This window comes from Cajanus cajan, chromosome 10, assembly GCF_000230855.2.
Source record: "Cajanus cajan strain Asha chromosome 10, NIPB_CcT2T_4, whole genome shotgun sequence".
NCBI classification, from domain to species: domain Eukaryota; kingdom Viridiplantae; phylum Streptophyta; class Magnoliopsida; order Fabales; family Fabaceae; genus Cajanus; species Cajanus cajan.
The window spans coordinates 24,660,554-24,732,642 of record NC_138526.1 but is presented as its reverse complement, the minus strand read 5'-3'; the positions used below and the strand labels follow the sequence as shown (position 1 = coordinate 24,732,642).

The window sequence follows — 72,089 nt, the reverse complement described above, 5'->3', positions numbered from 1 at the left end:
TGATGAATTAGCTCTTGTGGTTAATAAACTTGATATCCAAATGCATAGACCTCTAAGCGTGGTTTATAAGGATTGGAGTCAATATGAACTTAGCAAAAATAACTTGCTAAATTAGCTACTATTAATGTTTACCCTTATTTCAATGTTGAGAACAAACTGCTTTATTCTAATCTACACAGTTCGTGAAGGATTGATTGAATTGGTTATATCAATTTTGATTGAAATTTTTATGCAGAGAGCTTATTTCACTTTAGCATCAGTGTACTGTGATATTGGTGTAGGTACATGGGTAGCTGGCAGGGAAATGTAAATTAGCTATAGCTACAACACTCTGTTTTCCTTGGAGTTGTTTTCTATTATTTTTTTCCTTTTCGGTACAGCTTGTGTTCAAGTCATATGTAATATATTATCTTTTGGCCTTTAAAAAATATTTTAGACCCTTTTCAACTGAATGAGCGAATTTGTTTTCGGGAATTACCTCGAGTAATGTAACACCAAATGAGGCCATTATACAAGTTGTACTGTAAAACTAATATAAAAAGGGAATATTTTGACATTAATCATTGAACCTATTTAAAATACATATTTCTAAATTGGTTATTAGATATTCATGTCGAGTTTAACCTATTTTAAGAGCCAACCCAATTAAGACCCAACCCAATAATTGAGTTAGATAGTTAAGTTGATTAATTAAAATATTAATATTCTAAATTTTGAAAAAAGTTAAAAAAAAAATAAAATAAAAAACACAGTTTATGTTTTAATGCATGTCTCAAACATTAATAACAAATAGCTATTACAAATTACATGATACATGTCCAAACAGCACACCAATAACGAGGATGAATAATTAAAAGCATGAGAATAATTGTTACCAAATTAAACAAAGCATTAAGAATGAATTATGTACTTTATTTAACATAATTTTGCAAATAAAATATTTCGTGGCAGACAGCTCTATTTTCAAATTAAAGAACATAAAAAAGAGTATCTTACAATTTTGTTCATGAAATGGAAAAGAAAAATAAATCCCATCAAGTGTACCATAATACCATAATTACATAACTACTAAGCAATAGCATTATAATACCACATCACTTGCAAACAAAGCTGAATGCTAATAACCGCCAAGTTTACAGTATGAAGGCAGTATCTTTAATATCAAGTGACAAGAACACATGAATGAAAAATAGAATCAATGGCTATGAATAGCAACATTGATGAATTTAAATGGAACAAATGAAATCATGACTTAACACATTCATATTCCTTCTTGAAAGAAAGATGCTAAATAGCTTATGGTACAAGTTTTCTCCCAATGACTGGAATAAGTTACCAGATCAAGAAACCTGTGTATTAGTTTCTTTACAAAAATGAGAGTAAATCTGTTACCAGATCTGGAATAAGTTACCAGATCAAGAAACCTGTGTATTACTTTGTTTTAATCCCAATCTGGAACATGGAAAATCAAAATTGGCTCTGAAACAGTTCTGCCTAAGCCAACCACTCCAATAGATACCCCAAAACCAGGGAAGAAGTTCTGCATTTCCATAAACATCAGACATCTTGCCTGCTTTCCCACATCTCCAGAATAGATTTGAGTATGTTTACCGATACCCCTTGTGTTGTGCATGCTTTCATGCTAAACCAACTATCACCAAGGTAATCCTTCATTTCCATCAATAATGTTTCTCTTCAATATCATATCATGCCTGCATTAAACATGATTCTTCTTTTGCAGAAACAGGCCAAAATGGTGATAATTCAACAACTTTTCCTATAATAATCAGTGTTGGTGACACCAGCTGAGCAGCTGAAATTTTCTCAGAAAGGTCCTTTAGTTCAGCAAAAACCTGCATGATTGTGAATGATAGTAAAATCAGCTTTTGGACCTAGCATCCAGAAATGTTGAATTCGGAAGAACTGGCTATGCATATATTGCTGATTTTACAATTGTATTTATTGATCAGTTTAAGTTAACCTCAGAAGTACAAAATATAATCTCTCAAACTTCACTTTCATGACACCCCTCATTCAATCTTTTATTTCTGAGTATCTTTTACAGTAGGTAATTTGTCAACATTAACAAAAACAAAGGCATCAACAATAAGGATTTGGATAATCTTTTTTCCTTAGAAACATGTAAATGGTATTTTCATAAAGAGAAAGACACCAGAAACTCCTGTAATTATACTGGATTTGTGGGCCTCTGCATGAGATATGGTGGGTCCTGTGCTGTTCTATGTTTTACTCCAAAAATTATATATTCACACTTCATATTCTAATATAAAGAGGATTAGAACCCTGACAATAATACACGCCAAAGTGGTGCCAGAAAGTCGAGTGGGAATTTTTGGAACTAGAACTGTTTTCGAGTGAGGAGGGAAGTTGGGGTGGTGTGGTGGTCTTCAAAGTACAGACTTCTGTCTACAAAAGGAAATATTTTTTCTGTCTGCATATAATTTCAATTGAATGGATTTCTAATAGTAAATGAAAACTGGAATAAAATTTTCACCATCATTACTGTCTTTCATATATCACAACTCACAAGTTTACAAGTGTAGATTCATTTTGTTATTATGGAGAGCTCATTTACAACCATCATTTTTGGTATTGCATAATAGAAGAGGTAAAATTGATGCTCAATAGCACACAACTTGCAATAATTTTAGGATAGCATATTTATTATTCATTAAGTTTCAATATGATACTACCATACTGAAACAAGTCCACCTTCATTCCTTTTTCATAAGCAAAAATTGTTACTTTACTAGTATGTTAAAAGTAAAATGATCATTTCATTATAAACCAATAATGCCTGGAAATGTGATCACATGATAGGGCATAATAATTAGCAACTCAATTAATGTAGTAGGAAGAGAACAACTATGTTGAAAAGAAGTTATGATCATGCTTACTGTGCGCTGCTGAAGTGTGGTCCCTCGCTCAATGGCTGCAGCTGGTGTCTGCGGCGACAGACCATGCTGCATTAACTTCTGTGCAAGTGAAGGGAAGGTTGACAAGCCCATATAAACCACCAAGGTAGATTCAGGATCGGCAGCATTTTCCGATACAAAGAGAGGATCGGTTCCTCCTTTCCTCGAATGCCCTGTGAGAAATCTCACACTATTTGCAATACCACGATGAGTTAATGGAATTCCCAGCTCTGCTGCTATTCCAGATGCAGCAGTTATCCCTGCAAGCAATGAGAATTAATTAATTACAATGGAATCAACACTGTTCCGCCTTTTCTTCCAGAAACTATTACATAATTCATAAATCCACTAATGTCTCGCATCCTAAACATGATCAATTAAACAATACAAAAGAATAGGTGACGTGAGCACAATAGAAGTCATGTTTTATGCATTCATTTCATATTATTTTCCTATAAGTGTAGTATAACTATAAAGTATAAGCTGTATGAATGCCAGACTTAGTTTCCATAGTAGGTAGTCCATTTAATTGAATGCGATGATATACTATGCATCGACTTCTATTGTTTACAAACAATAATGACAACATCAAAAGCCAAATCCCATTAGGTGAGGTTAGCTACATGGATTACAAGGCTCCATTGGACTCTCTATTGGCTTCTACTGTTTACAAAGCAGAAAAATGAAAATAAAAAACTTTCATTTTGCCCACTTGAAAAGCTATGCAGTACTTAGTGCCTAGGTCCTAGGACCAAGCATCTTTCCATGTCAACATAAGCATGATTAATCATTGACTTGCTACAAATGGCGCAAAACGTGATATGATTATACAGACTGAAAATACATGTAATTGATTGAGAGATACTTGTTTCAAGTTCTACAACTCTGTATGCACACACGCTCAACAATGAAACATTAATGCCAACTGAATCATTACATTTACAAGTCATACCTGGAATAACTTTCACGTGGATACCTTGCTGTCGCAAAAAATCCATTTCCTCTCCACCCCTCCCGAACACCTAGAAATAACCATCAACCATTTAAGACATCAACATCGGTTCATCAAAACATCAGGAATTAACTAATAGTATCATGCAAGCCATGACAAGCTAATATACTAAATCACTTCACAATTACAACCACACTAAATCAATCTCAAATGAAAACTCACCAATGGGTCGCCCCCTTTAAGTCTGACAACAGTTGCCCCAGCTTCTGCAAAACTCAAAAGAAGCTCATGTATTTCCTCCTGCCACAGGTCAACCATTAAAAAAATAAATAAATAATTTATCAGCATCAAGGGCTCAAAACAGCTCTACACCTTCTAAACAAATATCACACTTCCAAAGGAGCTTCAAAAGTTGACACAAAAACAATTTTTTTACTCCAGCAAAAATCCATCAGAAATTCCAAGAAAACCCCACAACTCAAGGTTGAAAAAAAAAAAAAAAAAAAAGTCCCTGACTTCAATTGCAGCCACAATGTCAAGGTTTGGGAGTATCCCATATCAATAATTGCATCACTACCATAATTACAACCATAATAACCTCATTCATCCGCAATTTTTCACAATATTAAGAATCACCACAAAAATGCAACCGCAATTGTAGCCACAAAAAACCACATTTATCCATAATTTTCCACAATAAGCCTGTCCAGATACAAATCCAGAAGCATTTTTTAGAGTCACATCTAGGAAAAAAAACTCTTTATTTTCACTGGACAAGCTTTCAACAGCATTTCTAAGTTGTATCCAAACACACACACTCAATATCCAAAATCCATGACATAAATGTCATCACAACCACAACAACCACATTTATCTACAATCTCCCACAACAACAAGGATCGCGACAAACCCGCAACCACCACAATTGCGGCCACAACAACAACTTATATCCATAATTTTCCACAATCCCAAATCCACAGTCACAACAACCCCATTTGTCACAATTTTCCACAAATTTGCAATATTTGAAACTGACTCAACCTTACAAAACCATCTTATAATGCGAGAATTATCCTACTTATATACTCTATTATGGTCATATCAATCAACCTAACAAAACCGTCTTATAAAGTAAGAATTATCCCACTTAAATACTCTATTATGATATTATGATCTTATCACTAGTCGATGTGGGATCACATAGCAAATACCAAAAAGGGCAGTCACATGTGTTAGTTTACCTGTGTCCTACTATGATAGCCAGCAGTTTTTCCCACATAGAGAAGCTTAGCCTGAGGTCCAACCAAATCCAGCACATCATTGGACACCAACCTATCATACAACAACAAATCAGCACCCTTCATCACTCTCACAGCTTTGAGAGTGAGAAGCTCAGGGTCCCCAGGGCCAGTGCCCACCAAGAACACGTTCCCCGGCACACACTCCCCTCCACCGCCGCAGTGCCCCCTCTTCTCCCGGAGCACGCGGAGGAGGTTCCTCAGCTCCGGCAGCTGCAGCGCGATGTCGTCCTCCCTTATGGAGGGGGAGTCGAAAGGGAGGGGGAACGACGTCGTTTGGGGCTCTGGGTTGGTGTGGTAGACCCATTGGTCCCTGTGGTACCTCTCTGTGGAGTGCTTCTCGGTGAAGGGGGAGAGGGAGAAGGAAATGGAGTGGCGGCGGGGGAAATGGGGGTTTGGGGTGGCGGGGGAGTGGAGAGAGGAGAAAGGTGCCACCTTGTGAAGAAGGGCCATGTGGGGTGGTAGCAAAAGAGGGAGTGGCGTTAAAGGGTTTATGGAGTTGTTGTGTTGTATATAAGATGTTTGAGTTTGAGAGTGACAGTGGAATGGACTTTGGAGAGATTAAGGAGACAGTGTTGTTCCCTTTGCCCTTGGGCTTTTGGGAGGGACATGATGCCTAAGTGAATGTCAATGGGGTACTTTCCCTTTTTTTTTTTTTTTTTTTTTCTTAATATAACAAAATTTGGACACTAGATTTGTTACAAACAATTATAATCATTTTTTTTTTCATTTCACTAGCATTTGAGTTTTTTCCCCTTTGTTTCATTATTTTTTAGTTTAAACAATTTTTTTCTTATATTATAAATGATTATATTCGATTTTTTTTATCATGATATTGATATAAACAACAAAATTCTCTTCATAATAATGTTTTATACTACTAATTATTATATTACTAGTTAAGTTGAAGTATTTAATGTATATGCTCATCAATTTCTCTCTCTCTTTTTCCTTATGCTATTGATTATTATATCTCTCACATTTTCTTTTTAATCTCTCATGTATCACTCACATTTTCTAACTTTTTTTTGTTCTTTCTAACATGGGTATTTATTATTACTCATTTGTTAGATATTGGTATTAAAATAATCGTTAACGAAACAAAATTATGAACTAAATGTGTAAAACATTTTTATATTATTATTTAATCACAATTATTACATATCATAAATTTATTCATTTTATAATAAATTCATTCTTAATACTCATGCTAATAATAATTTTTAATATAAACCTATTTAGTCAAATGAGTTTTTAATTTAAGATTTATTATAAATTATATTAGTGTAGTTAAACTTTGTATTTTTATATTTTATTTAATAAAAATATTAAAAATTATTATGATTTGTTAAATTAATTGATGATATACTTAATATTAATTTTTATTATTGAAAATTTTAAAAATAAAATCCTCTAAAAAAAATTATGTACACCAAATTATAAAAAAAAATAAAAAAAAAATTAGGCAACAGATTTCTTCCACTTATTTATAAATGTGGAATTTACAAGATTAGCCCGGAATATATGGAAAAGAAGGGTGTGAGGAAATAAGATGCGGCGACTCAGCTGTTGATGGGAAATGGTGTGTGTCATTCAAGGACACTCTACCTTGTCACATCCCACCAACAAACTTTTTTTTTTTTTTTTTTCTTTTGCTTTCTTTTCAATTAAGCATTCATTTTAATACATTATATAAATTTACCCATCAAATAATCAATGCATCAAAATAGTCCTTGGTGACAAATTATCATGTTATTTTTTTAAAATTAAACATTTTATATATTATATTATGTAAATATTTTAAAAATTTATTTTTATAACATCTTTTTATATTATCAACTAATTAACTTTTTTTATGACTTTTAAAGTAATTATGTTATAATACTACATGATACTATGTGATAGAATTATAATGTAAAATATTTTACATTGTAATTATATTTTAATTAAATTAAAAATTTTAATTCTATTAAATTTAAAATATTTAAAATTATAAAAGATATATAATTAACTTAAAGTTAATATTTTTAACTTATATAATAGACATGTTTATTATATATAATATAATTAAAACATAAAATAAATTATATATAAAAATATTATATTGGAATATATAAATTATATTTAAAATAAGTATACATAAATATTTTTTAAATATATAAATTATACTTTAAATTTATGATAAATAATTTATATTATAAATAATATTTTTTATTTATTTATAATTTATTTTAAATTATTAGTATTTAATTAATAATTAATTATGATCAATAAAAAACAAATTGAATAAAAAAAATTACAAATTAAAGAGGAAAACCTCTAAAAATACTTTTATTTAACATAAAAATTAGTGTTTAACATATAATAATTAATTAAAGTATATAAAATAAAGATATTTTAAATTGTAAAAAAATATATTATTTATTCATAATAATTTGAATGAATGGATGTGATGTAAAGAAAACGGACCACGTTAAAAAGTTAGGAAACTGATTTGAAAGGATTAAAAAACTGTGAGATATTTTAAAAATATTAATAAATAAATAAATAAACAATGATTTTGTGTCTCAAAGAAAGAATATAAAAAACGGATGGAAATCTTCTCTATTGAATCCGTGTCTGTCAGTAAGGATAATTTATGAACTCCAACTAATTTAAATTGATTTAGTATGTTTATATTGAATTTTTTTAAGTATTTGGTTAAATTTAGTTTAATTCAATCCAATTATATAATAATAATAAATTAGTGTTTAGATAATTATTTGTTTAAAATAATAATTTTTTGTCATTTTTGGTGAGTAATAAATTTTATATTTTTTTAGTTAATAGCATAATAATAATATTATATATTTAATTTAAACTTTATTTTATATCAATGTTAATGTTAATTAGTTATTTGAACTTAATAAATTTATTTTAAAATTTAATTTATATTATTATTTATTTTAAATTAATATCATTATCTTTATAATAAAATATTAAATAATTTATATTTATTATAAATAATTAATAAATAAATTTAATTATATTTAACTCTATTGATCCAATTTATTTCAACCTATTCATATTTATATTAAGTTAAATTAGATATAAAAAAAAAATACACAACTCGAATACAACTAATTAAATTTTGACGATATTTGAATGATAGATTTATCTAAAATTGATATAACTCCACCCATTTATAACCCTAAATCAATGGGTCTGATATTCTTGTCTCTGAATCATAAAAAGTCATGTGAATTAGATTATCACGTCATTATTTTAATTTTAATTTAAAAAAATTCAACAGGTTTTCACGTTACTAAGGCATACATATTCATGGTTTCTTACTTGTAGGGTTTGTTTGGATTTGAGGATGCAAAAGGGAGAGTGAAAAAGGAGAAATTTGAAAGGAAAGTGAGTAGAAAGTGAAGTTGTTTGGATTAAAGAAAAGTGAGTGGAAAGTGTAGAGAAAATTTGTGAAAATTTGTAAGTAAATTGATTGATGTGATAGATAAAAATAAATTTTTTAATTGATGATTTTGTAAGATTACTATTTTGCTCTTAGGTTAAAAAAAGTTTATAATTATTATAATTAAAAGAAAATATAAAAATTTTAACTAAAAAAATAAATATAAAATCTTAATTTAAAAATAATTTAATTTAAATATTTTCTTTAAATTTAATGATAGATAAAAATTAAAAATTTAATAGATGAATATGTAATTTACACTTTTACCCTTAGATTAAAAATGAGTATAATATTATTTATTGTAAATAATAATAATTACAATAAATTTATATTAATAGGTATAATTTATTAAAAAAATAATAAATAATGATAATAATAATAATAAATATTAGAAAAATAATAAGAATCATAATAAATAATAATGATACTAATTATAATAAATAGTAATAATATTAATAATAATGATAATAATAATAATATTTATAATAATAAATAATAATAACAAAATATATTATGATAATTATATTTTCTAACATTATTTTATTAATGTTTATGAAAGTGTTATTATTTTAATTTTATAAACATGTATTACTTTATTTTTTTTAATATTTCCACTTTTTGATGTCAATATTTAAATAATAGAATTTTCTTAATATAAAAAAAATGTACAATAAATTTTTTGAAAGTTAATTAATAAATTAAAAAAATTGATAAATCATTGACATAAATTAGAATGAAATAAAGATACATTTGTTAATTGTACAAGTTAATTTTTACCAATTAAAAAATAAAAAAAAAATAAATTACAAATTTGGAGTTGCATTTTATGCCTATTTGGAATGGCCCGTTCTCAACTAGGGTTTTTAAGCCAATTTATTAGTTTGGAAAGGCCCGTTCCAGTTTCGGAACGGCCCGTTCTAGGCTACTAAATTACTCTTGTTTTGGTAGTTTGGAACGGGCCGTTCCAATTTTGAAACGGCCCGTTCTGGGCACGTCTGGAAGCGAAAATATGACACATAATCGATTATGTATGGCACATAATCGATTATGTGTCATGCATAATCGATTATGCTGACCCATAATCTATTATGTGCCACCATAATCGATTATGTATGCCCCATAATCGATTATGGGCTGCCAAAATCGATTATGCTAGCCCATAATCGATTATGCGGCATGCATAATCGATTATGCTTCATTCCTATGTATAAAGAAAACTGAAGTTTACCTACAATGGCACAGTCTCTGCATGCATGGGATAAGGGTATTATCGAGTTTTCTCAAATCTTACGTGGCTTTCATCTCTTTTCTTCGCAAAAATGCGAAGACGCCAACGCCCCTTTTCCCGTTTTTCTTCGCCTTTCTTTCCTTGTAAATCAGTAGAAACAAACGTGCAATTTCCTCACCTTTCTTTCGTCGTAAACAGTAAATCAGCGAAAACAAACACTACCGTAATGAGTATTTTCAGAGTGTTGATTCTACCATTTTTTCTCTAACATTCTAATTGTGACACCCTCTACCCCACATACATAATACACAATAAATATAAAATATATTCTTGAGTAAATAAAACTTTCTTAAAAATAAGGTTTTAAAACACATAGATAGAGAGTTCACATTCATATTTCACAAATCGTAGTCCAATACGGAAATGATGACAAAATAAAACATCAATCTTTCCAAAACACAATAATAGTAATGAAACTCCAATGCTAAACCTAGCTAAGCCCCAATGTCACATATCCTCTTAGAGCATGCCCAACTGAAGCCTAAGCCTCATCAGCAACATCTTCATGCTGATGATCACCTACAACACAATTTAAACACATACAAAGAACAACAAGGGAGTGAGAAATATCTCACTCGATTCCAGGTGCAGAAATAAAGGTTAGATAACACACACAAGACAAACATAAGTCACATGTAAACAATACACATACACAATCAATATCACATGCACACTCATTTATCATGCAATGATGTCATGGACTCAACTAAAAAATGCATGCATGTGGCGCCATACGGAAGTTTCACATTTCTTATCATTTCATCACATAGCTTGTTATATCACTGGCATGCGGCTTAAGCGGCACACTTGGAATAAGTCATTTCATCACATAGCTTGTTACATCACTGGTGACCCTATGGTACACCTTGTTAGCTTGTTACATCACTGGTGTGCGGCCTAAGCGACACACCTGGAATAGATCATATATGTACATGATGCATGTCACACATTCACTATTTCATTAACTCAACATTTCACTTGTCATGGAATTTCATGTCTCATATCATCACATTTCACATTCTCATAGTCATAACTTATCTCATTTCATCACATTTCACATTCTCATTCACATCATGTTTCATGTCATTTGTTCATATTTTTCATAGTCATATTCATAATTGTTCTTCATAGGGTTCCGTACAGGAACTCACAGAGCTCTCTAATTCATATCAAAACATATCTTATTTTGAAATCAAATACATATTTACACTCTACATCACACAAGGACCCTCAATAAATCTTATGAAAACTACTAAATTACCCTCCATAAAAATATGCAAATTGGGATGTTACACTAATTCATGGTTTATAACTTGTAATGAGTTTTTTTTTCTTCATAGTTTTGATTCTCCTGTTCTTTATCTGTATTCATAATTTTTCTCGTTTTCCTCTAATTCACAATATCTAAGTCCAACACTATCACGCAAAAGAAAATAGTTAAAAATTATAACTGTAAATTTATGTTTGATATTTTTATGGAGAGTGTGTAACACTCAAATTTATATATGCATATTATCTATTTATTGTTTAAATTTAACTTATGTTAAAAGATATTGAAATTTAAAACTTTTAGAACTTTTAAAAGGAATGTATCGAGTAATTAGTTGGAGATAAAATCAAAAGTGGAACCAATCAAAAGCAATACTTTTATGATAATAAAATAATTATCTTTTTTTAAAAATATTACGACAAAGAAACATAATGCACTGCTTCTCTTTCTTTGTAAAAATTTTGTTTCTCAAATCGGTCTCTATCTCATAAGAACAAAATGTTGAAGCAACTCATTTTCATATAGGTCTCTGCGAAGGGTCTACTTGAAGATTTAAGGAAGGAAACACTCTTTTCATTCCTTCTTTACTCTCTCACTCTCTATGCAAAGTAAGGGATGGGATTTTGATTCTAAATTAGAAATTTGAGCTCAAAATAGATTAAGGGTTGGGAGAAATCTTTTTATCTCTCTTTAATCTTTGCTATAGAACTATAGTAGTTATGTGGGTTATGATTCTTGTTCTGAAAATTTAGAGTTTTTAACTTCTAGCTCTTTGTTGATTAAATTTTTAGTGTTTCATGTAATTCTTGATATATTGATGTTATATTACTCTCACATAATTGATATGAACAAAAAAGCTTTTAATTTATATTATTTTATCTTAACTTTTAGTAGTATGAGTTTTGCTTTATCTCATCCTTTCCACTGATATGAACTTATTTGAGCAAAGAAGATTTTGTCTTATTTTAATGATTTTTAATAATTGTTAAGAATTGGTGATTTTAATTTAATAATTTTTTTAATGTTAGATTATGATATGATGATACCTTACAACTTACAAGGAAGTAGACACCTAATTTTTTAAAAGGATATTTTTGTTAAAATTATTTATATAATCAAGAAAGTAATATGGTAACAAAATGTGAAAATCTTTATTTTACAGGAAACTTTTATTAATATTCTTATAAATCTTTATGAGTAATCAAATAAATTTTGGTCATTCTTAAAAATTATAATTTCTAGAATTTGTAATTATGATGAATCATGATTCCTAAATATAAAAAAAAAAGTTCTTCCCTTACTAAACGCTCCTGAAGAGAAAATAATCAATATAAAAATTGACAAATTTAATAAGATTTTTTTTGCTCAAATCTTGTATAACATGTTTATATTTTACAATTAAGTTTTATTACTTTAACTGATATCTTAGTGTATCTGGTATTTTTATCAATGATAAAAAAATATTAAGAAATTTTCTTTTTGTCAACCCATCTCCATTACCATACTCCTTTGTTATTGCAACTCAGCTTCCAATTCTTAGAAGACAACTAGAAATCTTTTGAAAATGACTTGATCTTAAAATATTGAATAAAATCAACAAATAAATAATATCCTCTATAACAATCTCGTTCTTTTTCACGTGTACAATCCTCTTTGGGTTTCAAAATGTTACATACACAAGGATTATTATTTCATATATATATAATTTAAAAATATACATGTATTTTTTTTAATAAACAACATATAATACAATTTTAATATTTAAATTTTGTATTAATTGATTTATACTTGTAATTTAAAAATATAGAAGATTATAAAGTTTTTTATTATTATAGTGAGTAAATAAAATTACAAGATGCCATGATGATCAAATTTAAGTCTTTTTACTTCTAATTACTTTAATCTTATCTTTCAACCATTAAATTAATCTTAATGATCTTGATATTAGATTATAAAAAAATTAATAAAGAGAAAAAATAAAAAATCACTTATTTCATATAATTTCCAACTGTGAAAAAGTTCAATTGGATCTTTATAAATAAATAAAAAAAATAAGAATCTTCTATTATTTTTTTAAAAGTTTTTAGAGACATGACAACTTAAGTTGGATCCTATTGTGATTATATTTGTAATTTTTTATTTTTTAAAAAAATTCCGTATTAGAATAAGCAAAAATCGAATTTTAAGTCTAACCTTTTTAATGTTAGAATATATACATGAGTCAAGCTATGAAATTTAGAGAGCAAATTTTTTGGGTTATAAATATTAAATGGCGAAACTAGAAAATGGCCATAATTTTACAAATAATTTTTTTTACAACCGTTATATAAATCATTAAAAATGGATGAAAATATATAAATTACAATGAACAAATAGCAACAATAAAAATAAGCAAAATGAAAACAATTTGAGTTCTACTGTTTATGTTTATTATTATTCTGCTCATGCCTTTACTAGATAATATGATTTTAGATTAAATTCAAAATTCATCATGTAAATTCCTACTATTTTGTGTTAAAAGAAAATTTTATTTTCTTATTTGTTTGATAAAATTGCTTCAATGTAAAAATAAACTTTTAATTTTTAATTTTTAAACCCGCGTCACCAATGACGTTGATTACAGATTTATAGGATTTACGATTATAAAGTATTCTAATTAAATATTATTTCCCTGCGTCACCTATGACGTTGAATATATAATTTTATACCCTCTCGTGTTTTGTGTATTGAAATTTTATCATAAAGTTTCTTTGAATATTCTTTTGATTGTTAATTTCTTACTTTTTAGGAGTACTTGTTAATTTCTTTTTTAGCACACTTGTTAATCTCTTAAAAAGATTAAAATAAATATTTTAAATTTAGGACACTTGTTATATCTTTTACATCCCATTTCAACTTTTCATTGCATATAGACTAATTGTAACAATTTATTATTTAATATATATATATTATAATAAATAAATTTATATTATCATCAAATTATATTCTTATATATGATGAGTTTAATATTTTTATAATAGTTGGTTTAAAAGTTAGACATAAATTTAATTTATTTATTTATGTGTAAAGAACATAAAAATAAACTATTTTTCAATGAAAGAGTTATTTTTCAATAATTTTATATTCATATAAACTTTAACATTGACGATAATTTTCCTTCAAAAACGAATCATTGCATACGATTTAGTGGTGACAATCTGGCCAAATCCCACTTCAGTCAATCTAGCTATTTTCATAAAAAAAAAAATGTTACATAAAAACTTATATATTACATGCTCTCATTGGTGCTGCGTTTGAAACTCTAACAACAACCACACAATGTTAGAATATACCTCACAAAGTAACAATTTCAATTTGCCAAAAGATTTCACCAAATCAAGTAGTAAAATACACACAAAATTCTCAGAAGAAAACAAAAATTCAGGGATGAGAAGAGTACATATTGGTTACCATGCCATGCATGATTTTCAACTCTCTCTCTTAATGAATACACATTTTTACTCCATTAAGATCATTTTCACAAACATTCCTTGAATATAAAATAACAAAAAAATTTTTTTTCATCAATTAAAACTAACTTATACATAAGTTAATTTTAACTTATAAAATTTTCTCTTTTTTTTTTCTTTCATTTTTTATCTATAAATACTTAGAGAAAAACTTATCCAAACAGATCTTGAATGTCATAACATGTTACCCATGTTATAATTGAAACATTATGAGTTACAAACGAGAAGGTTGAGAGTTAACTGGGAAATAAGAAACAACAATAGGAGCTGAAGATCGTTGAGGATCTTGTTTGGGTTTTTGTGATGATAAAGAACCTGCTTCCACCACCACCACTTTTTCTTCCTTGAACTTGAAGCAGAAGAATATGGCTGAGAGGAATCTCATCTTGTTGTGGAGAATTTGATTCAGTGTGATCTTTGGACACAGAAAAAGGGCTAAGAGTGAGTTAGGTGAATTAATTGGAGGATGTATAAAGTATTTATATTTGACAATTCCTTGCTCAAGACGCATTTGATTTCTTTGGCTTTCTCAGCAAGGAAAGGACTAAAGTGCAACAACTACTTTGACTCCAATTAAAAGATATATACTTTAAGTCTTAATTAGTTATAATACTATAATTTGTTTATGTTTTCAAAGGAATATAATTTTATTATTGGGTGAGGTGGCGGATTCATATAAGTTTTTCTTAGTGGGTGAAAAAACATAATTTAGTATTTTACGAAAGAATAGTTAATATGATGCTTTACAAAATTCATAATCTTATCTTATGACAAAAAAATCAAAATGAAGTGTGTGTTTGACTCTTCGTATAATTATGTGGCTGACTCAATTTGAACACGTCTTTGGTGGCAAGAATAGGAAAAAAAATTAGTAAAATAAAATAGTAAATTTATTACCAATTCATTCTTTTTTTTTTTTTATTATTTATGAAAATTCTTTTTATCTTTATAAAAAAAATTATGTTGTGGAAGCATTACTTATACTTTCTATGGGGCAATTTTTTTATTTATTATTAATTATAATATAAGTACAAATAGTGGGGAAATTGCCCCATACTAATACATCTGTATTGAACGTGTAGATTAATTAGTACAAGTTATTTCAATATGACTAGTAATTTTTAGTTAGAATTCTAATTATTGAATTATGTTAAGTACTCATAAAATACCTATGGTATAAAAAAATATTTTAATTCAATTTAGAAGTTATTCTTTCTCTACGTTTCTGAAATAAATTAAAGGCTTTTTAATTCAAATCATATGCATTTATTGGCGAGTATATTAAAGGAGAGTTTGAGGAGTTGAAAAAGGTTAATATTAAGGGATTTTATATTCAATACAAAATTGGTAGAATCCGTCAGAAACAATCAGAATGGATCTAATTAATTTTTTTTTTCAAATTTAATTTAAAATATTTTTAATAAGAATCACATTCAATAAAAATTATAAATTAGAATAACTTATTTTTAATATTTGTATCATAAATATAATTTAATAATTTATATTAACTTATAATTTTTAATACCTTTATTTTTTATTGTTTAGATTACATTAATTTAATATTTATTATTCTAGATATAAACTTTTTATTATTATTGGACATTGTTATATTTTATTAAAACTTCAATTTAAATATTATATATAATTTACAATTTTATGTGTATATTAAATGTTAAGAATCTATAAATAATTTTTTATTTTAATATTTAGTGTTATAAAATTATATTTATTTAATAATAATTATTATTTTATTAATATTGATTTGATCACAAGTTCATGATTCAACTATAATTAAACTATTAACTTTGAATCGTGTCTAAATTGATTCAATCATCATCATCAATCTGATTTTGAAAACATTGATTATATTGAAGTTAGATGAAAAACACATAAAAGGGAGTTGAATATGTGTGTGTATGTGAACAAAGGAATTTTAAAATATTTTCACAATAACGTTCTCTTTTATCCAGTAAAATAATATTAGTGAATGCTGAACAGAGACAACCCAGAGTTGGTTTAACAAAATTATTTTCAGTCTGGGAGTTTCATCGTCTATTTAGATAAAATGCTTCTTTAAACGAAAATCGTTCTTTAAGGTGACAAGTTGAATAAGTATGATTTTTGTTTGAAGATGGTTTTAATAGACGATAATCATTGGACAAAGTTTTCAGTGGGTCAGATTAACCAAACAAAATACGTATGAAATATAAAGTTATTGCAAGTATTTTTATACTGGTTCACTCAAATTGAGCTACGTCCAGTCTCCATCAAATGAAGGGTTCCACTAGATAATCAATAAAGTACAAGTATTGTTTATTCAGCCTCTTCAGGCTTGTAGTGAGTATTATAGACCACCCAGGTCACGACCACTCCTGGTCTCAAGTATTCTCAACCACTTCTAGCTCGTCAGCTTCACTCGCAGACGCTAGTATTCTTTACTCAGTCACTTCTGGCTCCTAGTGAGTGTTATCGACCAACTCCTGGCCCATTGACTTCACTCATCAACACTAGTATTCTTTACTCAGCCACTTCTAGCTCCTAGTGAGTATTATCGACCAAATCCTAGCCCGTTGACTTCACTCATCAACGCTAGTATTCTTTACTCAGCCACTTCTGGCTCCCAGTGAGTATTTTGACCAACTCCTGGCCTGTTGACTTTACTCATCAACGCTAGTATTCTTTAATCAGCCACTTCTGGCTCCCAATGAGTATTCTTTGACAAGCCTCTCCAAGCTTTACAAGTATTATTTCCCTAACCTCTTTAAGCTTTACAAATATCAACTAGACAAATTTAGTTTGAGTGTTTGGGTTACTCTCACAGAGAGAATACATAGGTTTCTACACTCACTAAGGTATGTAACCTTAGTCTTTACAACGACTGAGTGTTTTGTCTACTCTCACAGAGAGGATACATAAATTGGTACACTCACTAAGATTTTGTTCCTAGGATGCACATGTTTGGAACTCCTTAGTTTACAGAGATGAATACACTATTGGTACATTTGACTCTATACGCTCTATCTCTGGTTTCGTTGTTTCGTGGGCTTGATATCACTTGGTTAAGAATGCAAACATGGACACCAAAGGCCAGCCAACGAAGCCAACCTTCCAAGGTTTGAGATAGTGATATATATATATATATATATTGTCTTGTAGAATATGCCCGTTGCAAGTGTCCGTTGAAGCAGATATAGTCATTTATGACTAGTTCAATCTACTCATTTAATGCGTGAGTTCTTGCATTAAATGTTGCTTCCTGTGATAGACCTTGCGTGAAGTCTTCTTTGCCTTGTTAGCAGCAGTGTCTGAATTTACCAGAGACCTAGGAACCTTTTTGTCCTTTTCTGGTCACATAGCTGTAGAGTGTTGTCCTTATCTGAAAAAGTGATGTACTTTTTCTGACACATGCATGCTTTTACTTTTGCGTTCTTTTCTTCTTATTCTTTCATCACGCTATCATGTTGAGAGCATCTGAGTGATTGTAGACAATGCCTTGATTTGTCTTTTAAGACTTGATTCTTTAAATGCTTGCGTGGCAGTCTTCGTCTGCGTTTGTTGGTCTTATGCATCTCAATCTTGGCCTTCGTTTGAGCATCTGAGTTTAGTGCTTTGACTTTTCTCTTAATCTGGTCAACATTACAGGTGGACAAACTCTGTTCATTGTTTGACGTGTCTTTCAATCTGTCTTGTCCTTCGTTTGACTTTCTTCTGTTCTTTATCTCAAGCTTCGTCTAATTCCTTATGTTGTACTGGAGGTTCTCCTTGACACACCTTCATTTGATTTTTGACTCATAGTCGTCTGGTGTACATATTATACTTTGTCTCTTTCAATTGGATTTGTCTAATTCTCATGATGTGTCTTGCCTTGACTGCTCTTTTATCAAAGTTGACCATCTGGTTTCATCTGATGTTTAATCCATCTTTTTATTCTTCCTGGTTTAGCCTTGTTTTGGCTTTTCATCTGATGCTTCAATGTCTCGACCTGTAGTAGGCCTCATCTAGTGTTTGTTGAATGTTCTTCCGTCTGTGATTGGACCTGATCTTGATGCTTGAGTGGCCATCATTTGATTCTCTTGTTTGATTTGTCCAGGCTTCGTAGATATTACATTTAATGCATTTGATCTTGCATTAAATATTTGCTTGCTGAACCTGCGTTTCACGAAGTCTTTTGTACCATTTGTTTACTTCTATGTCTGGCATCAATCATGACCTAGACATCTCTATACTTTCCTGGTATTGTAGCTGTAGAGCCGTTGTCTTTTACTGACTGGTAGGTGTACTTGTTCTGACATATGCAGCTTTGACTTGTGGATAAGCGCTCGTCCATTTTTCTTTTCTCTCTTCTTTTATTTTGATGACTTCATGTGTTCTTTTAAGAGTGTGAATGCTAGGTAGTTCTTCTCGTTGTGACTTCAGGCGCAATCTAACATTTTTGGTTTTCGTCTGTGTATTTGAGTCTCCGTCTGGTCAGCTATGCAAGCTCTTAACTTCGTCTAGGATGCTTTGATTTTAGATTTTTTCATCGTCCGTAGTTTTGTATCATCTGAGGCTTCACTAATTTCCTTCTTATGTTGAGCTTGTTATCGTTTGATCTCTTTGTCTGATGTGTTGTAGCTTGGGGATAGCTTTGTCTGGTGTATTTCTTTCTTTTGTTCAACCTTCATCACCTTCATTCAGTGCTTAGCTTATTTTGTCTTGGTTCTGGGGCAGAGGGTGGTGCATGCATATTCTCTATTCTTCAACTTGCCTGTACTTATGTTTTTATCTAAAACACTAACACATTTGTTAGAGATAACAATATGCATTATATTTGTCTCATTCAAAACCTTACTGGAAATTTTTTCGTCTGACTTAACATATATTACATATTTTATCTCTCTCTCTTCCTTCTCTTCCATCTCTTCCATCTCCCTTAACTGTTACAAAGAATATATAATTTTGTTGTTAAGATATAATTTATCTATCAGTAATCGTTCAATCTTACATGAATAGCTACTATTAGATTTAAGTAAATTTTTTTTAATATATATATATATATATATATATATATATATATATTATTTTTTAGAATCTTACAAATGCTTCAATGGTAGAGATGATGTTCCAATGTTTGTGGTAGGGGCACTTGTAAAGATACTTTAATGCTTAACTTGGAGGGAAACTTTGGTTGAGAATTAGGTTAGAATAGAATGATATATACCTAGTGTCTCCTTATATATGTGATTGATGTTGTCTTTAAGTTTAGAGACGACATTGTTATTCACTACAAGAAAAATGTTAATTTATGACGGAAACAAGTAAATTTTCAACGGAATAAAGTATTTCCGACAGATTTATGATGGATTTAAATTCGTCGGCAAAAGGGGCGTCGAAAAAAAAAATCCATCGAAAATACTTTATTCCGTCGGAAACTTTCGACGGAAATTTCTGTCAGAGAAATCCTTTAGAAATTGTTTGAAGATCTTTATATGATTTGACGGAAAATTTTTGTTTAATTTTAATGAATTTATTAATGTAACAACCCTCATATTTGGCCTCTCAAGGGTTCTATTTCACGACATTTCAGTTTTTAGCGTGTTTTTTCCTTACTTGCGCAATTTCTGGAAAACTTCCTATAAGGTCACCCATCCCTACACTACTCCAGGTCAAGCACGCTTAACTGTGAAGTTATGATGAGATAAGCTATCAAAATGTATATACATATTGTTAGTATAATTTGTACAAATTAATTCATTTAAGTCATTCTCAACTATACAATCTTATACTTGTACTATAATAATAATATATAATAATTTTATATTATGAATAATAATAATAATAATAATATATTTAATTATTCTTTATTTATATGTACTTACTTTTATAATTAACAATCTACTTATTTCTATTTAAAATTATAATTTAAATTATTTAATTTTATAATTTATAATGATAATATAATTTATAAAATTATAAATATTTATTTATTACATACTTATAAATTAAATTTTAACATTTTAAATAATATTTTCATATCAAATTTAAAACCAGATATTAATTATACAAAAATATTAAGATCATATAGTAAATTGTCAATAATTAAGATTTTAGTTAAATAATTTAAAATAATTAAGGTTTCAATTATATTGTTAATTAGCAAATAATTTATACTAAATCTAATTAATTTTTTCTATATTAATTAGTAGTAAAATTTATTAATTTTTAATTTAACGATTGGATCGATAAAATTCATCAACACACACCTTGAGTTATTAAGCGAAATAATTTTACCAAAAGTTATTTTGTAAGTTATTTGATTCCTCCTCCTCCTCTCTCTCTCTCTCTCTCTCTCTATATATATATATATATATATATATAGAGAGAGAGAGAGAGAGGGGAGGGTTATACTAACACTAGTGTAACTTTTACTAAGTATTACACATTGCTCAATAACTTTGTATTAAATGTAAATTTTGTAAATCTAACCGTTAGATTACCATAAAAATATAATAATATAATAATTATATTACGAATAATAATAATAATATATTTAATTAATCTTTATTTATATATACTTACTTTTATAATTAACAATCTACTTATTTCTATTTAAAATTATAATTTAAATTATTTATTTTTATAATTTATAATGATAATATAATTTATAAAATTATAAATATTTATTTATTACATACTTATAAATTAAATTTTAACATTTTAAACATAAATTATTAATTAATTTAATATATTTATTTATCTTAAATCAAATATATAAAATTCAAAAAATATATTTATCCTTATTTTAGTGACGTAGCAAGTTCAGGCCCAAAAGCCCAATATGGGTGATTCAGTAGCTCAGAACGGGTCATTCCCAATTTGGAACGGGTTATTCCAAGCTATTAAATTGACCTGTAAGTCGTAGTTGAGAACGGGCCATTCTAGTTGGAGAACGGGCCGTTCTGGAGGGAAGTACGGGCTGTTCTGGATGGAGAATGGGCCGTTCTGGATGAGTTCCAGAATGAGCCATTCTGATTTCAGAACGGACCGTTCTGCATGTGATTTTTGCTCATGATGAAGGGGTGCAGAATGGGCCGTTCCGGATTCAGAACAGGCCATTCTGGCCAGTCCTGAATGTCTATAAATAGAATTGGAGGGTGGAAGAGGAATGAAGGTTTTTAGAGAGAGGTTTTAGAGAGAAGGACTCTGGACAAGGAAGCTTGCTTTGGGTGGATTGAAGTTCCGGGTTGAGCTTCGAAAAAGGGAATTTCGCTTCTTGGCTATTCTGAGCCAATCTTCAGGTAAGGGAAGCTAGATGGTAAAGTTGTTGGTTGTATGTGAGTTGGGAACTCATATGGGTACTTAGGTTGATTAGTATGAGTTGTATTATGTGATGAAAATATTATGTGTTGCTAATATATGATTAAATATTTATTAATGATGTTGTTGGAGATGCATGTTGTAGTTAAGTTGTGAAGTTGTTTACAAGTTGTGTGTTGATCTATGATATAGTTGAAGTTAGTTGAAATTAAGTTGATAAAGTTGTTATATGTTATGTGTGGACATGTATATGTTGTGAAGTGCATGATGACAATATTGTTAAGTTGTTAGAGGAGAGTTGTATGTTGCTAAAAAATTGTATGTTGTGCCATGTGTTGTTTAAAGTTGAAATGAGATGTTGTGTTGTTAAAATGTGTTGTTAAATAACGTTGATGAGTTGTTATGCTGATATACCACGTTGTTTAAGATGTAAGTTGATTAAGCTGTGATGATAAGTTGTTGATCACTAGGACTATAGGAGATATTTTTGAAGTTGCTCATCCCATTGTGCGGATTGAGATAGTTGTGGTGCTCTGAGAGCCCAATTTGTTGAAAACCCTCCTTGGGAAGTTGTCCCTTGGAGTGGACGTTGTGTTGTTCTCCTTTAGGACTTAGTGGATCCCGTGTGTGGGCAAGGTCGAGGCACACATGTATAAAGTGACCACGGTATAGGGGCCAGGCCGAGCTATACCGATTACAAGCAGCCAGATGTTTATTGTTGTAAATTTGTTATGGTATATATTGTTGTAAAGTTGAAAAGTTGGGAACATATGGTGAAGATATATGTCCTATGTTGAGATACATAGTACTAAGGTGATAAGTTGAAAGTTGTTTTAAAGTTGAAAGTTGTTTTAAAGTTGAATCCCTTAGTACTGTGTGGGCAACATGGAAATAGTCGATCCATGTCATGGTTGAATGACCAATTTGAGTAAGGTATCTAGTTAGAGATGTAGTCTTTGACTAGGTACTGGAGGGTGCGTGGTACTTAGAGGACAGTGGATGGGCTAACTCCACATGTGGATTGGTGAAGCTAGCCAAGGCCGTGGTAGGCTTATACCCAAACCCTTCTGTCCTGACAGTAGTACTAGACCTCCGAGTCTAAGTGGCACACCTGAGCAATCAACTATTGTTGTCTATACCTGGTTCTCTTCGGAGTTCCTAACGCTGTTCTATACCTGACCTGGTTGAGATAGGTCAAACGCTGGATTCGGTAGGGTTTATGCCACCTAGACTGCTCAACTTCAGTTGTTGGAGATCTCTGAGTTGAAATGCGTGACGACGCATAAGTTGTTGATGAGTTGATTTGTTGTTGATAAAAGTTGTATCTATGTTGTTATGTTGTTAATCTGTGATTGTGTTGTATGTTGTAATTGTGTTGTATGTTAATCCTGTTGAGGATGATGATAGTGTTGTTATGTTGTATTGTAAGTTGTTTTAAACATGTATTTGTTGAGAGGTGTTGATACAGTGTTGATATGTGGAATTAAGTTGAAATGATGTTAAGATGTATATATATATATATGTGTTGTTTATCTTTTGTGTCAGATGTGAAGATGATTATAGTTGTTATGTTGCAGATTAAATTATTATGAGTTTTTTATTGTCTCTAGCTTACCCTTGCATGTTTCCATGTGGTTTGGACTGCGATGATCATATGTTGTATGGGAGCAGGGCAGAGATAGACTGCAGATAGCTGCTAGAGGCCACAGGAGGTGCCAGGAGATAGATTTTTTTTGTAGGCTACCTTAAGGTACCATATTTTGTATATATTTGGTCGTCATTGGTTGCTTGATTAGCAACTTGTATTGAAAAAGAAATATTTTATTATACTCTTTATATATATATATATATATATATATATATATATATATATATATATATATATTTCAGTAGTGTGTAATGTTGTTCGTAGTGTGACGACCATGAAGGGTTGTTACACTTTTATTTTTTAATTATCAACCATTAAGAAAATACTAACTTAAAATCTTATCTAATTATATCATAATATTTTTATATCAAATTTAAAATCAATTATTAGTTATAAAAAAATATCAAGATCATAAAGTAAACTGTCAATAAGATTTTAGTTAAATAATTTAAAATAATTAATGTTTCAATTATATTGTTAATTAGAAAATAATTTATTCCAAAGCTAATAAATTTTTTTTATAATAATTATTAGTAAAATTTAATAACTTTTAACTTAACAATTGGATCGATGAAATTCAACACACACCATGAGTTATTAAGCGGAATAATTTTACCGAAAGTTATTTTGTAAGTTATTTGATTCCTCCTCTGTCTCTCTCTCTATATATATGTATATACTAATATCGGTGTAACCTTTATTAAGTATTACACATCGCTCAATAACTTTATATTAAATGTGAATTTTGTAAATCCAACCGTTCGATTAAAAGTTCATATCACTTTGTATGTTTATATCAAATTTTGTAAATATTGAACAACAACGTCAAGGTAATCAAAATGTTCATATTTTATATATTTTGAAATGTATATATTATATTAATTTTATTTTATAAGAAATCATCTTTGATTAATGTGACACCCTAACTACCCCAACACATATATTGTAATAGTGTAAATAAACCAAGGAAGTAAAATTTTTAACATCGGTAAAAGGGTTCACATAAAAACCTTCAGAAATGTTTTTCAATATCCAAAATAATTGAAAATAAAACTTGGAAAATAAAACCTAAGAGGTTACAAAATGTTTTCAAAATAATAAGTACAACTCCATATACAAATAAAATCCATGTCCTAGAAATTCTCTGCCCCGATGTCACAATATTAAAGCATACCCATAATTCAACTGTTGACATTTCTAGATACCACTCATAACCGGATCTTTCTCACCTAAAACATTCACAAATTGTACGGTGAGAAAAGAAAACATTTATATGTAAAGCTTTTACATAAGGAAAAACACAACATAATCTCATCATAACTCATTACTTAATGAAATATTCACAAGCATTTCTATATATCATAGCTCTATCAATCATGCATCATCTTCACGTCATAATTCGCAATCACACCAATCCATCACAAATCTTGCAATTAACACTATCATTTTCACATTCATAATCCACACAAAACTTACAATTAACACAATCATTTTCACATTCATAATCCACACAAATCTTACAATTAACACTATCATTTTCACATTCATAATCCACACAAATCTTACCATTAACACTATCATTTTCACATTTATAATCCACACAAATCTTACAATTAACACTATCATTTTCACATTCATAATCCACACAAATCTTACAATTAACACTATGCCAAGGCCATGCCACAACTGACATAAGTGATACGGGTTAATTGCCTCACTCATCCCACACTATGCCAATGTCACGCCGTCCTTGTAGCATCACTTACCCAAGGGTCGTGCCATCGTTGGTCATTAGTGTGAGGAACCACAATCACATTCATAATCCACACAAATCTTACAATTAACCCTATGCCAAGGCCACGCCACATCTGACATAAGTGATACGTGTTAATTGCCTCACTCATCCCACACTATGTTAAGGTCACCCCGTCCTTGTAGCATCACTTACCCAAGGGTCGTGCCATCCCTGGTCATTAGTGTGAGGAACCACAATCATATTCACATTCAATACATCTCATCTCATAATTCAATTTCATATCACATACACACAACAAATAAGTCCAACAAAATGGTGGTTCACATACCCCTCAAGCAATTCACCATGAATTCACTTTTAGATCATCAATTTTCACCATATAATATAACAATAACATTTATAAATTATTATAACACTCAATTGAATCACCAATTTAATATAATCTTAACTCAAATAGTAAAATCCCCTATTTTTCCAAAAACCTAATTCACAGGAACTTTTCTATAATTTCGTTCTCTCTCCTAGATCATCATTTTTACAAATTAATTATATATTCATAATCTTTAACACATACAGAATCTCATAATACCAATAATTCTCCAAACATAAACAATTATTAAATTACTCATAATCCTACAAGCTTCCTCCTCTACCCAATTCCCTTATGTAACTTTGCATACAAATAATTCCCTTATCCCTCGTACCTCGATAAGCAGTATCTGAAACTAAAGCAGGATCTGGTTGGTCTCCTCCTCTAGGTTCCCGTCGGTCTTCAAAGAATGTAGAAGGAAAAGAAGTCAGAACTGAAAGAAGTCAGAACTGAAAAGTGTGTTTTTGGGAGTGCTAGAGCGTGCTATTTATAGGCATCAGCAGTGGCCGGAACGACTCATTTCCAATCCGGAACGGCCCGTTCTGGACTCATTCATCATGTGTAAAATTTTACATCCAGAAGGGCCCGTTCTAAAACCAGAACGACCCATTCTAAAATCACATTTTAACCCATAACGACCATGTTTGAAACGACCATTTCCCAACTTTGGAACGACCCGCTCCCAACTAGGGTTATAAGCCATTTTGGTGGTTTGGAACGGCCTGTTCTGGGCTACCAAAAATAGGTCTTTTTAGTAGTTTGGAACGGCCTGTTCCAGTTTGGGAACGACCCATTCTGGGCTACTAAATCACCTATATTGGGCTTTTGGGCCTTCGTACAATCTGTGAAAATCGGACTGTTACAATTAATATAAAGTTTTGTATATATATGATTTAAGAGTAAAGAATTTTCAATTTAACGGTTGGATTTACAAAATTCTCATTTAATATAAAGTTATTGACCGATGTAATACTTAACAAAAATTATATCGGTGTTATTATAACCATCCTCATATATACATACATATATATATATATATATATATATATATTTATATATTTAAAATTTTATTGATTTTTTTTAATATATGATTGTCAATTTTTGTAAATAAATTCTTACATTTTTGACAAATATAAATTTGTCAGAAATAATCCATCAATAATATAACTTTTCCTACGAATTATATTTTCATCAAAAACATAAATTTTTCGACAGAAAAATCCATCAGAAATTTCTGACGGATTTTTATCCATCGGTAATTTCCGATGGACTTTTTTCGACGGATTTTTCTGTCAGAAATTTGCGTTTTTATTGTAGTGGTTTTGATATCTTGAAGATATATTCCTGTGATTGTCCGAGGATATTGTTATCGATTATTTTAGTGTAAATATTGTTCTTGATAAATGAAGATATTATATTAGGCGATCACAATGAGTTATAATCTGATATTTATGGAAGATATTGATGTTAAGTTATTTTGCTAACTATTAAGAATTAATTGTTTATAATTTTATTATGTGATGATGGGTGAGGGACCCAAGTAAATGAGTTGGAAGAGGTTAACTCGATTCGTCGAGGTAGCATGGATGACCTGACGATCAACTTGACTTGACCAAGACGGGTAGCACAATATATAATTAAGATTAATAGTTTATTTGGTTTACAATAAAATAATATTTTCAACCTAGATCCAGATCACATATGATGGTATCTAGCTAATGTGTTTGGCAAATTTTTTTTTTTATTTTGAAAATTAATTCTATAGTGACTAATTACATTTTTAAGGTGAATATAAATAATTCCATATGTGAAATGTTTTATCGATTTATTAAAATAAAAATAATTTTTCTAACTCAAATATAATTTGAATATTAATATTCTTAACGGGTAAAATGGATTAATGAGTAATTGAGTGGAGAAGATGATAGGTCTCATGTGTTAAAAATTTACCCTTTAAGATGAGGGAATTGTTGCGGGATTGAGCAAGAAAGAGAAAAATAATCTTTATTTCTTTTGTATTATTATACACGCTCGTGATTGAAGAAGCAAAACTCTATCTTATGTATAATGCATTATGGTAACGAATAATGTATTATCAAAATTCAAGTTATCTCTTGTGTATAATACATTATACAAATAGATAATTCATTATGTGTGAAAATCACCATATTTAAATAGGATGAAATTAAAAATGTATTATGCTCATAAATATAAAACCAGTTGTGAATAAAGAAAGAAAAATAAAATGATAATAGTATATATTATTTATTTTTATATAAAAATTTAATTATATAAAATATCATTTTAAAATATCATTTTTTTATTTGATTCCAATCTATCAATGAGGATTCAAAGATGAAACATAAAAGCTAAATTATGCTAAACTAAGCTATCCTAAAACTAAACTAAAAAGGAAAAGAAAGTGGCCAAGAAATCATTCTTAGATGTCTTGTGCATGGGAGCCATGAACGCGGGTAGGTGCATACGAGCGTGTAAATATTGGATTTTTGACCCTTACGAATGAGCCTAATTTGTTTATTTATAGGAAACGAGAAAGAGGGGTTATATTCGAGGTGTGGTGTATAATTGTCGAATGATTTCTTCAAGGTCTTGTCGAGATCATAACAGGACAACGAAGATAAAGTAAAAAATATGAAGTCGCCACCAATTTTTATTTTTATGGAAAAACATTAGAAAAAATCACAAAGTAGAAAATGGTCTACAAAAATCAGATTTTTGAGTTCGGGAGTCGATTACGTGTAAGGAAGGTATTAGCACTTCACAACATTCGTCCTAAGACGATTACTTTTAATTAATTAAACAAATTATTTATAATTTAAAATATTTATCTCACCCTAGATTAATTAAAATTAACTATAATAATCAAATTTATTTTTATTTAACTAGTGCATTTATTTTATAAAAAATCTAAAATATTATATAAAAAAGATAATATTATTTTTTGAGCTTGACAAAATTTATTTCTTGCTCCTACGTATCTCCATATGCAACGGAGAATCAAAGTCACATAGTTCTATGTAGAAAATATATTTGTATGTTGATATTTTTAATTTTAATTTTATTTTTATTAAATTTAAGATTAATTCTTGAACTGTCTCAGCTCATTCACCCTAAGATATAAAATTGACTAAGGTGTACACTAAAGTCTACTTAATAAAATATTTACTTTTGATTATAATTATTGTTATCGATTTTATTATTACTATGGTATATACTTAAAAAGATTTTTTAGTTGGATATTTTTATTTTTGGAGAAAAAATTTAAAGATATCGAGTTGTCACAACTTGTATCTTAAATTCAAAGGTTAAAAAGATATCACATCTAATTAACCATTTCTCCAATAAAATCTTCGATATAATGACTTTAAATATTTATATTGAATATTGTAATAGTACGTTTTGATGTTTGATTATATTTTGAATTTAAATAAGGATTTTAAGATAACAAATTGTCACAATTTACGCCTTTAAGCTCTAGAATAAAGAGAATGTTACATTCAAATAATTCTTTCTTTTTTAAAATGATAGATATTATAAATATAAATATTGAAGAAGAAATCACATAGTTATTAATTTAATAATAGTAACTATTATTATTATTATTATTACTATTATTATAATTATAATAATAATAATATCAATAATAATTATTATAATTATAATAATAATTATTGATATTATTATTATTATTATTATAATAATAGTAACTATTACTATTATTATTATAATTATAATAATTATTATTGATATTATTATTATTATAATTATAATAATAGTAACTATTACGATTATTACTATTTTAAATACCAAACTCAAATTTTCATATAATTTTAGATATCACTTCAATCCATCTAAGGAAAATTCGAAAAGGCTAAGCTTTTTAACAATAGCATATACTAAAGGCCTCATTAGAATTTTCATTAACAACCAAAATTGAATATTTGCAAATAACAATTTCAAGAAGCACCTTGCTCCACAACTACACAAGTGGAAACCATGTAGGAAATGAATGCCAACGCAGATGGAATTATCCAGAATCAATTCAACCATAATCCACTCAAAAGGGAGGAGAAAAAAGGAGAGGATCCGATGCAATCAATTAAAAAATACAAGCAAAATGCTTCATGCTAACTAACAAACAAACAACCCGAGGACATGAAAATAGCAAACCCTCCTTATAAAACAATAACAAATTACTCAGCTAAGCCTATAATTTAAAACAACATTTCTGCCCCCAAATCATTACTTCATTAGCAACCACACTACCAAGAATCACAAACTGTTCCGGCCACGGGATGCGCTAGGGTTTTTCCTAGATCAAGCCGCGAAGCCAGAGCATTCAAGAGTGTAATCTGCCTTCTCAACTCTAGGGTTTAGGGTTTTATGGTACGTCGTTCATGGGCCACTTGGGCCCCGAGGATCAAGAGATTTCCTTAACCGTTATTATTTGGAGAATATTTTGTCACTAAAGATGAGATTTTATCCATGATATCGGATCAGTATCTATCTGGGAGAGTTAGATCGGATTTTGGCCGAGTTGCCCCTGCCGAGCAGACAGGTCAAATTTTTACCGAGTGCACCCATGTAGATGGGTTGGATCGGATTCTGACCGGGACGGTACACTTGCCTCCCAGCCCTGAGCCTAAAAGGCGAAAAGGGCTTAAGCAAACGCTCCTATGAATCGTATCGGAAATAGGCCGAGATAAGACAGGTCAGATTCTGACCGAGACGGTACACTTGCCTCCCAGCCCTGAGCCTAAAAGGTGAAAAGGGCTTAAGCAAACGCTCCTATGAATCGTATCAGAAATAGGCCGAGATAAGACAGGTCAGATTCTGACCGAGACGGTACACTTGCCTCCCAGCCCTGAGCCTAAAAGGCGAAAAGGGCTTAAGCAAACGCTCCTATGAATCGTATCGGAAATAGGCCGAGATAAGACAGGTCAGATTCTGACCGAGACGGTACACTCTTGCCTCCCAGCCCTGAGCCTAAAAGGCGAAAAGGGCTTAAGCAACCACGCCTTAGATTTATGTCGGAGGCAAACCGAGATATTATGAGTCATCCTGTGGTAAAACTAGAATTTTTGCAAGTCAATCGCCCAAACTCCGATTAAAACGATGAAATAGAAAATACTCTAAGTTAGAGACTTTGTACGCCCAAACGCTGATGTTAATTATCAATAAGAATTTTCTGTAAGGGGTAAAGTTAGATATTTTGAATCGGGTAATTGCCGATACGCGGATCACTATGGTGAATGAAACATTCCAATCTCCTTAAAAATTTAGGGAAATAATTCCGAATTAAAAAATATTGTTGAAAGATGAAGTCGTTTTAATTCCGATATCATGAAGAATAGGAAAAATAATTCCAAGTTAATATTGTACCGATCAATCACGAGTCCTTCGAGTTATTTATAATCGCCAAGTCGGAATTTTACCGATCAGTGACAAGTTCTTCGATTTTTTATACTTGCGCCAGTCGGATTTTTACCGAGCAGTGACAAGTTCTTCGATTATTTGTACTCGCCCAGTCGGATTTTTACCGATCAGTGACAAGTCCTTCGATTTTTTATACTTGCGCCAGTCGGATTTTTACCGATCAGTGACAAGTTTTTCAATTTTTTATACTTGCGCCAGTCGGATTTTTACCGAGCAGTGACAAGTTCTTTGATTATTTGTACTCGCCCAGTCGGATTTTTACCGATCAGTGACAAGTCCTTCGATTTTTTATACTTGCGCCAGTCGGATTTTTACCGATCAGTGACAAGTTTCACGATTTTTTATACTTGCGCCAGTCAGATTTTTACCGATCAGTGACAAGTTTTTCGATTTTTTATACTTGCGCCAGTCGGATTTTTACCGAGCAGTGACAAGTTCTTCGATTATTTGTACTCGCCCAGTCGGATTTTTACCGATCAGTGACAAGTCCTTCGATTTTTTATACTTGCGCCAGTCGGATTTTTACCGATCAGTGACAAGTTTCACGATTTTTTATACTTGCGCCAGTCGGATTTTTACCGATCAGTGACAAGTTCTTCGATTTTTTATACTTGCGCCAGTCGGATTTTTACCGATCAGTGACAAGTTCTTTGATTTTTTATACTTGCGCCAGTCGGATTTTTACCGATCAGTGACAAGTTCTTCGAGTTATTTATACTCGCCCAGTCGGACTTTTACCGACAATCACGAGTTTACCTTGATCACGCATTCTCCTCTTCACGCATTCTCGTGGCTTGAATTTGATCCATGATTCCATCCGTCAAACACCTGATATGTCTAGACATGTTATTCAAAACCAAGGCTGTGGCTGCCCCATTACCAAAGATTTCTTTTTATTTATTTATTTATTTATTTATTTATTATTATTGTTATTATAATTATTATTATTTTTTTTAAACTTTCGGCATTGCGTACGTTAATGCCAAACCAAACTGTGGACATGGGCGCGCCACTTTTCTTTTTTAATGGATTTGACTTAAGGTATCGCATTTGCAATCAAAGCGGTCCCCCAAGAATATAATAAAACAAATCATGCCTATTCAAATAGTATTGATTTTTTAAATAGAAAAGTATTTCAGCTTGAAAATGGTTTCAAAAGCATGCTATATAATAAAACAATAAGTATATAATTTCATTATATTTATGATATGCTATTTGATTAAGTATATTCTTTTCCCCTATTTTTTTTTTAATTTAAGGTGGCCTAGACAAAGCATATGAAACCTGAAAAGGTTAATTTTTAGAGAGGAAAGAGAAAGAACCTCTCAATTTGCGTGTAAACTTGAATAGCTTCAGATTGAGGTCGCGGTTGGTTGTTGTTGTTGTAATTATTCGTCGCCGCACCATCCTCCGCTTGCCATGCCAACCTCGCCATCGCAAGACATTACATGAAAGTTCAAATTTTTAAAGCAAAGCAAAGTTCAAAATTAAGGTAGCTAACTAGCTAGGAAGATTTGGCATTGGAAACAAAGCCTTCGTTACCGGCCAACATCAAGTACTTGTCTTTCCTTGCGAGTTTAGTGCACTCAAAACCCAAAGCCTGCCCAATTTGTCTTTGGACACCGTTATCCACCTCAAATCTCGTCTTCTCTTGGTGGGTTGGCGAAGGGTCCAACAACCGGACCGTGTAAACCGGGGAGGGGTTCATGAGAAAGAAAAGCGGGTCCAAGCACTTAAACCCCCCCGCGGTGGTTCCGTGGAACATGGTGACGTGGCTGTCCACCGCAACGGGTGCAATTTCAGTTTTGGGCGAGTTTTGTGGTGGTGGAGCCAAAACGACGCCAATGCTTTTAGTCGCTTCTAAATGTGAACAGCTTTGGTTTGGGGAGTGAAGATTGGGTATGGCCAGTTGTACATCTTCCGATCCAGACTGTACTTGTTGTACACGATGACCGTGAAGCTGAAGAAGATCCATATCGCCACGTAGGTGTAGGAGAGGACGAGGAAGAGGAAACCGTCGGAGAGGAAAAGGGAGGGGCTCTTGTTTCTGTGCTTCGCCATGGGAGAGTCGTGGTGGGTCGTGGTTGGGTGCGCCGCCTCCTGTCATAGTAGGGCGTAGGTTTTTTTCTATTTCTTAGGGCGTAGGGAAAGTTTTACCGTAGCCCCACGGTGGGCGCCAAAATGTTCCGGCCACGGGATGCGCTAAGGTTTTTCCTAGATCAAGCCGCGAAGCCAGAGCATTCAAGAGTGTAATCTGCCTTCTCAACTCTAGGGTTTAGGGTTTTATGGTACGTCGTTCATGGGCCACTTGGGCCCCGAGGATCAAGGGATTTCCTTAACCGTTATTATTTGGAGAATATTTTGTCACTAAAGATGAGATTTTATCCATGATATCGGATCAGTATCTATCTGGGAGAGTTAGATCGGATTTTGGCCGAGTTGCCCCTGCCGAGCAGACAGGTCAAATTTTTACCGAGTGCACCCATGTAGATGGGTTGGATCGGATTCTGACCGGGACGGTACACAAACCAAGATGCAACTCCCAAGTTTCCTTTTATTTCCCACATAATCGAAAGGAAACCATACCGTTCTACCCAAAAACCAAAAACAGAGTACAACACAGATTACATTAATATTATTTTTCCTGAAAACAAAACCCCCAAATCAAGCATCCCAGTTCCACCAAATTCCTAATGAACAAAAACAAGAAGTTTGAAAAACACATGAACAGTGCGGAGCACGTTGAAGGGAGAAACGAGATAATCATACCACATCGCACGAAACGGTGAGATTTTTGAAAGGGAGTTGAGAAAATGCTTGCATCACACACGCGAGGAGAAGAAGGAACTTGCAAAGTGCAAACCCTCACTGTTTGATGGTCTTTTCCCGCTACAGGTTTTTTTTTTTTTTTCTTTTTCCGCCCGCCAAAGGATGGACCATGAGTCGTATATATGGTTCCCCCATAACCCATGAACTCCTTCTTTTGTCTCTTTTCCTCCCATTCCGAGGAAGTTTTTTGTCAATTAGAAGGAGAATAGCCCCCATTAAGCGAGCGTGAGGATCTTTGTTTGTTTGTTGCGTTTAGAGTATTGCAAGTAGGCAACATAGGTAGCATAGACAACCTTTTCAGTTGCAGAACAAGGTTTGCACCACCTTGTACGAGAATGGGAGTAGCTGCATAGAGGCACAGGAGAAAGGCTCTTTGTCTTGAACTCAAAATGGTGCCTTCCAATTTTTTTACTTGGTTTTGTTTTCTCTCATTTATATATTCATTGATTCTCTTATTTCTTTCTATTTTTGTTATTTTATTTTATATTATATTTTAGAAAGAAAAGTTGTAAACTGTAATTAATCACTCTATTTTTATTTTAAATATACAAATCACAAAAGTATATATATATATATATATATATATATATATATATATATATATATATATATATATATATATATATATATGTTAGGCATACTCGAAAATCATGTGACTCGAAAAGATTGATAGCGCTGCCTGAGAAGTAAAATCAACACATGATGAAATTATGGGACTCGAAAAAACAAGTGTTGCTCGAAAATAGTTGAAAAGTTGAGACCGTCAGAACATGGAGGTTAAGCCAAAACGGTTACTAAAAAATCAATCGAGAAAACAAGGAACGTGGGAAGAGCGGTTAAAGGAAGTTGAGTCAAGACCACGTAGCAAAGATAGTGGATAGCGGTTGAGTCAAAAGCGTACATGTACAGAATCAACCGCCCTTAATTGCTCTATAAATACAAGGAGTACGGACCTTTACTGAGGTCGAAAAACTCATACTAGAATTGGACTCTGAAGCACTCTCTGCCTACACACACACATGGCTTTCGTGCACAAGATCGTTTTTGGGTATGACTGACTCTCGGCCACTTTTTTCTTTTTTTTTAGGAGTAGAAGTAGAATAGTCTTCTTGTTCTTTGTTTAATTACGTAGTGTATTCATGTACTGGGATCAATATGTTCGCATGTGTAACGTAATTTGATCATTGTACGAAATGAACTATGATTTGCATTGCTAACATATATATTGTTCACTCTGTTCATATTATTATTTGCTTGCATGAGCATCGCTTGTTAGTAGTAATAGAAGAATATTTCGAAACAAGTAGTTGCTAAGACTTTTTCATCCTACTCTGCATTCTCGGTAACACGATAACGCGCAGTGAGACACCTAAATTGAAATACGTTCGTATGCTAGTCTAAATAAAAAGAACCCAGGATTTGATGGTTAATTCCACCGTAAACAAATTGGCATGCCCGGTGGGACACGTTTAATTTAGAACATAATTGGACTAGTTTTAGGTGTGTGAATTGCATGAGATTAAGGAGTGGAAGAACTATGTCTACGTCTGATAACATGAACGTAAACCATAATAATGTAGATGTAGAACAGCCTAACTCCAATCCTGATAATGCTACCAATGTGACCAGGGGGGCAAGATCTCCTCCTGTGTTGCTTGAAAACCATGCTAGGCATAATAATATCACTCAAGAGTTGGTAAATGTTACTAGAGAGTATCCCTGGGGTATGCCACAGAATTGGCGAAATACCCAACCTGTGCATGTCGAAATGCCAATACCGCTAATAGGACCCAATTCACAAATGCATGTATCCCCACAGGGTTATAATCCTGGGCCGAATGGCATGGGTTTTGTTATGCAAGACCCGTATCAGCATGTAGGAACAAGTCAGGAGGGTTCATTAATTCGACAAGGTAGTTACATGCCCACGGGTATTAGTAATCAAGCAATGATGGCCCTTCGACAACAAATGGACCATAGTAATCATGACATGGTCAATTTGTTGTCTACTCAGATGCACAACATCATGACACCCCTTTACGAGCTAATAAACAAAATAGGAGATAAGTTGGGTAATGGGACTCCTTCGAGAGCAATGAGTGTGAATCTGAACGATACAGAAAACCCTGGGGGGCATGGAAATTTGCAAAACATAGTTCGACCTAACAGGAACCCTAATGATAATTTAGATCAAATGGTAGAAAGGATATTGAATAGACATGGATTTGATGTAGGTCGGAATGAACGCCCATACTTTGTGTCAGCCTTTCCTGATTATATTACACAAGTAGAATTACCCCGTGGAATGAAAGTCCCAAAATTCTCGAAATTTGCAGGAGATATAACTGAGTCAACAGTTGAACACATAGCTAGGTATGGGGTCGAATGTGGGGATTTGGCTAATAATGAATACTTGAAAATGAAATATTTCCCAAGTTCGTTGACTAAACATGCTTTTACCTGGTTTACCACCCTGCCTCCTAATTCGATACATACTTGGGTACAGCTAGAAGGTAGCTTTCATGAGCATTTCTTTCGAGAGGAAACAAAGGTTAGTATAGTCGATCTAATGAATATCAAAAGGCAAAGTAATGAAACATTAGATGACTATTTAAATAGGTTTAGGCAATTAAAATCTCGATGCTATACTAATATTCCAGAACATGAATTGGTTAGAATCGCCGCCACAGGTTTAGACTTCTCAATACGCAAAAGATTAGTAAATGAACAATTGAGGGACATGGCTCAACTTGCTGAGAAAGTGAGGAGGATTGAACAAATTAAATTAGAAAAGGAAAAGTTGATGAAATTCGACAAGTTCGTTCGAAAAGAAAAGATAGCGTATTTAGAAAGTTCTGAGTTAAATGAGGATTCTAATTATGAAGTTGTAAGTGAAGATTTCGAGATTAATTTGGCAGAATTGCGCCCTGGACCTACGTACCAATGTCAAATGCTAAAACCAGGAGGTAATATAGAAGGGAATTCGACTAAAAAATATAGTTTTGACGTTAGTAAGGCAGAAAAGATATTCGATACTTTGTTAAAAGATAAACAGATTATACTCCCAGAGAATCATAAAATTCCACCTTTCGAGCAAAGAAAAGGAAAGAAATTCTGCAAATATCATAATATGTATGGACATTGGACTAACAGTTGTGTGCGTTTCAGGGATTTCATCGAGAAGGCGATTACTGATGGTCGCCTGGCTTTTGAAGAGAAGGAAATGAAAGTGGATGTTGACCCATTTGCTGCCCATACTGGCTATGTTGAACCAGTTTCGATGTCCATCAACATGGTGGAAGTCGCTGCTGAGGACGATGATAGCATTGAGCCCATTTCTGATGAGAAGCTCGAAGAGTTAATGGAGGATTTTGCTAAAGAGCAAGAACCCATATACCCAAAGGAAGGAGATAGTCTGGTGGAATTTTTATCGAAGAAAAAAGAAGCTGATAAAGAGGTCATGTTGTGTCCTCGATGCAGTGCTGTCTTCGACAGAGCAGCGGCTAAGGCTTTCGAGGAGTCTGAAATAATGAAGAATTACAAAGTTGAGAAGCTGCGTGAAAAAATGAAGCCCAATGCTAGGTTGAATGCTGGTCTGACTATGAGGCAAGTTCATATGCCTCAATATAATGCCCCGGTTGGGAAGATGGAGATGTATAACTCGTCTAGGTTCGGCAATACTTTTGTGCCGAACGCGAATGTGCCTGTCGGGACATGGAACGCACCACCTAGGTCTATGATGGGTCGAGGTAAACAAGTAATGACTAGCATGGGAAACCCGGAACAAAGAAATGCAGGAAAATTTTCGAACTTGACTACAGGGAATGTTGGAATTCCAGCTGGGGGATATGGACGTGGATTTCGACAGCCATTGAACAACTTAACCAAAACTCAATGCAGGAGGCAGCAAAGGATGCGTAAAGCAACCTTTGAAGGTAGGGGAGGAAATCGTTTTTCGATCCCAGTTCCTCAGAAAGGGGAATCTTCTGGCAAGTTCATCGAAGACGATGAAGACATGATAACAAACTGCTTCGAGAGCGGTTTCGAGGATTCTTTGGAAGATATTTGCGGGGTAGTTTCCATTTTACCTTCGGAGTATGCTGGTGCTATGGAATCCGTGAATGAACAAGAGGATATCATCAGGGAAGACGTTTTCGAGGACCCCAATTATGAGTCCAAAATCATATGGGTCAATCAAATCTCGAGGGTTATCCCTAAGTTCAACTCTGCTGTTTTCGACTCTCCCACAGAGGAAATGAAAGGACATCTCAAACCCCTATTATTAACACTGATGATCGAAGGGCAAGAGGTAAACAAGGTCTTGGTCGATGGAGGCGCAGCTGTGAATATTTTGCCTAAGACAATGCTGAAAAGGTTTGGGAAATCCTTGGATGATCTGAAACCCCATAACATCATGATCTCCGACTATGCAGGCAAGTCTTCACATCCTGAAGGTATGATTCTGCTCGATGTACAGATCGGAAGTGTGAAGAGGACTACCATGTTTATAGTAACACCTTCCAAAGCAAACTTCAACGTGTTGCTAGGTCGGGAGTGGATTCATGGGGTAGGTGCTGTTCCTTCGACCGTACACCAGAAGGTTTTCTTCTGGAACGATGATGAAGGTTTAGAGGTTCTCGAAGCTGATCAGAAGACTTATGAAGTTGGCATGTATTTTGCTGATCAACAACTGACAGCATTTGCCAAGACCAAACCTTTTGACGCTTACAACTCTGGGGTGATGGATGAAGAGAAAGGTGTCAAGAAAACCTTTTGTTGGGATGTAAAGAGAGGATTCGTTATTCGAGCCGAAAAGAATTCGGCTCCTTTGGATGCATGAAGGACGAAGATCCTTATTCGAGCTTTTTAGCTCGAATATCGGCCTACGTGGCCGATCAAACGGCCAATTTGCCCGATAAAGATCAATTTGACAATGAGGTTAGCACGGCTATGTTGGCTGAAGAAAAAAAAAAAAAAAAGAAGAGATGGATTTCGAATCAATAAAGGAAAAAGAAAAACAACAAAAAGAAAAGGAGTTCGAAATCGGGAAAAAGAGGGAAGAAAAGCAAAAAACAGAAAATCAAAGGGACGAAGGAGTCTCAGATAAAAATGAAAAGCAAAAAGAAAAAGCAGAGCTAGAACTCAAACTGGATTGCATTTTTGATGATTCACCTTTGGGTTTCGAGAGTGCCGCTAATGGAGAGCATAAGTTAGAATCCCAAGATCCGCTCGAAGAGGTTAATCTGGGAACTATCGAAAATAAGCGGATTACTTACATTAGCAAGTTCTTGCAAGGGGAGCTGAAAGGGGAGATAATTCAAGTCTTGCATGAATACAAAGATTGCTTCGCATGGGATTATGATGAAATGCCAGGTTTGGATCGAGAATTGGTAGAACATAGGCTACCAATGATCCTAGGAAGGAAGCCCGTGAAACAAAGTCCTCGAAGATTTGCTCCTGAAGTGATCGAGAAAATCAAAGGGGAAATTGAGAGATTGCTGAAAGCAAAGTTCATCAGAACTTCGAGATATCCTGACTGGATCTCGAATATAGTGCCAGTTATAAAGAAAAATGGAAAACTCAGAGTTTGCATTGACTTTCGAGATCTCAACATGGCAACTCCCAAGGATGAGTACCCTATGCCCATTGCTGAAAATATGATAGACGTCGCTGCAGGTAACGAGATTATGAGTTTGTTAGATGGTTATTCTGGATATAATCAAATTTATATTGCAGCGAATGACGTGTCGAAAACTGCCTTTCGATGCCCAGGTGCCTTAGGCGTCTACGAATGGGTGATGATGCCATTTGGTCTTAAAAACGCTGGTGCGACTTATCAAAGAGCGATGAATTTAATCTTTCATGATTTGATTGGTAAGTTCGTGCAAGTTTATATTGATGACATAATTGTTGGCTCAAAACAAAAGAAAGACCATTTATATCATTTGAAACTAGCCTTCGAGAGAATGAGGAAATATGGTTTGAAAATGAATCCATTGAAATGTGCTTTTGGTGTCATAGCAGGCGAATTTCTGGGATTTATTATACACCAGAGGGGGATCGAGGTAGACAAGAACAAAACCAAGGCTATCATGGAGACCAAGCCTCCATCGAACAAGAAAGAGCTTCAATCTCTCTTAGGTAAAGTAAATTTTTTGAGGAGATTTATTTCGAATTTGTCGGGTAAAACTAAAGTATTCTCTCCTTTGTTGCGTTTAAAAAAGGAGCAAGAATTTCGATGGGATGAAGAGCACCAGAGAGCATTCGAAGAAATTAAAGCTTACTTGGCTCATCCTCCAGTGCTTGCACCAATCTCTGAAGGGAAGCAACTGAAGTTGTACATTTCAGCTAATGATTCGACTATTGCGGGCATGCTGGCGCAAGATGATGAAAATGGCATCGAAAGAGTCATTTACTATTTAAGTCGAATGTTAGTAGGAGCAGAACTTAGATACACCCCTTTAGAGAAATTATGTTTAAGTCTTTATGTTGCGTGTACTAAGTTGAAGTACTATATTAGGACTCGTAATGTTGTAATACTTTGTCGAAGTAATGTGATAAAATATATGTTGTGTAAACCTGTGTTACATTCTCGAGTCGGCAAATGGGCACTTGCCTTAACCGAATACTCATTAACTTTCGAGCCGCTAAAAGCAACTAAAGGACAAATAATTGCAGATTTTCTTGCAGAACATTCGAATGGAACTGAAGAAGTTAATTACATAACCACCAAGCCTTGGCAATTATATTTCGATGGCTCGAAACACGAGTTAGGCGCCGGAATAGGTCTTTTAATCATCTCTCCCAAAGGGGTCCCAACGAAGTTATCAGTCAAAACAAATACAGGATGCTCGAATAATGAAACTGAATATACCAAGCATTGATTACTGGACTTGAGATTCTTGAAGAATTAGGCGCTAAAAATGTGGTAATTCGAGGAGATTCACAACTGGTCATCAAACAATTAACTCGAGAGTATAAGTGTTTAAATGAAAAATTAATTGAATTCAAAACTCGAGCTACACGATTACTTGACACGTTTGATGAAGTAGAGTTACAACACATTCCCCGGGACTCAAATCATATTGCAAATAAATTGGCCCAAATAGCCTCTGGATATAAAATCAGCAAAGAGTATCTTGAATATCTGATTCATACAGAGAGTGAAGTGTTAGACTATCGAGCAATTCTAAATATAAGTTCAGCAGGTCAACAAGATTGGAGGAGCGAATTGATCGAATACTTGCGAGATCCTAACATAAAGGTTGAAAGGAAGATTAAACTCCAAGCTCTCAATTATCTCTTACTAAATGATGAATTGTACAAAAGAGGCTTCGACGGAGTTTTGTTCAAATGTTTGGGAGACCATGAAGGTTATATAGCAATGGCAGAGATTCATGAAGGCATTTGTGGAGCACATCAAGCTGGAAAGAAGATGAAATGGGTTTTGTCAAGGAAAGGCTTATATTGGCCTACTATGATTAAAGATTGTATCGAATTCGCAAAAAGTTGTGTGGAGTGTCAAAAGCATGGACCAATACAAAAGGTACCGGCAAGTGAGTTGCATTCGATCATCAAACCTTGGCCATTTCGGGGTTGGGCAATGGATTTAATCGGACAAATACACCCACCTTCCTCGAAGAACCACAGGTATATACTAGTTGCCATAGACTATTTTACAAAATGGGTTGAAGCTATTCCTTTAAAAGAAGTCGAGCAAAAAAATATAATTGATTTTATCGAAGATCACATTATTACAAGGTTTGGAATTCCTCAAACAATCACTACTGATCAGGGTACGGTTTTCACGGGTCGAAACATTGCTCGATATGCAGAATCAAGAGGAATTAAGTTGGTAACTTCAACACCATATTACGCCCAAGCTAATGGTCAAGTTGAGGCTGCTAATAAAGTGGTAATTGGTTTAATCAAAAAACACATATCAAATAAACCTCGAAATTGGCATGAAACTCTCGTCCAAATACTATGGGCATATAGGAACTCACCTCGAGATGCCACGAAAACAACCCCATATAAATTAGTATATGGCCATGAGGCTATTCTTCCTATTGATATTAACTTACAATCAATTCATATACAAAAACAAAATGAATTACCCGTGGAGGATTATTGGAACTTGATGTATGATGAGTTGATCTCTTTAGAGGAAGAAAGATTAATTGCGTTACAGAATATTGTTCAACAGAAAGAAAGAGTCGAGAAAACTTATAATAAGAGAGTGAATATGCAACGTTTTCTAGTCGGAGAATTGGTATTAAAAGTTATACTTCCCATGGATCAAAAATCTCGATGTTTGGGGAAGTGGTCATATAATTGGGAAGGCCCATTTCTAGTCGAGCAAGTATATTCAAAGAACGCATATGTAATTAAGGAGATAAATAATTCAAGTGCAAGCAAAGTCATAAATGGGAAATATTTAAAACATTTCCATAAAAGAGCAGAAGAATAATTGTTCAATACAAGGCAAATATAAACTAAAAGGTTGGAAAAGTAGATAAGAAGAATGAATTATTGCAAAAATTGCTTCTTGAAATCCTCGAAAGCTTTGTAAGCCTCGTCCAGATTCTTTTTGCGAGACGCACATTGAGCTTCTAAATGCCTCTTCTGCTCCAAAGTCTTTGCTAACCGAGAAGAAATGGCTTTGCCCTCTTCCTTAAGCCCTGTTTGATGTTGCTTGATCTCTTGACTCTTAATTTTCACTCCATCCTTCTTCGAGCGAGTTTTGTCAAGCTCGTGGTTTAAGGCTTCGATAGTACGTTCGATATCAGCCTCCTCCTTCTGCAATGCTTGTAAAGCAGAAATCATTTCTTCCGTTGATTTCTTGATAGAAACCAACTCGTCTCGGAGTTTCTCGAGCTTAGCACGGTCTCCTTCAGTTTCGACCTCAATTTGAGTCACTTCTTGATATGCAATAGACCACTGAGTTCGAAGTTCCCAGGCGCGGCTAAAGGGCTTGATAAATGCTTGAAGCTCTAAAGAAATATCAGAAGGAAGGTCCGAATAACTGAGCAACTCATCAATCATTTGTTGCACTTCCGTTTTGAATTCAGGAATGAGGAAGGCTTGATCGAGATCTTTAACGTATGCCTTCGAGCGAAAAGAGTCGAGTAGGGGTTGGTAAGAAGGTGTGTCAGAAGCTGGCTCAACAACCTTCAATTTGTCTTTCTCTGACCCAGAGGGACCACTCGTCCAGTTGTCCAACACTTCGAAGATAGTATTGATATCTTCGTCCTCGTCATTAAAGAAACTCATCAAATCCAGATCTGGAGAGGGAATCAAGGAGAGACCTTGGACAGAAGAAGTAGCACCGCCCTGGGTCGAAGGAGAAGTAGTAAAAGGTCTAGGGGACTCAGTTGAACCTGCACAAAAGTAAATACATAAGAAACTTCCATTAACAATGTATCATATCAAAGATTAAAGTCGAAAGAAATATACCCTGGTTCGGATCCAAGGGAGGTTGTAGTTCGAAAGAAGGTTCACCTTGAGCGGAGTCTTGCCGCGTCTCCATATTAGTCAAAGGTTCGGGTTGGGGAATCTTACCCTCTTCGACAGGAGGGGGAACTTCTATCGAAGCCATGGCAGAGGCAAGCGCCGCAACATCCACTTGAGGAGTAGACAACTGAGGAAATGAAGAAGTCAGGCTAAACATCAAGAGGAAATTTGAGTCACAAGGTATAACAAGATGAACATGTTGGGTTACCTCAGTGGCAAAAGGTACGTTTTCTGCACCTCTTGAGACACCCCTTGAGAAGAATCCAGTGGGATAATCGCAATATCCTATTAATAGGATTTTAGAACGGTTAAAAGCATAAGAGAAATATAAAGGAGGAAAGACGTCGAAATTGAGATACCTTAGGAACGGACTTCATGGCGTCTTTAAGCAACTTCTCGCCAGAGGATTGTTGAGGTTTTTTGGGAAGAGGCAAGACCATCTTACCTTTCCCCTTGTCTTGTTTTTTTGTGGTCGAGACCTGAATTGGAAAATAATTGATTAGGTATGAAAAACGAGCAAGAAAATAATCTTAATATTTGAGGTAAGATACTTAACAGTTTTGGTACTGTCTGAACCTATTCTTTGTTTCTTCGAGTTTCCAATACTCTGTAGAGTAGAATTTCGAGAAGGTAAGATAAAATATTAGTTTCGAGAAAAACTGCAATCCAAACAGGTATACCTTAGAACGTAAAGAAACCTTGTCAGCAGCGGTCTTTCTCTTTCGACCCTTTTTCGATGTCTCCTTATCCTCGTCATCGTCACTCTCCCAATCAGGAGTTGGATCAACATGTCGAGGAACACGCTGAGGGATGGCAGCTACAAGTGTCGAGCAAAGAAGTGAGACAAGTTTAAGGTATACGCGAAGAAGAAGGAGGTGAAAAATATTTACCAGGAGGAGGGTTAATGTTATTGACCCAACATAATGGCCACCATTTGTTTCGAGGAAAATCGTACACGGAACATCTCGCGTAGGTAACTTTATTCTTTACAGGAACTTCTTTGCGCTCAAGGTAAAACGGGTCGAGTGTTTTCACCCAAGGAGGATGAGATACATGTTTAACTAGACCAAAAAAGGCATTTGGAAGAGGAGGTATATGCTTTGGACAAAATTTTTCGAAATCAGTTTTACCTTGAGGATTTATTACCTTTTTTGAGCGAATGTTCCGTTGTACCATTTTCGATAATGAGACAGAAGCGTCAAAAATGGTTCGGTGCGCATTGTCAGGTCGATAACAAACCTTAAAAAATTGTTCGAATTGATAAATGATAAGTTGATTCTTGAAAGTACCTGGTTGTTTAGGCCCCTGCGAACAAGAAAGAGGAGAACTAATCAGCTTTTTCAGAAAGCCATCAAAATCGTGAGTTTATCTACAATATAGTAACACCACCATCGAAGGTAGCATTTTGAGACTAAGAAGGAAGGAGAAAAGGTGGTCGGTGTAAGCCTAAGTTCTTTATCAGGGCGAAGGATGAAGTTAAGGACTTCTTCATAATTCCCTTTTTCGACACAAATATCCGCATCAATGCCCTCTTTACGTCGAAGGGGAAGAGGTTTCATTTGGCAAAGTCCAAACTGTCGAGCAAAAAGTTGGGGCTGATAAGGATAAAGTCTGACATCTTTTTGCCTCATACCCGACATGATCACATCCCAAGACAAGAATCCAAACCACAGGTCAGTTGAAGCTGGACTGATGCTACCAACTTGGTTATTTTGGCGCAACCATGTAGGGCCTATCAAGTTCGGTCGAATGAAAGGGGCTAAATCTTCAGTGAAGTCAGTAAAGCTAAGGATGGCTCTAATATATTTCTCGAAATTGTCTACCAGACGCTTTCGAGGGGTAAGGGTTGTTAAACGAGCTCCTTCGAGTTCACATATGGGAATGGGTTTTGAGGGCAAATGAAGTTTCTTCTCCAATAGCGCGTTGAGCCAAAGTTGAAGTAGCCATAACGGGCCAGAGAGATTTCGAGGCCCAGATTCTCGAGCAAGACTTTCAGAAGCTTCATCAAGACAAGTATAAAGAGAGGCCAGAAGTAATTTGCTTAAGCAGATTTTCCTTTGCAAATGAAGGGCTTGAGCTAAATTGTAATAATATTTTGGGACTTGAAGCGAAGGGGTACAAAAGACACAGGCTGACAACCAGTACATAAGAAAGGCAATATGTTCTGAAGGTGAGACAGGCGTGTCAGGTTGTCCCATATGCGCGTTAATAAAGGCCAAATAGGTCTTCTTATCCCAAGAAATTGAAGTATCCTTGATCGAAATTTCCTCTTCAAAGGCGTCAGGATAAAACCTATCTCCAATAGGCTTTAACCCTGTTATAGCAGCAACATCAAGTAACGTCGGGCAAATGAAGCCACAAGGAAACTCGAAAGCCCGAGTCTCTCTATTCCAGAAGAAGATAGCAGAAAGGAGCATTTGAGGGTCGAAAAGGTGGAGGTCGAACTTAGCTAGTTGGATAAATTCAAAAATACCTGTTTCTTTCCATTCTGAGGACATAGAAGCCTCTACACGAGCTAACCAAGAAAGGTGCCTTTCTTTAACGGGGGGAAACGCTCTAAAAATTTTGGTAGTATCCCCAAAAAGGTTTAGGTCTATTTCTGGGGAATAAATGAAAGGTAGGGTGGTGGAGTCCTCAGGCAAAAGGGTATTACCATATCTCTTGGTATTTTGACCAGCAAAAGGACCAAGGAAAGCATGAACAGAACCATCTGCTAGAGAAAAAGGAAGAAGTACCTGAGATTGGTATATTTTCAAACTAGCCTCCTCCATGCCTGGAATTGGAATGAAAGTGTCATCACCTTCTTTGACCTTTTGAACCTGAGCACCAGTCAGTAGCAGAGGAGTGTCCTGGATAGTAGTTGCGGTGGCCATAGTGGTTACCGGAGTGGTGGGCATAGCAGCAGAAGTAGTAGCAATCAAAATAGGGGAAGAAGTGGTGGCAGTAGGAGACATTGAAGAAGCTACGGCAGCAGAAGTGGACGCAGCAGAAGAAGCCATAACAAACAAAAGCAAGAACAGAGAGAACGGTCTGAGAAGAAGATCAAGAACCAGAGCAAAAAAGAAACAGTGAGCAAGAAAACTTGGGCACGAAGGAAGAGAATGGTGAAAACAATTTAACCCTAGGGTGAAAAAGGGGTTTTAAACGAGGTAAATGGGCCTAGGTTGAAACGGGTTAGGTTAGGCAAGATTATTTGAAATATTAAATTGAATTTCCAAAACAACCGCCAAAACGTTTCATATCAGAAGGCAAATTTATGGAAAAATAGAAGTATGCGCCGTCAGAGCTATCGATGTCACATCCAAATGGTCAGTACCTTACAAGAATAGGTTTTCATCGAAAGAAAGATTAAGTTAACGTCAAGAAAAGTGAACATCAAGAAACAAATCGAGGAAGTATCGAAGAACAACCTTGATAGGAATTTAGTTTTCTCCTAAGATGCTCATCGAAACCAAATTCCTAGGGGGGCATTTGTTAGGCATACTCGAAAATCATGTGACTCGAAAAGATTGATAGCGCTGCCTGAGAAGTAAAATCAACACATGATGAAATTATGGGACTCGAAAAAACAAGTGTTGCTCGAAAATAGTTGAAAAGTTGAGACCGTCAGAACATGGAGGTTAAGCCAAAACGGTTACTAAAAAATCAATCGAGAAAACAAGGAACGTGGGAAGAGCGGTTAAAGGAAGTTGAGTCAAGACCACGTAGCAAAGATAGTGGATAGCGGTTGAGTCAAAAGCGTACATGTACAGAATCAACCGCCCTTAATTGCTCTATAAATACAAGGAGTACGGACCTTTACTGAGGTCGAAAAACTCATACTAGAATTGGACTCTGAAGCACTCTCTACCTACACACACACATGGCTTTCGTGCACAAGATCGTTTTTGGGTATGACTGACTCTCGGCCACTTTTTTCTTTTTTTTTAGGAGTAGAAGTAGAATAGTCTTCTTGTTCTTTGTTTAATTACGTAGTGTATTCATGTACTGGGATCAATATGTTCGCATGTGTAACGTAATTTGATCATTGTACGAAATGAACTATGATTTGCATTGCTAACATATATATTGTTCACTCTGTTCATATTATTATTTGCTTGCATGAGCATCGCTTGTTAGTAGTAATAGAAGAATATTTCGAAACAAGTAGTTGCTAAGACTTTTTCATCCTACTCTCCATTCTCGGTAACACGATAACGCGCAGTGAGACACCTAAATTGAAATACGTTCGTATGCTAGTCTAAATAAAAAGAACCCAGGATTTGATGGTTAATTCCACCGTAAACAATATATATATATATATTATTCGTTTATTCTCGAATAATTGATTTAGAGATTTGAGAAAGAAATTATTAAAAAAATTGATGGAACAAAATTGGTATTTACAGGTGTTAGTTGTTATATTGAAGAATGGTTATTTTATACTAGTTCCACGTGTGATATATAACGGTTTCACATTATGCGACGTAGTTAACTACTCTCAACTACTGTTATCCCCTTACAATTTCCCTTTTGACTCCTTGATACCTTCGTCGAATTATTTTTTTGACTTATAACATTCGATTAATTCAAATTTTTACCCAAACACGCGTGGCTTGGCGATTTTGCAGCAAGCAAGCTTTGTAGAAATTTAGTGTGGTGCTCACAGTTGAATAGAGTAGTGCACATACCTGTTTCAATGAATAATGATTTTTGATATATATATATATATAACAAAGACTATTGTTGGGTGATTTGAAGACTCAATAGAGCATATCTTCCCAGTTGAGTGTGTTTAACAATTATTTCCCATTATTTGGCGAATGCTAAAATTGTTAGAATAATCGTGTTCAAAATATTGATGTTTGGTAGATCATTATAGTTTTGTCATTTAAAAAAATTCTAAGTAAATTATAAGGAGAGAAAATGTTTATAAACTATTCTTAATTTTTAAACGATGTAAAATTTTTAAACATATTGAAACAAATTTTCTAATTGAGGTTAAAGGACAAAAGTGACTCAAACCTTTCTTTTCATGTCAATGTTTTGACCGTAACTATGTTGAATTAAAGAAAAAAATATTTATAAACTAGATTTAGCCTTTTAGTTAGAGATAATATCAGACTTTTAAAATGTATAAACAAAAGGAAAAACTATTATTTATGCCAATTGATGAGAATGATTGAGTTGTGGTTATATAATATTTTATGCATGTATCTTTATATTCTTTGATAGATAATGTTACGTTATAATTATTATATAATGATGTGGTAGGTTACCATTAAGGAGTGAGAAGGGTGTTACCCTAAAATCGATTCTATTAGAGATAGAATATCATATGATAAGAGTATCGTAAATTATTAGTAGTATAAATAAGCATAAGAGAAAAGAAGGGGCGAGTATAGATAAGAATAGTCCCGATAAATAGAAAGAATTGTGGCCTAAGTTAATAATAAGAGTAAACTACCACAACACCTTTAAAAATGAGAGAGGAACCGACCGTAAGTGTCATCACTTAATTGAAAGGTGCACATCTGACGTATAAATATTGATATTATTAAAAACCCATTGGATGGGACAAAAGATAGCCAAAAATCGGCAAGCACGAAACTGCAAAGCATAAGGGAGGAAATGGATGGAGCAGTGGCTGCGGAGTTGGTAAATGTAGAATGCATTAATGGCTCTGACACGAGGATTAACATAAAAAATACTGGGGAAAGTGGTGGGAATGGGCCTCCAACAAATGGTGGCCAGCGAGTCGAATCCAAAATTTATTGATCCCCATCAGGAACACCTCTCGCAGCCAGGCAACGGAGGACGCTGCAATAATTCAGCCTCAACGAAGATGGGCCTCACAGCCCTTGAACCAAACCATGGGCCACCAAATGGGCATGTTGCTTCACTCAACGTGGTTAGCCAAGGTGGTGCAAATTTTCCACAGCTAAGCCATATGGGGTAGCCATTCATAAGAGAAAACCTTATGGGTACTATGATACACTATGTAGGTGGAGGAAACAAGGTTGCACAGAAAGAATGGGGTAGCACCTCTACAATGGCAATGCGAAAGAAAGAAAAGGTAAAACCATTTACTTTCTAGCGTAGTAATACACTTTCTGACTCAAACATTGTCAATTGCAACGCTATTTTCTAGCTAAAAAGAGATACAACTGAAGCCCACAAACTATGGGAACTAGGGAAAATTCTGGGGTATCATGTGAAGGAGTGAAAGCAGAGGCAATTGAAAAGGTTAGGATGATGGAAGAATGTGACCAAAAAGAAAGGCAAAGACCAAATGGGGCATTAGGGTAGGGTCGAGTACAGTGTGATAAATGAGAATAATGTCCTATAACATAAGAGGATTGGGAGCAAAGATCAAATAGCGGTATATAAGAAAGTTGGTGTGTAGGGAGAAAGTTCAGGTACTGTGTCTACAAGAAACAAAGTTATCGGAAGTCAGCAAAAAATTATGTCAAACTTTGTGGGGAGATACCAATGTTGAATCAGTTGCAGTTCCTGCTATAAACTTAGCAGGAAGGTTAATGTGCTTGTGGAATAACGAATGCCTGGAGGTAACTAATACTTTTATGGGTCCTGGTTATTTAGGCTTGGAAGGAACTTGGAAGCAAGATGGGCAGCGCATAGTACTAGTGAATGTGTATGCTCCTTGTGGATTAACACAAAAATGAGAGCTATGAAGGCAATTGAGGCAGGAAAAAGCTCAAAGCACTATAGATAAATGGTGTGTTTTGGGTGACTTTAACAGCGTAAGGATAACCCAAGAAAGGCAAGGTGTTGTAGCTGGAGATCACGAGGTTGTGCACAGAGAGGAGTTCAACTCTTTCATCTTAGATATGGAGCTTGAAGACATACAAGTAGTGGGAAGGAAATTTACTTGGTATAGGCCTAATGGAATGGCTCGAAGCAAACTGGATAGGTTCCTCATCTCTAATAGTTGGGCAACAGCATGGCCAGGAAGTACACAATTCATCTTATCAAGGAATGTGTTGGATCATTGCCCTATCCTATTGAAGGTTGCTAATATGGAGTGGAGACCTAAACCGTTCAAATCATTGGATTGTTGGTTCCATGATAAACATTTCATGAAATTTGTTCAGAAGGCTTGGTTGGAGATACATGTACAAGGGACAGGGGCATTTGTTTTAAAAGAAAACTCAAAGGTCTGAAAGGGAAGCTGAAACAATGGCATAGGGATAACTTTGAAAACGTACAAAAGCAGTTGAGTCAGGTGGAGGCTTCCTTAGATGAGATAGATAAGAAAGTAGATGATAGAGAGTTGCAAGACGCACAAAGAATCGACAGAGTACTATTGCAAGAAATGTTTTGGACTCTAGCAAAGAGAAATGAATCCATCCTCAGACAACAATCAAGAGCCAAGTGGCTGGTGGAAGGAGATTGTAACTCAAAGTATTTCCACTCAATAGTGAATTGGAGGAGGAAACAAAATATGATCAGGGGGTTGAAAATTGCAGGTGTGTGGGTGGAGGAACCACAACAAGTTAAATAAGAAGTGAGGAATTACTTTAAAGACCGATTCTCGGAAGGAGGTTCGAGAAGACCAAAAATGGACGGGGTTGTTTTTAATCAAATAACAGAGGCGGATAATGATGATCTAATAAGAGTCTTTTAGGAGTCAGAGATAAAGAAAGCTATGTGGGAGTGTAATGGAAGTAAAAGTCCTGGTCCAGACAGATTCAACTTTAAGTTTATCAAACAATGTTGGGAGTCTTGAAGGAGGATATCATCAGATTTATTAATGAATTTCATATGTTTGGGAGACTTCCAAGAAGGTCAAACTCGTCCTTCATTGCACTTGTGCCAAAAAAAGTGGACCCCCAACAACTAAGTGATTACAGACCTATCTCTCTCATTGGATGCATGTATAAGATTCTAGCCAAATTGCTTGCAAAATGTCTAAAAAAGGTTCTCCCAAAAGTAATTGATCTAGCTCAGTCAGCCTTTATTGAAAATAGGAATCTTCTCCATGGGGTTGTCATAGCATATGACTTTGTGAGCTGGAAGTACTTGACATACATGATGAAGAGGCTTGGTTTTTGCAATAAGTGGATTAGTTGGATATTGGAGTGCCTCCACAAGCACCATGTCTATTTTAGTTAATGGAAGTCCTACAGAAGAGTTTATTCCACAGAAAGGTCTTAGGTAGGGTGACCCACTAGCGCCGTTCCTGTTCACTATCGTGGCTGAAGGCCTTACAGGGCTCACGAGGATGGCAACATCTAAAGCTAAATTTGCTGGGTATCAAGTTGGGGAGAAAAAAGTGGCAGTTAGCTTACTACAATATGCAGATGGCACAATTTTTATTGGAGAGGCAACTATGGAAAATGTAATTACAGTCAAGTGCCTCATGAGGAGTTTTGAATTGACATCAGGACTCAAAGTCAACTTTCACAAAAGTAGCATGGACATTTTAGGTGTGAACAACAATCTTACAGAAAGGTATGCAGACTTGTTAAATTGCAAATCACTCCACTTTCCATTCTCCTATTTGGGCCTTCCAATTGGGGCCTCAGCTAGGAGTTCAATTACATGGAAACCAGTCCTGAAGAAGATTCAAGACAAGCTGGTCAATTGGAAACATAGGTTCGTATCTATGGCCAGGAGAATCTGTTTGATTAACTCAGTATTATCAGTTGTCCCCCTCTATTACTTGTCATTCCTTAGGATGCCAACATTAGTACATAAAAATTTGATAGCTATTCAAAGGCGATTTCTTTGGGGCATGGACGAAGGGACAAAGAAAATCTGCTGGGTAAATTGGGAAAAAATCACGTCACCAAAAAGTCTAGGAGGGTTGGGGATAAAGGACTTGAAGTGTTTCAATGCCTCTCTGCTTGTAAAGTGGCAGTGGAACCTGTCCTGTCAAAAAGATATCTTGTGGAGTCGCGTCCTTGACTCAAAATATGGTGGCCATGGTAGGTTAGGTGGGGGACATCGAGGTCGACAACATAGATTATGGTCTGAGTGGTGGAAGGATCTATAGAAATGTTGTGGAAGTCATGAGCAGTCACAATGGTTTGATAAAATTAAGAGGTGGAGAATTGGGAATGGGGGTGAAATTAATTTCTGGGAGGATGTGTGGATAAGAGAAGAAAGCTTGATGCATAAGGTCCCATGAGTGTATGTAAACTCAAAGCAACAAAGTTATAAGTTGGTTGACATGGGTTGCTGGGAGGGAGAGGATTGGCACTAGCAATTCCAATGGAGAAGGAACTGGCTAGGGAGAGATCAAGAGCAATGGACATACTTTCAACATGCAATCTCCATAGTGGCCTTGCAAAAACATGCCAAGGACAACTGGGTGTGGCCTATTGAAAGTCAGGACGCTTCTCGGTCAGCTCTACCTATAAGGCATTACATGATCTCAAGTACAAAGGTTAGGTGGATGACTTATTGGCTCACATCTGGCATTTGAAAATCCCACCTAAAACTGTGCTCTTCCAATGGAGATTGCTGCATAATGCTCTTCCTTTAGTTGAAAACCTTCTAAGGAGAGGCATTGTCTTGCCTCCTCCAAACTCAATGTGTGTGATGTGCAGTGAGCATCCTGATACATTATTGCATCTCATCTTCAACTGCCCAATTGCTGACCAGTTGTGGAAGTATTATCTCTCTTGGACCTCTATCAGCATTGTTCTACCTCAAACAGTGAGGCAACACTATTGTCAGTACCCCCAGTTATGCTTTCGTCGTCGCGAAATGAAGGGATGGGACATTGTTAGGAGTGTCATTGTATGGTGTATTTGGAATGGGAGAAATAACAAGATTTTCAGAAGAAGAGCGAATGCACTAGAAGAATTGAAAGCCAACTTACACCTTACTCTGTGGTTGTGGCTAAAGCTTAATGACCTCATGGACTTTACCTTTGATCAATGGATAGCGCGTCCATCTCAATGCTTGCAAAATGGTTGGAGAAGTCCAATGTGTGATTAATTGAGGTGGTTGGGCGAGTCTACTAGGCCACACGTGTTCTCTCTTGGGCTTAACTACAACCACAATCTCTATTATCTGGAGCTTATTAAATTTGTATTGCTACCCAGCCTCACCCATACATTTTTTTCTTACTCTGTATTTTTGGGTTTGTGGCACCAATAGTACCACATATTCAATATATTTTTGGCTGTTAAAAAAAAATAAAAATTAAAGACCCAATTAATGAAATAGATTATACACCCTAAGTCATAGATATAGTTAGTTGTATTTAGTATTGGAAATCTCTTTTTCTTTTTTCATTTTTTTTCTTCTTCCCGTCGCATGTCTATTTCCCTTTTTCTTGTTAGGTCTCTCTCGTGTATGTTTCCCGTTAATTTCTCGAGTTATATATATTATTCGAGTAAAAAATATAAAATAGTTGTATTAATTATTAGTTTTACAATAATCTCATATTATTTGATATATAAATTCAATAATATGAATTGTAAAATTCATTAATATTATGAAAATCAATAAATAAATAAATAAGAATAAAATATTTACAAAATTATTATGTAAAAATTAATGAATCAAAGAAACCAATACAAGAGTGACAAGTCTCCCCAGAAATGGCACCGTGACTGCGTAGTTTTGGAATCCTTAGGCCTCATGATCATGAACTACAAGCGTGAGGGATAATAGTTGACGGGAAAATAAGAAACCACCAATGGAGCACCCTTTGATTTTGTTGGTTTCTCCGAAGAGGTAGATTTCAAATTCAATTGAGATGAATCAGAAACTTTTGCTAATGGGGATGAGGAAGAGGTAACAAAGCAATTGAACAAGAATGACATCATTGCCATCATATAATTGCTACGTCTTTAATTTGATACCTTCTCTTTTTTGAGCCAAAAATGACAATGAATAGTTTAGCCTTATGTTCGATGAAATTGAAGTGGAGATTCTGTTTGAGTGGATGAAGAATTTTAGGGTTAGCTTAAATATTTATAGCGTAATTTGATGGGACCAAGGAAGTTGCCACGTTAGAGATCCATTTTCTTCGGGTGCAAGGAGAGCATCATGGGACCACATAACTCTTTGAAAATTCATATATATCATGGGAATTTTGTGCATGCTTAATTGCTTTGGACCTTGACCTCATATTTCACGTGGTCAAATATGGTTTCACTAATTACGACGTTGTTTCCTAACATTGCTTTCTTAATCGAGATCATTGGTGCGTCGAACCTGCCACGAATACGATCGATGAATGAATAAATCAAAGTCTCTTTTGCATTCGCTGCTATGGGTCATTTTTTTCTCCTCAAAAATTGAGGGGTTTCACATTCTCCTATATATTTTCCTATATAAATTTATAAAAAATCTATAAAAAAAAGCTAATTTAATTATAAAATAAATAATTTAAATTGTATTTATAAAATAATAAATAACACAAATTATAGAGATTAAAATTATAAAATTTCAATAATACTATAAAACATTAAAAAAGAAAATAATTAATAAATAATAGAAATAAAAATTATTAAAATTACAATATAAAAATTAAAAAATTTAAGGTAAAAAGAAAAAAATATACTTAAAAAATAATTAAAATTAAACTATTTAAATATGTAATAATATTATTACAAAAAAATTAGAACATATAAAATAAAGATAAAATAATTAAATAATTTTTAAAAAAATGAAAGAATAAAATATCATAAATATTATATAAATAAATCCTAAAGCCTAAAAATTCAAAAAAGAAAATAATTAATACATAATAGAAATAGAAAATTATTAAAATTATAATACAAAAATTCAAAAATTTAAGATGAAAAGGAAAAAGTATACTTAAAAAATTATTAACATTAAACTATTTAAATATATAATAATATTATTATAATAAAATTAGAATATATAAAATAAAAATAAAATAATTAAATAATTTTAAAAATAAAAAGAATAAATATAATAAATATTATATAAATAAATTATTAAAAATATAAAATATAAAATAAAATTATAATTATAATTATACCAGTACCCTCTCAAATAATAAGGCTAGAATTTTTCTTTTGTGTTTTGTGATAATCAAGTAAAAGATGAAAAGAAAACCAAACTTTAACACAGAAGGTGTCAAGACTCAAGGTTATATTGGCTAAAAATGTACACATGACACCACAACAATACAAAGAGACACGTAATCCTCGATAGAAATTCCACGTTATTGTTGCGCACCTTGTGCTGAATATATTGTAGTGTAAAATCAAATTTAAAATGAAATTCCTTTTGACTTTCAATAAAAAAATATAGAAAATTATTAATTTTAGACTCAATTTGTTGGAATTTTATATTACAATAATTATTTTGAACTAATTTTGTAAAACAATTATATTATATTAACTAATATTAATTTGTTGGTATGTGAACTTTTGGCTTCCACATAAAAAAATATGGAAATAAGGATTAAAGAAATTTTCTACACAATTATCACAGAAAAAAAAATTATTTTCACTTATTTAGAAGTTAGCAATGTTTTTAAGAATATTTTAGGTTCGGAAAATGATTTTATTATTTTCAATGAGAAACTTTTATAGCTTGAGGTGGAATTTTATCACTAGGGTATATCTCTTGCTCAAAATGCATCTTTATCGATCCAATGATGTCTCTTAATCGCATGAATAATTCAATTCATGTAACAAAGACATACATCCAAAAAGGCAAACATAGCAAACTTCCGAGACTATGAGGACAAAGGTCAAAAGCAGCCACTAAAGACTCAATGAATTTTCAAATTAATAAAGACCTATGTATATGTGGTCCCATATACGTTTTCTCCGTGCTCCCTAAGAAAATGGACTAACATGGTACCTTCCTTTGTCTTATCATATCATATGCTATAAATATTTAAGGTTTTCTCAGTTATATCATTCACACAGCAACACAATTCATTTGAGCTTTGCACTTGCTGCCTTAGAAAGAGAAACTACACCAATAATGGCTTTGATGTCAGTTTTCTTGAATTGCTTTACTCCATCTACATCGGGTCAAGTCTCTGATCATGCTGAAGGATCATCTCAATTGAAATCTCCTTCTTCAGAGAAACCAAAGAACAAACCAAAATCAAAGGAAGCTCCAATTGTTGTTTCTTATTTCCCTGTCAACCATTATCCCTCACGCTTGTAGTGGCATCATATCAGTGGCAATGCTATATATGCTTCTTGGTGGTGCCCTTTCACACCCTTTTCAAGGTCCTTGGTTCACACAGTTGAAATTTGATGTATTATAATTTGTAAAGAGAGGAAATAGTTTCACACCTTATTATTTCATTTATTAATGTCTTAGACTTGTCTTTTTTAAGAGAATTTTATCATTTATATATTGTTTATTCTTCATTGGATATAAAGAGTGTTATTTCGTCGATGATGTAAACAAATAATTCAATTCTTATCATTAATATCCTTTGTTATTCAATTAATTTGGCATATGATATTTAATGGGTGGATTCGTATGCTGCTGAGTTTTAGCATGGTACTGGTACATGTACAAAGTAGTGGTACATGATGATCCTGAGATGAACTGTAGAATAAGCATGCAGCACATTTTAAGTTTGATTATTAATTTTTTCGTGCGAGAAAATAATGGTTCGATAAGACTTAGTCCATTATATATTATTATTTAGTCAATACCAGAGAGGGAATGAGATTATATTGAGTATTGTTATACTAATGCTGCTTTGTATTTATATTCAGATTTGATCATTATAGAATATATACCTAATAAAAACTTTGCTACTGGTCCACGGACGGGAAAATTCATCTAAAAAGAGAAGCCTAGACTTAAGCTCCAAAAGTATTGGACAAAATAATTTATTGACTTCTATATAAAAAAAGAATGCTAAATTTACAATAATTATTTGTACACTATTTTTTATGTCTATCTTTTTATTATTAATAAATATTTATCATCAAATAAATAAATAAATTGATGAAAAGAGATAAATACACAAGTAATATTAAAAAAAAACTATGCTTGCAACATTACTATTCGGCTTTAAGTTTGGGCCTAAAGTACAAACCTATAGTCATTGTCTATTTTTTGGGAAGTTTATAGTCTAAATACACGAGTGATGACACATTAAAATTTTTCCTGAAGGTAGTCTCAATTTTTATAAGTAGAGATGCATCATGCTAAAACTTGTCTTAGAACAAATCAAAGTCTCGATCCATGTTCAATTTAATTTAGCTCACGGATCAACCAATTTCGACAAGATAAATGATGTTTATATAATAATTGCTACACCAATCTTACAATAAAGAAAGAGAAAGCGAGAAAAAACTTTGAGATGTAATTAGTAATATGATAGAGAAATATAAAAAGAAAAAAAGTATTATATGAATTTTAATATAAGTTGTTATATATAAATAACACAACTCTTATTACAAAACAATGAAAGAACCTAATACAAGAATTTAATTTGTTTACATTATCAATGAAATATTATCCCTTAAATATGTTGTAATTAATTATCTAATAATTTTTTTTTCTTCTCAACTATATGTTTTTTTCATGCATAATACTCAAATTTAAGATTTTATTTAAGTCGATTGAGTCCAGTTTTAACTTATTGATATTATTTAATAAATTTAGCAAATTATAAATTATTAAAATCTTGGAATGTTTAGAATAAAATAAATACAATATATGTAAACTGAGCACCCTGAAAAAGGGTAAAAAAAGTCAACACAAAAGGCATCGTGTGTGCACTGTCCAACCTATATTTTGGCCTTTTGGCCATAATAAATAAAAAATAAAAAATTATTAAAATAAATTAATTAAAAAACATTTTATTAAAATAAATTATTTTGGACACATAAAGACTCCATACAGTGAAGAAAATGTCGCACTATATAATGCGTTCAATACATAAACCCTAACAACGTGAAAGCGTCAAATCGTTTGACGTTTTACGTAAAAAAATTTCATATGATTTTTTTTTTTTGGTTCGTTCCTGGAGTATCCACCGCCGGTAGCAGTGACTAATCTCCTCGCTATGTTGGAGGCACCTCAAAGGGTGGGATAGTTAGCCCCAAGATTTAACGCGGCTGCATACGTTACGATGTTTGATGTTTTTTTTATGATTTTGAAGCAGATAAAAAAGGATAATAAAATAAAAAACCGCTCTTAACCTTCACTCTCTCTTTGCTACTGTACCATGGCTGATCCTGTGACCTCGATATTTATTTCGTTCAGCGTTTGTGTCTATATTATTATTGTTGTTAAATGTTGAATTGAATCTTTAATTTTTAGTGAATTGTGTGTTTGATGCGACAGATTTGCAGGGAGTTTTGCTGCGTGGAACTCGAGTGGCAAAGCTGAAAGTAAGGTTAGAAAGCATTTATGATAGAAAATTTAATTTCATTAATTAAAATTTATATATCATGAGAGCATTTGGTGCGATCTTTTTTGTTTGAAGGCACATGCTATTCACGGTTAGGGATTCAGTGTGTACTGCAAAGGTTAGGAGCGGTTCTTGATTTTATAATCATAAAGAAAACGTCAAATATCATAATGTTTTTCGTTTTAAAAATTTATACCCAGAACGTCAAATAATTTGACGCTTTCACCTTGTTTGTGTTTATGTATTGAACGCATCATATAATGTGACATTTTTTTCATTCTATGTAATTTTATGTGTTTATGCTGAAGAGTGAATGATAATGGTTGAAAGGGAAATAATTAACAACCAGTGGAGCTCCCTTTGATTTTGGTTTCTCTGAAAAAGGAAACTTCGGATTAGACCCTTCAGCATAATCAGACTTGACATGATGAAGATGCAGTGAAGCAATTTAAGAAGACTGACATCAAATTCAAAGCCATGTTATGGTAAGTGTTCTAAATTTTCTTGGTGGGTTTCAGCTATAAAGTATGTTTAGGTATTGTAGAAGTTCTTCTTTTAAGGAATTGAAGCAAGCCAAGTGACAATTCTGTTTATGTGTGTGTTGAGACTACTCGAAAGTCAGGGAAATTGAAAGACGTGCTTATGAAGCTAATCGAAAGATGGAGGAGGATGAACACCTATCTGGAACGTATTAGGAGTTTTATGTATTCGTGCTAGAAATATAGTCGAAAACATTTTGAAGCATATATAAAACTTCTCGAAAAATATTGAGATCAACTCCTGCCAATAACAGCGAATTCGAGATCGAAGACAATTATTTCGAGTTGAACAATGTTCGAGATTTGGTGAAGTTGTGTAGGTGTTTATGATCATACAATGACAGTTAACATCCAAGTCGAGAAGTTAGTATACGCGAAGAACGATTATGAGAAGTTTCACTTTAGAAGCCACATAATGAGCATAATGGGTAGCAGTTATCTCATAGTGGCCTACGTGCACGAACGTTTGAGTGAGTTAACCGTCATTGATTCACTCTATAAAATCAAGAAGCCTGCATGGTCACAAGGTCGGAAAACTTCATACTAAAACTACACTCTGAAGCACTCTCTGCCTGCGCTATGGCTTTCGTGCGTGGAATCGTGTTTGGGTATGGTTGCTTCTTGACCATTCTTCTTTTTTCTTTTCTAGATTAGGATTAGTTTAGTTTAGTGTTCCTTATAATCACTTCATTTTCATTCACGTACATTTCTGATGATGTTGTAATGCTTGAAAAGTATGAACCATGATTTGTCTAGGAATTATATCTGTTGTTCATTCTGTTTATTTAAGCATCTACGTGCATGAACACTGTTTCTTAATAATCGTTGATGAATATCTGGAAAGCGGAAACTATTAAATTGTCTTCTAATATCTGGAAAGTAGAGATTATTAAATTGTCTTCTTACACTCTCGGACCTTAAATTACATACCTAAATTGAAACCGTTGTAGTGCTAGTTCGAGTAAAAAGGATCCATAAAACGAAATCCACCGTAAACAAATTGGCACGCCCAGTGGGACACGTTTAAATCAAACGTAACTGGACTAGTTTTGGGTATGTGTGTTGCATGAGACTTAGGAGTGGAAGAACAATGTCTACATCTAATAGAGAAACAGGCACGAACAATAATAATCACGTAGATGTAGAACAAGCAAATTCTAATCTTGATAATGTGACTAACGTGACCAAGGGGGCAACGTCCTCATCCCTTGTGTTACTCGAAAACACAGCTAGGCAAACAAATGTTACTCAGGAACTAGCGAATGTCACTAAGGAATATCCCTGGGGTATGCCACAGAATTGGTGAAATACCCAACCTGTGCATGTTGAAATGCCAATACCGTTAATAGGACCGAATTCACAAATGCATGTATCCCCACAGGGATATAATCCTGGGCCGAATGGCATGGGTTTTGTTATGCATGACCCATATCAACATGTAGGGACAAGTCAGGAGGGTTCTCTGATTAGACAAGGAAGTTATGTACCTACGGGTATTAGTAACCAAGCCATGATGGCTCTTCGACAACAAATGGACCATAGTAATCATGACATGGTTAATTTGTTGTCAACGCAAATGCATAATATTATGACTCCTTTGTATGAATTGATAAATAAAATAGGAGACAAATTAGGTGATGGGACACCTTCGAGAGGCATGAGTGTGAATCTGAATGAAATGGAGAATCCTGGAGGGAATGAGAATTTTCGTCAGAACGTAGTTCGACCTAATAGGAATCCACAGGACAACTTAGATCAAATGGTAGAAAGAATACTGAATAGACACGGATTCGATGTAGGTCGAAATGAGCGTCCTTATTTTGTGTCAGCCTTCCCAGATTATATAACTCAAGTAGAACTACCTCGAGGAATAAAAGTACCAAAGTTTTCAAAATTTGCGGGAGAGTTAACTGAGTCAACAGTCGAACACATAGCTAGGTATGGAGTCGAATGTGGGGATTTGGCAAATAATGAGTATTTAAAAATGAAATATTTTCCAAGTTCATTGACTAAACATGCTTTTACATGGTTCACAACCTTGCCCCCGAATTCGATACACACTTGGGTTCAGTCAGAAGGTAGTTTCCATGAACATTTCTTCAGAGAAGAAACGAAAGTGAGTACAGTCGATCTAATGAACATTAAGAGGCAAAACCATGAAACTTTGGATGACTATCTAAATAGATTCAGGCAATTGAAATCTCGATGTTATACTAATATACCTGAACATGAATTAGTTAGGATTGCAGCAATGGGGTTAGATTTCTCGATACGTAAAAAATTAGTGAATGAATAGTTGAGAGACATGACCCAATTAGCCGAGAAGGTAAGAAGAATTGAGCAAATCAAAATAGAAAAAGAAAGATTAAAGAAATTTGATAAGTTTGTTCGAAAGGAAAAGGTGGCTTACTTAGAAAATTCCGAATTTTGTGAAGATCCCAACTGTGAGGTTTCAAGTGAAGATTTTGAGATCAACCTAGCAGAACTACGTCCTGGCCCCATGTATCAGTGTCAAATGTTAAAACCAGGGGATAATGTAGAAGGAAATTCGACTAAGAAATATAGTTTCGACGTAACTAAAGCAGAAAAGATATTTGATATCTTACTAAAAGATAAACAAATTGTACTCCCAGAAAATCATAAGATCCCATCATTCGAGCAAAGAAAAGGAAACAAATTTTGTAATTATCATAATATGTATGGTCATTGGACTAACAACTGTGTACGCTTCAGGGATTTGATCGAAAAGGTGATTACTGATGGTCGCCTTGCTTTCGGAGAGAAGGATATGAAAGTTGACACAGACCCATTCGCTGCTCATACTAGATATGTCAAACCAGTTCCAATGGGGATCAACATGGTGGATATTGCTGTCAAGGATGACGAGAACATCGAACCAATTTCTGAGGAAAAGCTAGAGGAATTAATGGAGGATTTCGCTAAGGAGCAGGAACTTATCTACCCAAAAGAAGGGGATAGTTTGGTTGAGTTCTTGTCAAAGAAGAAAGAAGCTGATAAAGAGGTTATGTTGTGTCCTCGATGCAGTGCTGTTTTTGATAGGGCTGCTGCTAAAGCCTTTGAAGAATCGGATATGATGAGGAACTATAAAGCTGAAAGTCTTCAACAAAAATCCAAGACTAATACTGGACCAAATGCTGGGTTAACAATGAGGCAGGTTCATATGCCTCAGTATAATGCTCCAGTAGGAAAGATGGAGATGTATAACTCCTCGAGATTCGGTAATACTTTCGTGCCGAATGCGAATGTCCCAACCGGAAGATGGAATGCACCTCCGAAGCCCATAGTTGGTGGAATGGGTCAAGGGAAACAGGTAATGGGTTATGCTGCACACCCAATGCAAGGAAGGCCTGAGAAGGCTCCAAATTCGATTACAGGGCCTAATAGAGTTACGACTGGAGGATATGGGCGTGGCTTTCGACAACCGTTCAACAATTTAACTAAGACTCAGTGGAGGAGACAGCAAAGGATGCGAAAAGCTACCTTTGAAGGTGTTGGGGGGAAACCGCTTCTCTATTCCTGTACCTCAGAGAGGGGAATCATCTCAAAAGTTCCTCGAGGATGATGAAGACATGATTACTGATTGTTTTGAAAGTGGCTTCGAGGATTCCTTAGAAGATATTTGTGGGGTAGTCTCCATTTTACCCTCAGAGTATGCTGGGGCTATGGAGTCTGTGAATGAACTAGAGGATATGCAGCGAGAAGATTTCTTTGATGACCCCAACTATGAATCCAAAATCATATGGGTCAATCAAATCTCGAGGGTTATCCCCAAATTCAATTCTGCTGTGTTCGATTCACCTACGGAGGAAATGAAAGGACATCTTAAGCCCCTATTGTTAACACTGATGATCGAGGGGCAAGAGGTGAACAAGGTCTTGGTCGATGGAGGTGCAGCTGTGAACATCCTACCCAAGACAATGCTGAAGAGGTTTGGAAAATCCTTAGCTGATTTGAAGCCTCACAACATAATGATCTCTGACTATGCAGGACAGTCTTCACACCCTGAAGGCATGATTCTGCTTGATGTGCAGATTGGGAGTGTGAAGAGAACCACCATGTTTATAGTGACGCCATCCAAGGCAAATTTTAATGTTTTGCTAGGTCGAGAGTGGATCTATGGGGTAGGTGCTATTCCTTCCACGGTGCACCAGAAGATTTTCTTCTGGAATGATGATGAAGGGTTAGAGGTTCTCGAGGCTGGCCAGAAGACGTATGAAGTTGGCATGTATTTTGCTGATCAACAATTGACAGCATTTGCCAAGACCAAACCGTTTGATGCTTACAATTCTGGGGTGATGGATGAAGAAGAAGAAGTCAAGAAAACCTTTTGCTGGGATGTGAAGAAGGGATTTGTGATTCGAGCCGAAAATGATTCGGCTCCACCTGAAGAATGAAGGATGAAGATCCTTACTCGAGCTTTTTAGCTCGAATATCGGCCTATGTGGCCGATCGAACGGCCAACATGGCCGAAGAACAATATATTGGAGATGGCAAGAATAGTTCGGCCATTGTGGTCAGAGAAAAACAAAAAACAAAGGTAAACTTCGAGGTGGGAAAAAACAAAGAAAAACAAAAAACAAATGTGGATCTCGAAGTTGGAAAAAACAAAGAAAAATAAAAAACAGAGAAAAACCGAGAGGACCAAGTTGCCTCGAGACAAACAGAAAAAGAAAAAATAGAAAGAGACCAGAAGGTCGAAAAAACCAAAGAGTGCAAAGAGCAAGAGCTAGAACCCAAGTTAGATTGTATTTTCGATGATTCGCCCCTAGGATTCGAAAGGGCCACCAATGAAGAACATAGGTTAGAGTCCCAGGACCCACTTGAAGAAATTAATCTGGGAACTGTCGAAAATAGGAAAGTAACTTATATCAGCAAGTTCTTGCAAGGGAGTTAAAGGAGGAAATAATTCGAGTTTTGCATGAATACAAAGATTGCTTTGCATGGGATTATGATGAAATGCCAGGATTAGATCGAGAGTTGGTAGAGCATAGGCTACCCATGATCCCAGGAAAGAAACCTGTGAAGCAAAGTCCTCGAAGATTTGCTCCTGAAGTAGTTAAAAAAATCAAAGGAGAAATCGAGAGATTATTGAAAGCGAAGTTCATCAGAACTTCAAGATATCCCGAGTGGATCTCGAATATAGTGCCAATTATGAAGAAAAATGGAAAACTCAGAGTATGCATTGATTTTCGAGATCTTAAAATGGCAACTCCCAAAGATGAGTATCCTATGCCCATAGTTGAAACTATGATAGACGCCGCTGCATGTAATGAAATTATGACTTTGCTCGATGGTTATTCTGGATATAACCAAATTTATATTGTAGCTAATGATGTATCAAAAACTGCTTTTCGATGTCCAGGTGCTCTAGGCGTCTATGAATGGGTGATGATGCCGTTTGGATTAAAAAACGCAGGTGCTACTTATCAGAGGACAATGAATTTGATATTCCATGATTTAATTGGTAAGTTCGTACAAGTATATATCGATGATATAATTGTTGGGTCAAAGCAAAAAGAGGACCACCTAAACCATTTAAAATTATCTTTTGAGAGAATGAGAAAACATGGTTTGAAAATGAATCCTCTAAAATGTGCTTTTGGTGTTACAGCAGGAGAATTTCTGGGGTTTGTCATACACCAGAAAGGAATTGAAGTTAATCGAAATAAGACGAAAGCTATCATGGAGACTAAACCTCCATCGAACAAGAAGGAACTTCAATCTCTCTTAGGTAAAGTAAATTTTTTGAGAAGATTTATCTCGAATTTGTCTAGTAAAACTAAAGTGTTCTCTCCTCTGTTACGTTTAAAAAAGGAGCAAGAATTTCGATGGAATGAAGAGCACCAGAAAGCGTTCGAGGAAATTAAAGTTTACCTGGCTCATCCTCCAGTGCTTGCACCACTCTCTAAAGGGAAGCAACTGAAGTTGTATATTTCGGCTAGCGATTCGACTGTTGCGGGCATGCTGGCGCAAGATGATGATAATGGCATCGAGAGAGTCATTTACTATTTAAGTCGAATGTTAGTAGGGGCAGAAATTAGATATTCCCCTTTAGAGAAATTATGTTTAAGTCTTTATGTTGCTTGTACAAAGTTGAAGTATTATATTAAGACTCGTGATGTTGTAATATTTTGTCGAAGTAATGTGATTAAGTATATGTTGTGTAAACCTGTTTTACATTCTCGAGTTGGTAAATGAGCACTTGCATTAACTGAATATTCGTTAACTTTCGAGCCGTTAAAAGCAACTAAAGGTCAAATAATTGCGGATTTTCTCGCGGACCACTCGAAAGAGACAAAGGAAGTTATTTACTTAACCACAAAACCTTGGCAATTATATTTCGATGGCTCTAAACACGAATTGGGCGCTGGAATAGGTCTTTTAATCATATCCCCCGAAGGGTTCCCAACTAAGTTATCATTTGAAACGAACAAAAGGTACTCGAACAATGAAACTGAGTATCAGACATTAATAACGGGACTCAAAATTCTCGAAGAGTTGGGCGCTCGAAATGTATTGATTCAAGGTGACTCACAAGTAGTTATCAAACAATTAACACAAGAGTACAAATGTTTAAACGAAAAACTAATTGAATTCAAAACTCAAGCTGTGCAGTTACTTAACGCATTTGATGAAGTTCAATTACAACATATTCCTCGAGACTCGAATAGCATTGCGAATGAATTGGCTTAGATGGCATCAGGGTATAAAGTAAGTAAGGAATGTCTAGAGTATCTGATTCATACCGAAAATGAATTGATAGGCCATCTCGAGGTTCTAAGTGTTGGTTCTTCGAATCAATGAGACTGGAGAAGCGAATTGATCGAATATTTGCGAAATCCCAATATAAAGGTAGAAAGAAAGATCAAACTCCAAGCCCTCAATTATGTATTGCTAGATAATGAATTATATAAAAGAGGTTTCGATGGAATCTTATTCAGGTGCCTTGGAAGTCATGAGAGTTATATAGCTATGACAGAGATTCATGAAGGTATTTGTGGAGCACATCAGGCTGGAAAGAAGATGAAATGGGTTTTGTCGAGAAAAGGTTTGTATTGGCCATCTATGATTAAGGATTGTATCGAATTCGCAAAAAGTTGCGAAGAGTGTCAAAAACATGGACCAATACAAAAGGTACCAGCAAGTGAGTTGCATTCGATCATCAAACCTTGGCCATTTCGAGGATGGGCAATGGATTTAATTGGACAAATACACCCACCTTCCTCGAAAAATCACAGATATATATTGGTTGCCATAGATTATTTTACAAAATGGGTTGAAGCTATCCCTTTAAAAGATGTCGAGCAAAAAGACATAAAATTTTGTCAAAGATCACATTATTACAAGGTTTGGGATTTCTCAAACAATTATTACTGATCAAGTCACAATCTTCACAGGTCGAAAAGTCGCTCAATATACGGAATCGAGAGGGATTAAGTTGATAACTTCAACACCATATTATGCACAAGCAAATGGTCAAGTCGAGGCTGCTAACAAAGTGGTGATCGGGTTAATCAAAAAGCATGTATCAAGCAGGCCACGAAGTTGGCATGAAACACTTGTTCAAATTCTATGGGCATATAGGAATTCCCCCAGAGATGCCACAAAGACTACTCCCTACAAATTGGTATATGGGCATGACGCCATTTTGCCTTTAGATATTAATTTGCAATCAGTTCACGTGCAAAAATAGAATGATTTGCCTATCGAGGATTATTGGAACTTAATGTATGACGAATTGATATCTCTAGACGAAGAAAGGTTAATAGCATTACAAAGCCTTGTTCAACAAAAAGAAAGAATCGAGAAATCGTACAATAAGAAAGTGAAAGCACAAAGATTTCGAGTCGGGGACTTGGTGATGGGTTCCTTCTCCATGAAATGACGTAGAGATGAAGGAGAGGAAGCCTTGCCCTTGATCTAGGTTCAACAAGGAAGACAAAGGTAGGTACTTGGTGAAGGAAAGGAAGTGACGTGAGAAGGGAGGTGTTTGGGCGGAAGCTATTTTAGGAGATGGTGTTTGGTGATTTAGGTTGGCTCACTCCAAGGTAGGTGGAGGCCACTCTAGGTATCACTCTCCAAAGGTGGAGAATGAAGGTAGGCTAGCCGAATTTAGCTAGGGACTAAGGATAGGGACTTGAGGCATAAGAATGCTCACTCAAATTCATATACATCCAAAGTATTTACAAGTGGTGGGGTGTTGGGTATTTATAGGAGGGGAGGCATCTAGGGTTGCATTTGGAGTAGGCAAATGCATTCCAAATGAAATGCAAATGAACCCTAGATGCAACTTGGTGGCCAAGGATGGAATCTTTGGGTTTAGATTGGCTATATCTAGGTGCATGATAAGACCATGCAACCTTTGCCCTCCACTTGGGCCTAAGCCTTTCTAACACCAAAAATAGACCCAATAAGCACCAAAAATGTGTCACCCTCTAATTAACACCCTAGCCCAAAATTAAAAACCCTACTAATCTAGAGCACCCCATAATACAAGGGTAAAATGGGAAATACAAAAGAAAATAAATTCTAGGTCCTAAACACCCCAAAATACAAGGGTAAAATTGGAAATACAAGTAAACTAAATTGTATGACTAAAATACCCCAAAATACAAGGGTAAAATAGGAAATTAAAGACAAGGGCAAAATAGAAATAAAGAAATAAATGCTATAAAACCTAGGAGCTAAGGTCCAAAAATGGCCTTACTATCCCATTCCTCTTGCCTCCTTTAGTATATCACCTCTTGGTCTTCTCGACCTTAGTGTTATTCCATCATTCCCTCCCTCTTGAAAAGGATTTGACTTCAAATCAAGAGGTTCTTTATGGTGGACGTCATGACCAACAAAAACATAAAAGTAAGCATGAGAGGTAATAGTATATGATATAGATGGAAAGTGCATCCTAAGAGGAGTGCCACTAAAAATGCTAAAAAGATTTTCTAAACTAAAAAGACTAGACTCCCTAATGCTAAGGATAGGATCCTCCCCATGATGAAGTCTAAGTGTATAACTAAAACCTAAAAAGGTAAAAAGACTAAAACTATAGCACACTAATGCATTAGTCCTAAAAACTAGAACATCTTGCCTAAAGTACCCTATGTGGTAACCTAGGCATTTCCTAGAAAACAAAGGAAATACAACTAGAAAATTTCCTAAGCAATTTTGGATTATATTATTTGTTGGATAGTTATGAAAAGAATTTGTCACAAGGAACCATGAAGGTTCATATGTTATATCCAACAAATAATATATTTCATAAATTGGGTGCATTATTGACACAACTAAGGTAGGAAAAGTCCTACACAAAGGAAGGCTATCTACCTTGGGCACCACCAAGGAAGTAGCACAAGAAGTGGAACTGTAGACCCCTAAAATTGTCCGGGTCGGAAATAAAGCTTGAAGACTCTCGAAGACTGAAGGAAGATCAGCCAGAAGGACTCCTGGAAGGCCCTAGGAGGGTTCTCTGTAGGTCTAGAGGTCTTAGAATAGCTCAAAATAAGGAAGTGGAGGGAATGAAGCCCAATACGGCCGTACTGAACTTAATACGGCCGTATTGAAGCTTCAATACGGCCGCCGTGAACTCAATACGGCGTATTGAAGTTTCTGAAACTTCAATACGGCCGTACTGAAATCAATACGGCCGTATTGAAGCTTCAATACAGCCGTATTGAACTTAATACGGCCGTATTGAAATTTCTGAATTTCAATACGGCCGTATTGAACTCAATACGGCCGTATTGAAGTTCAAAAAATTCAATACGGCCGTATTGCTTCTGTAGGCCGTATTGCGCCTATTCCCTATAAATATGACGTCAATTGGACGTCATTCCACACTTTTTCAGATAGTTTCAACCCTCTCCTTGAGTATTCTGGGGTTTTTGAGCAGTGTTCTGCCCTAGAAATCACTCGGAGAGTTGATCCGACAAAGTTCTTGAGCCCCGAGCCATTTTGCTTGAGGATCGAACCTAGTCGAAGGGAAATCCTCCGGATTTCCATAGTTAAAAGTTTTAGGAAGGAGCGAGCGAGCTTGTAGAGCGAGGGAACGCCAAAAAGCTTCCCAGTTTTACTCAATATATAAAAGCACGCTTCAAGAGGTTTCTTCTTAAATCCTTCCTTTTACTGCTTTCTGTGTGCATATTTAAACTGTCATCATGTAGATAGTTAATTTATAATCGCTTATAATAAATAGGGGTAATTTAGTAATTTTACGTCGTTATTTTAGAAAATAATCTGTCATAGGGAACCCGAAAGGGGCGCTGTGGGGTGCTAACACCTTCCCCACGCGTAACCGACTCCCTTACCCAACTCTGGTTGTAATGGCCAAAGTTGATTTTTAAAATCAATTGCCTTATCCCTTTTTCCAATGTTTTGAGTAAAACATTGGTGGCGACTCCACGAACCCTCCTTTTACGAAAACCACTAATCCATGGAGGGTCCCGCTTGGGATTAATATGGATTGGTGAGACGTTTTAATAAATAAATTGGATAGGATCGACAAGGTCTCAGTTTGAGAACAAGTCGTTCTAATAATCCAATACATTTTCAAAACTAAAATAAAAGCGAGCTCGACCGTCTTCGCGACCGCCGAGGCCCGTTTGGGCCGGTGGCGACAGATGGCGACTCCACTGGGGAAGCCTCGAGAGTCAGTCCCATTTAGTGACAGATTATTTTTAACAAATAATAGTTAAAATTACTTCGTTACCCCTTGCTTGTATGATAACATGTTTATCTATGTGGCTTTTAAATAACTGTTGTATGTTTAAATTCCGCAATTGTTTGAAATAAAAACTGCACACAAACCTTTGCACACAACAGTTCCCTCTATACCCGGGGGCATGAGTGATTAACCATAGGGAGTGGATGTTAGTACGGCCGGTTGTCGAATGGGTCTATAGGTGCCCGTAGACCGTTGTCGGAAAACATCACTCAAGGTGATAACCATGAACTTGAGTCCGACGGTGCGTTGGAGCTTTCCATCGACCTACGATGAGAGGAATTGGGTCCCTATAATGGGGGCACCTTGGGGGCCTTGGACTGGTGAGAACAGTTAGAACCTACCTTGAATATGCACCTTTCTGCAGGATACCCCTACCTCGTGATTCGCTCGTGACTGTTCGTGGATGAGTGAATTGTTTGTGCATTCGTTATGTGTAATTGTTTGTGCATTAATAAATAACCTCGTGATAAGGTCTGAAGAATAATCCCCATGCATGAAAAAACCATGACATGAGAGGAAAGACCATGTGTAAAAATATAATAAAAATGAGGAGCATGTGCATCATTACCAATAAAGATATCATGCATCCTCATAAACCATGCATTTTAGGTTCACCAATACCTCTTGACATGAGTAAAAGTGACCCATAATTATCGAGATTCTCCGTTGAGGAGAGATCATAAGTCAAGGAGGGTGGTAACACTCTATTTTAAAAAGGCAGCGCCTTAAAAATGGAGGGTTATCAAGCTCATGTCAAGAGCGTATTCATTCCATAAATTAATTAGATTAAATATTCATTTTTAGAAAGTGGCTGGTCATCTCTCTGTCCTCACACGCGCAAAAAAGATCAAGAAAATGGAAGCATTGGAGGAGCAAAACAAAAAGCTCACAACCGAGCTTTCACAACTTAAAGACCAAATGGCGCAAATGATGGAACTCATGCGTCATCACAACGTCCATGAATCTCATCACAGTGATCATGGGTCCCATCATGAGGGAGAGGAGGAAGAGCATGAAAAAGATCCTCCACACGCCGTACACCTTGGGGCTGGAATTATGGTTAAAGAGCCCGAAGTATCAAAGGAACAATTCCACGCCCTCGAAGATCGGCTAAGGGCTATGGAGGGGCATGATTTTGACATCAAAGATGCCGCCGACATGTGCTTAGTGAGGGACATTCAATTCCCTCCTAAATTTAAAGTGCCGGATTTCCCAAAGTATGTGGGATCGACTTGCCCCAAAAGTCATCTCACCATGTACTGTCGCAAGATGGCTGCATATGCCACAAATGAAAAGCTCTTGATCCACTGCTTTCAAGAGAGCTTAGCTGAAACTGCACTCAACTGGTATATGCAGCTAGATGGAAATCTAGTACATACATGGAGGCAGTTGGCCGACGCCTTTCTCAAGCGCTATAAATACAACATCGACCTAACACCCGATAGGTCAGATCTTCAAGCCTTGAGTAAAAAGAATGATGAATCCTTCAAGGCGTACGCCCAACGTTGGAGGGAGTTGGCGGCACAGATAGAGCCCCCGCTGTCGGATAAGGAGACGGTGTCCTTATTCATCAACTCGTTAACTGGTCCCTATTACGATAAAATGATAGGGAACACAACGACACTCTTCTCGGACATCATCACCATTGGAGAAAGGGTGGAACAAGGACTTAAAAGTGGGAAGCTGGCTAAGCCTTCCCAACCATATGAAGCTAAGAAGGCCTTCGGGAAGAAGAAAGAAGGAGGAGTCAACACTGTAACCATTTCCCCATCTTCTTCCACTTCGAAGTCAGGCAAATCGCAATACAACTCTGTGAAGAAGTTTGACAAACTTCCGACCACTTATAGCGATCTCCTGCCGAAGCTAGTGGAGGCGCGTCTTATAGCTTACATTCCACCAAAGAAA

At 34.5% G+C, this 72,089-nt stretch overlaps 4 protein-coding genes and 2 long non-coding RNA genes across 6 annotated transcripts; 3 read left to right on the top strand and 3 right to left on the bottom strand.

Annotated features, from left to right (window-relative positions):
• Window positions 1-1,360: 1,360 nt before the first annotated feature.
• On the bottom strand, window positions 1,361-5,744 carry UPM1 (urophorphyrin methylase 1). Its single transcript, XM_020349284.3, has 5 exons — window positions 5,130-5,744; window positions 4,111-4,188; window positions 3,889-3,958; window positions 2,919-3,196; window positions 1,361-1,853 (listed from the first exon to the last, which is right to left on the bottom strand). The coding sequence occupies exons 1-5, from the start codon at window positions 5,637-5,639 to the stop codon at window positions 1,707-1,709; spliced, it is 1,083 nt and encodes a 360-aa protein (XP_020204873.1). The 5' UTR covers window positions 5,640-5,744; the 3' UTR covers window positions 1,361-1,706.
• An 18,969-nt stretch (window positions 5,745-24,713) lies between these two features.
• On the bottom strand, window positions 24,714-33,288 carry LOC145952761 (uncharacterized). Its single transcript, XR_014430249.1, has 2 exons — window positions 32,557-33,288; window positions 24,714-24,880 (listed from the first exon to the last, which is right to left on the bottom strand). It is a non-coding gene; the product is annotated as an uncharacterized LOC145952761 (long non-coding RNA).
• A 9,303-nt stretch (window positions 33,289-42,591) lies between these two features.
• LOC109790165 (uncharacterized) lies at window positions 42,592-44,752 on the bottom strand. The gene is made up of 5 exons (XM_083064744.1): window positions 44,467-44,752; window positions 44,257-44,393; window positions 44,022-44,055; window positions 43,520-43,861; window positions 42,592-43,443 (listed from the first exon to the last, which is right to left on the bottom strand). Exons 1-5 carry the CDS (start codon window positions 44,750-44,752, stop codon window positions 42,593-42,595), a joined length of 1,650 nt encoding a protein of 549 aa, XP_082920870.1. The 3' UTR covers window position 42,592.
• A 4,986-nt stretch (window positions 44,753-49,738) lies between these two features.
• On the top strand, window positions 49,739-51,080 carry LOC145952388 (uncharacterized). Its single transcript, XM_083064743.1, has 4 exons — window positions 49,739-49,860; window positions 49,962-50,210; window positions 50,319-50,530; window positions 50,671-51,080. The coding sequence occupies exons 1-4, from the start codon at window positions 49,739-49,741 to the stop codon at window positions 51,078-51,080; spliced, it is 993 nt and encodes a 330-aa protein (XP_082920869.1).
• A 720-nt stretch (window positions 51,081-51,800) lies between these two features.
• On the top strand, window positions 51,801-53,524 carry LOC145952387 (uncharacterized). Its single transcript, XM_083064742.1, has 2 exons — window positions 51,801-52,343; window positions 52,973-53,524. Exons 1-2 carry the CDS (start codon window positions 51,801-51,803, stop codon window positions 53,522-53,524), a joined length of 1,095 nt encoding a protein of 364 aa, XP_082920868.1.
• Window positions 53,525-56,687: 3,163 nt separating this feature from the next.
• On the top strand, window positions 56,688-60,239 carry LOC145952854 (uncharacterized). Its single transcript, XR_014430340.1, has 4 exons — window positions 56,688-58,580; window positions 58,841-58,892; window positions 59,238-59,392; window positions 59,514-60,239. It is a non-coding gene; the product is annotated as an uncharacterized LOC145952854 (long non-coding RNA).
• Window positions 60,240-72,089: the final 11,850 nt, after the last annotated feature.

Coding starts and splice junctions, on each gene's coding strand:
- UPM1 (XM_020349284.3), bottom strand. CDS start 5,639: ATGGCCCTTCTTCACAAGGTGGCACCTTTCTCCTCTCTCCACTCCCCC. Junction 4,189..5,129: donor GCTATCATAGTAGGACACAG/GTAAACTAACAC, acceptor GACCTGTGGCAG/GAGGAAATACATGAGCTTCT. Junction 3,959..4,110: donor TTAAAGGGGGCGACCCATTG/GTGAGTTTTCAT, acceptor GGTTATTTCTAG/GTGTTCGGGAGGGGTGGAGA.
- LOC109790165 (XM_083064744.1), bottom strand. CDS start 44,752: ATGGTACAACGGAACATTCGCTCAAAAAAGGTAATAAATCCTCAAGGT. Junction 44,394..44,466: donor TAACATTAACCCTCCTCCTG/GTAAATATTTTT, acceptor CGACACTTGTAG/CTGCCATCCCTCAGCGTGTT. Junction 43,862..44,021: donor AAAACAAGACAAGGGGAAAG/GTAAGATGGTCT, acceptor TCCTATTAATAG/GATATTGCGATTATCCCACT.
- LOC145952388 (XM_083064743.1), top strand. CDS start 49,739: ATGGGAACTAGGGAAAATTCTGGGGTATCATGTGAAGGAGTGAAAGCA. Junction 50,211..50,318: donor CGCATAGTACTAGTGAATGT/GTATGCTCCTTG, acceptor TGACTTTAACAG/CGTAAGGATAACCCAAGAAA. Junction 50,531..50,670: donor GGCAACAGCATGGCCAGGAA/GTACACAATTCA, acceptor AAATTTGTTCAG/AAGGCTTGGTTGGAGATACA.
- LOC145952387 (XM_083064742.1), top strand. CDS start 51,801: ATGGCAACATCTAAAGCTAAATTTGCTGGGTATCAAGTTGGGGAGAAA. Junction 52,344..52,972: donor GGACAAAGAAAATCTGCTGG/GTAAATTGGGAA, acceptor TACAAAGGTTAG/GTGGATGACTTATTGGCTCA.